The sequence below is a fragment of the Muntiacus reevesi genome, chromosome 2, assembly GCF_963930625.1.
Source record: "Muntiacus reevesi chromosome 2, mMunRee1.1, whole genome shotgun sequence".
Lineage (NCBI taxonomy): Eukaryota > Metazoa > Chordata > Mammalia > Artiodactyla > Cervidae > Muntiacus > Muntiacus reevesi.
Window position 1 is genome coordinate 104,747,914 of NC_089250.1, and position 67,531 is coordinate 104,815,444.

General features: G+C 37.6%; 2 protein-coding genes and 1 non-coding gene across 3 annotated transcripts; all 3 read left to right on the forward strand.

Annotated features, from left to right (window-relative positions):
* The first annotated feature begins 2,319 nt into the window (after nucleotides 1-2,319).
* On the forward strand, nucleotides 2,320-27,086 carry VPS26A (VPS26 retromer complex component A). Its single transcript, XM_065922485.1, has 9 exons — nucleotides 2,320-2,454; nucleotides 8,102-8,251; nucleotides 14,032-14,107; nucleotides 14,896-15,052; nucleotides 15,964-16,128; nucleotides 18,239-18,345; nucleotides 20,570-20,638; nucleotides 22,842-22,984; nucleotides 25,339-27,086. Exons 1-9 carry the CDS (start codon nucleotides 2,452-2,454, stop codon nucleotides 25,450-25,452), a joined length of 984 nt encoding a protein of 327 aa, XP_065778557.1. The 5' UTR covers nucleotides 2,320-2,451; the 3' UTR covers nucleotides 25,453-27,086.
* A 4,210-nt stretch (nucleotides 27,087-31,296) lies between these two features.
* SUPV3L1 (Suv3 like RNA helicase) lies at nucleotides 31,297-54,187 on the forward strand. Its single transcript, XM_065922486.1, has 15 exons — nucleotides 31,297-31,634; nucleotides 33,925-34,002; nucleotides 34,412-34,519; nucleotides 35,615-35,729; nucleotides 36,897-37,065; nucleotides 39,327-39,438; nucleotides 41,655-41,732; nucleotides 43,359-43,450; nucleotides 44,456-44,636; nucleotides 45,170-45,263; nucleotides 47,625-47,844; nucleotides 49,436-49,516; nucleotides 49,975-50,151; nucleotides 52,899-53,047; nucleotides 53,701-54,187. Exons 1-15 carry the CDS (start codon nucleotides 31,361-31,363, stop codon nucleotides 54,134-54,136), a joined length of 2,364 nt encoding a protein of 787 aa, XP_065778558.1. The 5' UTR covers nucleotides 31,297-31,360; the 3' UTR covers nucleotides 54,137-54,187.
* Nucleotides 54,188-61,118: 6,931 nt separating this feature from the next.
* TRNAE-UUC (transfer RNA glutamic acid (anticodon UUC)) lies at nucleotides 61,119-61,191 on the forward strand. The gene has a single exon. It is a non-coding gene; the product is annotated as a tRNA-Glu (tRNA).
* The last annotated feature ends 6,340 nt before the right edge of the window (nucleotides 61,192-67,531 follow it).

A 67,531-nucleotide genomic window follows, 5' to 3' on the forward strand; every position in this document is an offset into this window, starting at 1 on the left:
AACTGGTATTGCTAAATCATATGGTAGTTCCATTTGCACTTTTTCGATGAACCTCCCTACTATTTTCCATAAGGGCTGAACCATTTTGTAATCTCACCAATACTGCACAAGGATTCTCATTTCTTTACATCCTCATCTATATTTGTTCTTTTCTTTTTTTAATAGTAGTCATCCTAATGGCTGTGAGGTGGTATTTTGCGGTTCTGACGTGCATTTCTTTGATGATTACTGATGTTGAGTATATTTTTATAGGCCTGTTGAACATTAGTGTATCATCTTCGGGAAATGTTTTGTTAAGTCCTTTGCCCATTGTTAAGTCAGTTTATTTGATTTTTGGCTACTGAGTTGTAGGAGTTCTTCAGATATTCTGGATGTCTTATCACACATATGATTGGCAAATATTTTCTCTATCCATAGGCTGCTTTTTCACTCTGCTATGTCATTTGATACACAAAAGGTTTCTTTTTTTTTGACCATGCTGTATGGCATGCAGGGTCTTAGTTCCCCTACCAGAGATCAAACCCGTGCCCTCTGCAGTGGAAGGCAGTGTCCTAACCACTGGACCACCAGGGACGTCCCATAAAAGTTCTTAAGTTTGATGTAGTCCCATTTGTCTGTATATGCTTTTGTTGCCTGTGCTTTTTTGTTATAAACAAGAAATCATTCATTGCCAAGTCCAAGGTCCTGAATAGTTTCCCCTATGTTTTCTCTTAAAAGTTTTACAGTTTTGGTCTTAGGTTTAGGTCCTTAATCCATTTTGAGTTAATTTTTATATATGATATAATGGTTCAAGTTCATTCTTTTGAATGTGGATACCCAATTTTCCTGACACCATTGGTTGAACAGACTGTCCTTTTCCCACTGAGACATCATTGCACCTTTGTCAAAGATCATTTGACTATATACCTGAGGGCTTTTTAAAAATATAGTTTTCAGAGCAGGTTTAGATTCACAGCAAGTACAGAATTTTCATGTAACCCTTGCTCCTCCCCAACCCACATGCTAAATACGCTTTTAGCTTCCTGATGTAAACTTAGATTATAAAACTTTCTTTTCAAATACATGCATGTAAAGCTACAGATCTTCCTCTAAACACTACTCTCACTGCATCCCATAAATTCTCTTAGGTCGTATTTTCATTATCTTCTAGTTCAAACCATTTAAAAATCCCCATTGAAGTGTTTTTTGACTTAGAGGTTTAGAATTACATTACTTACCTTCCAAATATTTGTGGATTTTCTGGCTTTTTGTTATTTCTAGTTTAATTCTGTTGTGGTTAGAGACCATATTCTAATTTCCAGCCTCCTAAATCTGAGACTTGTTTAATGACCCTGCATCACGAACTTGATGTAGTTTTGCTATGATGGGAAAACCGGTGGATTCAGACTGTCATTTTTTTTTTTTTCTTCCTGCTTTGGTTTTGTATAGAGTGCACTGTGGTAGCGCAAAACTAAGTTCTGATTTCTTAAAACTGTTCCACTCACGGGTATGTCCTCTAAATTTACACTACAATGATTAGGATGCGGTTCAAGAAAGGAATACCACAAGGCTGTATATTTGTCACCCTGCTGCAGCCCACGGGGTCGCAGAGTCGGACACGACTGAGCGACTGAACTGAAAGACAGTACTTTCGAGCAGCATCATCGGACAGTTTGGGAACGCTTTCTACCCGTCACGGAATGGCAGGGCGGTACAACTGTTCTGAGTCGCCACAGCTCGAGATTGATACTTCGCGAGCCATCTGTGTATCTCTTGAAGCAACGGAAGTAGTACCCTCTTTTTCGGGGGTGGGGATTGTCTCGTCAGAGGTGACAAAGTTAGTGAGTTCTCAAAACTCAGAAGCTCTCTGAGGGAGAGGATATAAGTTAGGCAAAGCTCGACAATGGTGGCAGAATGCCTCTTCCCGGCATTGAGAGAGCAAGTCTCTTGCGACGTCTGACGAAACACGGCCTCGGGTAACAGCTAGCCTTCAACTGCGCGGCCCCATAACCCATCCGCAGGGAGAGCCTCCCGCAAGAACCTTTTCTACCTTCTTTCCCAGCAGCTCAAATGTCCACCAAGAAGAGGAACTGGGTGTGGCAAAAAAAAGTCAGTCAGGGAACCTCCTGTCACATGACAGGAGGGGGGACCTGGGCAGCCTCGGTCCGCCCTGGCCCCGCCCCCTTGACGCCACCGCAGTGACCCCGCCCCCTCCGCCGTGGGGTGGAGCACGAGGCCCCTCCTCCAAACGGCCTCCCCTCCGACGGCCAGTCTGGACCGTAGGGCGGGGCGAGAGGCCCAGAGGGGGCCTGCTCTAGGAGAGGGCAGGATAGGAAAGCACGGGTCACGTGCGGCCGGCGGCCTGAGGTCACGTGACGGGCGCCTGGGAGGAGGGAGCTGGGGCTAGGAGTTCTCCTGAGGGAAGAGGCGTGAAGAGGGGGGGACGCGGCGGCGGCGGCGGCAGCGCTGACAATGGTGAGTGCACGGCGGCCCGCGCGCTCGCCCGCAGCCTTTGTCCCGGAGCGCGCCGCGGGACGGCCAACGGCGGGCCCGATGTCGCGGGAGCGGCTCTTGGGAGCGGCAGGAGGGGGTAGGCGGGCAGGGCGGGGAGCCGGGTTAGGCCTGTCTGGTCGCCGCGGGGCTAGGGAAGAGCGGGCTGCGCTGCTTCTTCCCGGTCTCGGCGAGGCCCGAGTACCTGCGGGTGACGAGGCGTTCTCCTGGCTATGTCGGAGCCTCTGCCAGCGTTCTTCGATCGGCTGTGGGGGGCCGTGGCTGGGTACTCGAACCCCGCCTCTGCGGGCCCGCCGCCGCCTCCCCTTCCAAGGTAGCCAGACTTTCTGCTCCTCCTGGGCAGCCTCGCTTCCTTTCAGATGGGGTGACCCAAGAGTCCCCCAGTTCCGGACTCGGTGGACTTGGTCACTCTCTTCCAGTGTTGATCAGGCGCTTGATAAACTGCTTGAATCTTTTTTTTTTTTTCTCTCTCTTTCTCTCTTCTTAAACTAGCATATGGTGATACCCTGCGATTTCCTGACCCCAGGTTAGCCTTAACGTTGACACTTGTAGAATGAGAGAGAAAAAGAAAAGGACGTTGGAGGGGAGGACGTGTTTAAGTCAAAGGCAGTAGTTTCGTGCCCGCTGGTTTAGACGTTGGCTCTCATTTCCGTCACCAAAGCCATTCTGGAAACTTGTCTCTGGGATGTTGAACTGGCCTAAGGGAGCAGAGGAGGGAGGGGAATCAGTGCTGTCACCACAATTAGTGGGAAGCACTAGCGTGAGCACGATGGCGTGTAGCTTTGTGTGTGTTGGCGATTTCCTCTAGATTGGATCTCGTTTGACTCATTTTATGGTAATATTCGTTTACTTGGTTCACTTGGCCTGCATATGTTGAGCGCCTACTGTGTACTTTCCTTTAATAGTACCTGGTTTCCCAGAGCTCACCCAGTTCCGTAATCTGCTTGAGATTTTTGGCTTCAAGACTAAGCTAGGTTTATTTTTTTGGAAAAGTTACATTTGATAAATACATTTTAAAGTCAGGAATCGAGTTGCTTTAAATTTAAAAAAGAAAAGGAGCACAGAAATGTTCATTCTTAAACTTCGAGCCCTTTTCTCTTTTTTTCATCAGATATACTTAGGCGCTCCCGGGGGCTCTGAGCAAGACTGAATCAGCCCTTGCTCTCTTGTAGCTTATAGTCCAGAAGGAGATAAACATTTATTTGTGTGATTATTTGTTTAACGTGGAAACAAAACAGCTGTGATAAGGAAGTATTGGGGGACCTTGACTAGTCAGGGGGTTAGAGATGGCTTCTTTAATTGAATATAATTTGCAAAGAAAACGTAAAAGGCCCTCCTATTTTTTGCTTACATTTAAAATTACTCCTTTAATGTATTATTTTCAAGAACAATTTTTATTTTCAAGTTACTCGTGAAACAAATACAGCTTGAAAACACTGAAATAGGCACAAGTGTAATAATATATGTATGAAAATTTGCTGTTTCATTGCTCCTGTATGCATTAAGTGAATAAATTTTGAGAGCTTCTCTTCTGCCTCAGCTTGAGTTGCCTTTCTTTACATCCAAAGGATGTAGTGAAATTTCTTCAGTGAGGGCTATAAAATTCATCTTTTAACATCCACTTGTAATTTTGCTAGATAGTAATGCTCAATGTTGGGTTACAAATTACGTGAAAAATCTTAGATTAAAGTTAGTGATGTGAAGTTTAGGATACAATTAGAAAACTGTGAAAATAATTGTTCTAATATTTAATTAGTCATATATATTGCCCTGTAGTTATTTAAAGGCTACCTAAGAGTTTTAATTTGTATAATTTCTAGTATTGCTCCTGAAAATCCCATATTTTGAATACACACTTGAAGATATCTTTTCTAAAAGATCTTGGCAGTCTTTCTCTTAAGATTTCAGAAGTGCCTCTTGTAATTTCAGCAGAAGTGTATGTTAATATATCCTAACCTTCTTTACGGCTTTTATTCCTTTGCCTTGTAGTCTTCACATTCTGACAATTTTGTATTTTTCCCTCTTTATATATAAATTAGAAGTATTATCATTTGACTGTGAATAATTTTTAAAAGATTTAAATTTTGTAACTTTTTGTTTGAAATGACAGGATGTGCAAGAAGATGCACATCTTGAAATAAAAACTTTGTTTAATTTTTGGCTACACAAGGTGGCTTGTGGGATCTTAGATCCCTGAACAGGGATGGATCAAACCTGTGCCCTTGGCAGTGAAAGCGCTGAGTCCTAACCACTATTTATGAAATACTTCATGCATGCAGAAAATGACTGAGGACAACAGATAGTTTTTACATATTTTTAATGCCTAACAATTTTTAAGTTTTACATATGGTGTCAAAACAAGACTTACTGTTTACAATTACTAATTGTCGTTAGTTAATTGTGAAGAGTATGTACTTTTAAGTCTGTTTTATACCATTTTAATTAGTGGCAACTTTGATATTTTATTTTTGATTATTGATCTTTTAATATCAACTCTCAAATCCCAGTTCAGGTGTATATGTTAAGCATTATGTATGTGGGAAAAAGTGACCATAATACTTCGTTTCATTTGTAAAACAATTCTTACAGTTTTCAAATCTCATTTTTCTTGGAACTAACTCTAGGAAGTATTAAGGGGGAATAAGAAAAATAAATTTTATTTTCCTGCTTCGGTTTTATAATTCAAATTTTGAGACCGACATCGTCTATTCTTTCATAATTGTTTCTCTCATGGCAGCTCCCCACTACCTGCCCCCTTTGCTGGATCAGTGCTTTGCAGCTAGTTGATGATTAGTAAATATCAGCTGACTGATTTTGACCTGCTATACATTCTCATATTTGTAGCTCTTAGGAGAATGTACACCATTTTGAGCAAGTTGTGAGTTTAAAACTTGGGGTATGAAAGCTAACTAGGAAGGGACAAAACGTCTTGTCAAAAGGAAAATTTGCTCTTTGTGTATTTGGAGTATAAGTACTAATCTGGTAATTCATTGAATTGCTTTCTTGAAATTATAATCCTTTTGTTAATAAAGGACTAATAAAAATAAAGAAGCAGTAATTTCCTTGTGGTCCAGTGGTTGGGACTCTGTGTTTTCACTGCCAAGGGCCCAGGTTTGATAACCAAGGTCCCACAAGCAGTGTGGTGTAGCAAAAAAAAAAAACAAAAACAAAACAACCCAGAACAAAGAAGCAAACTCAGAATTTAGGAAAACATAGTCTCTGTTGATCATATTAATAGTATCACCCTGTGATCCACATAGCCTTAGCAGGATTGTTAACTTGTTTGCCGTTACCCTTCCTCCTGAGCACAGAACTTGAGCCTTAACTCAAGCTTCTTGCTCTAGACTTGACTACTGCATCAATGCCAACTTCCTGGGGGAGGGCTAGTCTTACCAAACATGCTAAGTTATGTATCCATTTATTTTTTATTATTAGGACAGTATGTGTTTTACTCAAAATTAACAATCAACAAGTATTTGAATGCCTTCTACTAAATGCCACATGCTGCCTCTGGCCACTGTGTCTTCAGTTGAAGTTGAGCAAAGGATAAGGTCTCTGTCCTCATGAAGTTTATAGTTCAGTTGGGGAGTCAGGTACTCAGTAAGTACACAGATTATAATAAATTGGCTTCCCTGGTGGCTCAGACGGTAAATAGTTTGCCTGCAGTGCAGGAGACCTGGGTTCAGTTCCTGGGTTGGGAAGATCCCATGGAGAGGGAAATGGCAACCCATTCCAGTACACTTGCCTGGAAAATTTCATGGACAGAGAAGCCTGGTGGGCTACAGTCCATGGGGTTGCAGAGTTGGACTTGACTGAGTGACTAACATTTTTATAATAAATGATGAAGTAAACCTGCATGGTGTTGCACTTCCCAAATTTGGAGAATTCAGTTTTGATTAGGAAGTTAGGGAAGGCCTCTTTATGGAGGTGAGTCACAGTGAAAGGATGACTTTGTTAGGATTACTTGGTCTAGGACAAGAAGGATACTGGGCATATTTGAGAACTTGGATCATTTGAGGCTGGTGTGGCTGGAGGGATGAATAGAGCAAGATATGTATAGGCCATGTTAGAGAATACATTGTATATATGTATGTTTAAAATAGCATTTCATTAAAGTAAGTGTTAACTATAGAAGAGTGCACAAATAAGTGTACAGCTGATGAACTTTCACAAAGGCAATATACCTGTGTATTAAGCACTCAGATAAAACCAAACAGAACATTAACAGTACCCCAGTGCTTTCTTCCAACCACTTCCTGACTTCTAATACCACCATAATGTGCATCATGTTTTTGATTTTTTAATAAATGGAATAATACAGTGTGTGTTTTTGTGTCTGGTCTCTTTCACTCAACGTGTATGTGAGATTCATCTTTGTTTTCTGTAGCTGTAATTCATTCCATTGCCCACTGTATGAATATAGATAAAAATGTATGTATCCATTTTCTCATTGATAAATATTTGGATTATTTCCTAATTGGGCCTGTTGTGAACAATGATGTTATGAACATTCTTATATTGGTCTCCTGGTTTATGTGTGTAAGTTTCTGTTTAGGGTAGATATCTAGGGGTATAATTGCTGGATCATTGATGTATATATATATCTTTAGCTTTCCCAGATAATGCCAACTATTTTTTAAAGTAGTTGTTCCAATTTATACTGCCACCAGCACATTGAAGGATATGATTGGCTTTCTGTTGCACTGCACAGCATTCCAAATCTTAGTTCTCCAACCAGGGATCGAACCTGTGCCGGTGCAATGGAAGTGTGGCGTCCAAACCACTGGGCCTCCAAGGAAGTCCCCAGATTTATGTTTTTAAGAGATAACTCTGTGTAAATTAAAAAAAAACAACTAGAAAACTAGCTTTTATAGCAGACAAAAAATAGTCCACAACTATATCTGACATTGGAATAGCCAATGGATTCTGTATTATTTCCAGCTAATGCGTTTTGCCATTCATAAGCAATTGACCTTGGTCTCCTTTACTTCTGTCATATTCAGGATTTACAGAACAAGGCTTATACACTCTGTTTAGAAAAATTAACAAATTTAATTAGTCTCCTCTATTAGAGCTAGTTTTATTTCAAGGGTTTACACAATGTAATATATCCTATTCAGACTTATATAGCAGTAGGTTTTCCATATGCAGTACATTGTAATAATTCATGAGTAATTGGGATTGTATGAGTTTCATTATAGCAGTATAATGAAAGAACCTCAAAGATGTATAACTAAAGGCAACTTTTCAAATCCAGATGTTAAGATTAATTTTTTAGATTTTTGGGGTATGTTAGTATTTAGTTATTTATAGTGGTTACTTGAGGAAATGATTGAAATTATAATATGTTTCAATTTGTTTAGTTTTGAGGGGGGCTTTTTATTTTATTGTGGTAGAAAACAAATTTATCTGCAATAAATTTTTAAGGGTACACTGCAGCATTAGCTATATGCATATTTTACAAAATTGATTTAGTTTTGATGCAGTATTTGGTATGAATTCTTAGTTCATCCTGAATTCATAGGTTAACTTTAGGTTATAGGTAATCAAGTTTGAATTTTAAACTGTAGTGACTGACAAAACAATTGTGAGAATTTTTCTTTTACTTTAGAGTTTTCTTGGAGGATTTTTTGGTCCCATTTGTGAGATCGACGTTGTCCTTAATGATGGGGAAACCAGGAAAATGGCGGAAATGAAAACTGAAGATGGCAAAGTAGAAAAGCACTATCTTTTCTATGATGGAGAATCTGTTTCAGGAAAGGTAAATATTTTGTTTGGAGAATTATCTAGTTGTAGAATATTAGAATTAGTCGTGAAAGTGCCTTGTGCTGTATCTAAATTTGAATGATTTTATTAGAGATGGAAAATGTTTTTCAGAAGGTCAGCTAAAAGCTTTGATTCAACAGAACACTTGCAGGAAAGAGTCTTAAACTGAAATGGTTACTGGGCAGAGTCTAAATTAAACTGTGTGGAGAATTTTGTGTTTGTGACCATGTGAATCTGTTTAACTTCAGACAGTTTCTACAGTGGGGCTGTGATCCACTCACAGTTTGTTTCTCCTTGAATTGAGTTATGGAGATTGGGGATAATTCTCTAGTGCCTCTTTCTAAAAGTGTTTTCTCATTCTTTGTAGGTTATCAGTCTGTACTACTGTCATTGTGTCTGTTGATCTCATTTCTTGATACTCTGTAGAGGATTTAAGCACATTTAGAATGTGTCCATGCGTGGTCAGATACATTTGTGATACCTTCTGTGGTTTAACTTTTTCCCCCTTTTCCTTGCCAAGGATTATTCTTATACCTTATGGAATATGATTACTACTTATTAATTTGTGATACTGAAGAATGGTAATATCCTAGATAAAATCAAATCATAAAATGTTTGAAATAATTTTTCTAAATATAAAAGATTAAAAAAACATTAAGAGTTTTTCTCTCCTGCTTATTAAGGTAATACATACACATGGTAAACCGTTTGGGAAATAAAATAATTATCTATAGTCCCATCATATGGAAATAACTCACTATTAAAATTTGAATGTGTTTCTTCCTAGTCTTTCTGCATTAGTTAATGTTTATGTATATGTAATATATTAAACATACCTTTTCCCTACTGTTAGATATTTAACTAGTTTCTGTTTTTCAAATTGCTTGTAGTACATCCCCATATCTTTAGTAATACAGACATTTTATACATAAGTTTTTCTTCAGATTTCTGTAGGATAAGATTATTTCCTTAGAATGAATTCCTAGGAGTGGCTGGACATGAATATTTGAAGGGTATCGATACATGTTAACCTGGAAAATTTGCATGAAATCTCATGTTCACTTAATACCTTGTTTCACTCAGGGTAGAGTTGAATATGATCGCTTTTTAACCTTTGCTATTTCTGTAGGCAAAAATGATACTATTCTTTGATAGCATTCTTTGGTTACTAGATAGGTTGAACTTAGGTTTACTAGCCGTTTTACTGCATCATCTATTCTGGTCCTTTGCTACTTACTGGTGTCTTAGTATTAAGTCTGAAGTAAATGTTTTGCTTTTCTACTTTACTCTTCCTTTAAAATGATGGGGAGAAAGAGAAGAAATCTGAAAGAGAGTGACAAATTCATTAAAAGGATGGAACACATCAAACAAGTAAATAGTGCTTGATCTACGGAAAAGATGAGTTGTTAATATGGTGGGATTCGAAGGGGTGGAAGGAAATGGCAACCCGCTCCAATACTCTTGCCTAGAAAATTTCATGGATGGAGGAGCCTGGTGGGCTACAGTCCATGGGGTCGCAGAGAGTCGGACACGACTGAGCGCCTTCACTTTGACTTTGACTAGAAGGAGTAGAGATACCACTGTAGTTTTTCCAGGGAGAGACTGAACCTCAGATTTTCAAAATTTATAGACATAACACCACCAAAAACAAGTCTTATCACACTAGTTTAGGCTTTGTAAAATGTCTGAAAATAGTTAAAAGATCTTTGGGCCAGAGTTGGAAGATCTAGCCTTGGACTTTACCACTGTCTTGATAGGTAGCTCTGGGCAGTCATTTAACTTTCTGTATCTCACCTGTAAGTTGAGGTTGGACTAAATTGATTTCCAAACTTTGTTATGCATTGTAGGAAGAATACTTCATGTATTAGGGAAAAAAATCTTAGAGACTGGAAGACCTGACATCCTACCCAGAGCAAGAATATTCCTGACATGTGAGCTGTCTATGTATACCTTTTTTTCCAGGTTTTTTCTAAGAGTAGTTTTAGATTTATGTAAAATTGAGAAGGAGGTATAGAGAATTCCCATTATCGACATCAGCCCCTAGAATGGTACATTTTTGATCAAGGATGGACTTACATAGACACATTATAGTCACCCAAAGTCTGTAGTTTACCTAAGGGTTCACTTGTGGTGATGTATATTCTATGGGTTTGGACAAATGTATAATGTATAATATATAATAATAATATACTCTACAAATGTTGTGTTTCCTTTTCATTAGTGCTTTTTGTATCCTATTTAAGACATCTTTGCCTACCTTGTGGGCATGAAGATATTCTCCTGTTCCTCCTATAATTTTAAGTAGTTTTATATTTCACATTTAGATTCTCTGTTTTTTGAAATTGATTTTGTCTTTATGACATAAGAGTCAGGGCTACTTATTATTTTTTTCCCCATATGGATATCTAATTGACCCAGGACATTTATTGAAAAAGCCATCCTTTCCACCACTGCATTGTAGCATCACCTTTGTCATTAACCAGAGGTTGTATGAGTCTGTTTCAGCCTCTCTGTTCCATTCCATTGTTTTATTTGTGATATATACTTTCATTTCTTTTTTAAAAAAAAATAGCTTTATTGAGTTATAATTCACATATCATAAATTTACCCTATTGAGTATATACAGTTAAGAGATTTTCACTACTTTTGCAGAGTTGTGCAGCTGTCATCACTGGCTAATTCCATAATGTTTTCATCACCCAGAAGAAACACCATAACATCAGTAGTCATTCACTTGGCACCATATACTAAATGTTTGTGTCCTCATAAGATTCCTGTGTTATAAAACCTAATCCCTAGTATGATGTACTTGTAGGTGGGGTGGGGCTGAGTGGAGGGGGAGGGGGAGAGGCTTTGGGAAATGATTAGGTCATGAGGGCTGTGCCCTCATGAAAGGGATTAGCATCCTCAAAGAAATCTTGTGTGCATCTTCTGACATGTAAGGACATAGTGAAAAGGCAGCCATCTGTGAACCAGAAAGCAAACTCTCCCAGACACCAAATCTGCTGGTGCTTTGATCTTGAACTTCACAGGTTCCAGAACTGTTAGCAGTAAATTTGTGTTGTTTTTCAGCCACCTAGTCTGTGGTTTTTTTGTTACAGCAGCCTGAGTGAACTAAGACACCTAACATCCACTAATCTACAGATGTACTTTCTTTCTCTGTGGATTTGGGGCCTGTTCTGGACATTTCATGTAAATAGAATCATACAACATGCTGCCTTTGTGTTTGGCTTCTTTCACTTAGCATGATGTCTTCAAGGTTTATTACTTTTAAGAAAATTTTTGGTCAATAATATAATAAAATTTGCTGTTTTAACCATTTTTAATGTATATAATTCAGTAGCATTAATCACATTCACAATGTTGTACAGTCATCACCACCATTTTGAAATTTTTTCATCATCCTGAACTGAAACTTTGTACTCATTAAGCAATAGCTGTCCTTTTCCCTTTTCTCCCAGTCCATGAATACCTCTAGCCTACTATTTTTCCCTGTAAATTTGTCTGTTCTGGGCTTCTTCTATTTCATGTAAGTGGTTACACAAGATCTGTCTTTTTGTGTCTGCCTCATTTCATGTAGCATAATGTTTTCAAAGTTCTTTCATGTTGTAGCATTTATCAAAGCAGGATTCTTTTTTATGGCTGAATGATGTTTTAGTATATATCTGTCTAGTGTGTGGATGTACATTTCTTCATCCTTCAGTAGAGGACATTTCAGTTGAGTATACTTGGGTTTCTATTTATTGATTATTATTAACATTATTATTTTAATTATTTTATATTATTACTAACATTATTAACATTTCTGTACATTTATGTATACGTTTTTGTGTGACTGTTTTCATTTCTCTGGAGTGTAGACTTAAGAATGGAATTGCTGGGTCATGTGTTAACTTTTAGGGGAACTTCCAGACTTTTCCAGAGCAGCTGTGCCATTTTATATTCTCTCCAGCAGTGTCTGAGAGTTTCAGTTTCTTCACATTCTTGGCAATACTTATTATTGTCTGTATTATTTTTTTGTGGGTAAAAAGTGGTCATATGGTTTTTATTTGCATTTCCTTTAATGATGAATGATATTGAGCATCTTTTCATATGCTTATTGCTGTTTGTATATCATCTCTGGAGAAAAGTCTGTTCATTTACTTGACCATTTTTAATTGGGTTATTTGTCTTTTGATCATTGAGTTGTAAGAGTTCTTTATGTATTCTAGATACAAGTCCTTTATCAGTAATATTTTGCATACATTTTCTCTACTTCTGTAAGTTGTCTTTTCACTTTCTTGATGGTATCTTGAAGCACTAGTTTTTTGTTTGATGATGTCCAATTTATCTTTTTTTAAAATTTCACTTCTCATGCTTTTGGTGTCATTTGAGAAAGTTTCTCATCAGAGATAATGAAGATTTACACCTGTGTTTTCTTCTAAGAATTTCATAACTGTAGCTCTTACATTTAGATCTTTGCTACATTTTGAATTAATATTTGTGTATAATGTGAGGTAGGGATCCAATTTCTTTGTTTTGTGTGTTGAGATTGAGTTGTTCTACTACCATTTGTTGAAAAGAATGTTCTTTCCTCATTGAATTGTCTTGGGACTCCTGTAGCATATACTTTTTAAAGTTAAGTTTAATTGCTCTTTGTCAAAAAAAAGGCTGCAAAGAAGGAAACACAATTACCCATAGAATTTTACTTTTCTGTAGTTTAAAATATATAATTGGCATTATACTTGTATACAATTTGACCATGCTTCCTACATGTAACATATCATGCACATCTTCCCACATCATTAAAAATTCTTTGACCTTATTATTTTTATACTTTAATTATACTCCATCATGTGATATACTCCAATTTAATTATTTACTTCTTTTTCTGACATATTAGTTTGGAAGGTGAATAACTTAACTCATTCTGGTTATAGATGTAGAAGATATAGAAGCATGAATATTTTAATTACATAGTTTATAAACAGAAGTATTTGAACTTCTTTTTATTGGTTCTTGATTTCTATTGAGAAGCATTGTTTGAAAGAACAGCTTTTAAGAGTCACATTACCAATATTTTTTACAGTAAAGAACAAATCCGGGAATATGTTTCTTTTTGTATTTTAGCTAATCCTTAAATGGTTGAAATTTTGTTTTTAATATCTGTGTACTTTATATTTTGTCAAAATATATAATATTAAGGTTTCCATTTAGCAGATACAAATTTAGCAATTTTAGATTATATACTTAATTTCAAAAGTATGTAAGCTATATCATACTCAAAATTTAAATCTTTAGACATTCTATTTTTAGGATGCGTAGCAGACTCAGGGCAATAACTGTTGCTTTTAATATCAAAAATTATAGCAATATATGGTTGGTTATACAAAGCTGAAAGTGATCTTTTAGGTCAGTTCTTGGAATTATTAATAACCTTTATATTAAGATGCTATTATAGAATTGTTTAACTATTTGACCAGAAAACGTATTTGAATAGTTGAAAGTTTTCCCTTTTATTGATTCTTTGTAGTTCTCCAGCTCTAAAGAAAGATTCCTTCCTAACAAAGCAGATACTTTAAATGTACGTACAAGTAATAAGTTCATTAGTGATTGTATAGGAGTAAGTTTTACCTTCTCTGGAGCTATAAGGTCATCATAATCTAGGTATGTGGTGGTTTCTCAGACTTCAGAAATGAACACCTGAAGTATTTATATATTATATTCATCTGGAAGGAATCTGTTAGTAGGCCCACAAGGATTGTTAACATCTCTTATAATTTCATGTTTTGGCAGGTGAACCTAGCCTTTAAGCAACCTGGAAAGAGGCTAGAGCACCAAGGAATTAGAATTGAATTTGTAGGTCAAATTGGTGAGTTTTAAAATATTACTGTTTTTGTTGTTAACTGAGTTTGAAGAGAGTTTGATATGGCAGTTAAATAATTGAATTAGAGTTTAGCTTTATGGGAAGAAGGAATTGATTTTGCATAATAAAAGGAATAATTTTATAAACATTAAATAATCATGTTTCTTTTAATTCTATTAAATGATATTTGACTCATGCTGCATTTACTTGTGATGAAATCTGATTATTAAAGGTGCGAGGAATTATGCAAGCTACCAGTCTTGAAAAATAATTCAAGTAAATTAGGTGACTCCCTGAAATTTCCATCTGCCTAGGTTTTTCACCAGCTTTATTCACAATTAGCAGTGTCACCTTCATCCTTCACTTGCTAATTACTCATGCCATTTGTCTTCCTAACTTTTATACCTGTAGCCAGACTCACCTGTCAACAGAAAATTCCATGTGAAAAGGAAAGTTGTAATTTCTTCTTAACTTAGATCAACTTGTGTATGTTTCCATACATATATTTCTTGCTTTAGCAGGAGTTAAACTATATTGGGCAAATCCTAACTACACTAAAGGAATGAATTCTTTCATAACAGAAATTTTCATTTTGCTATACCACTTGAATTTTTTTATGCCTATGTGGAGCAAAATAGGATAATGGAATTCAGATCATAGCTCTGATATTTAAAGTGAAGGCAAATCCAACTAATTTTTTTGATAAAAAATTACTTGCTTTGGAAGTAGAAGTTTGGGTTTTGATGAGATGGATATCAAACATAATTGGTCTTTCACTTTTTAAAATTTCTTAGAGCTTTTCAATGACAAGAGTAATACTCACGAATTTGTAAACCTAGTGAAAGAACTAGCCTTACCTGGAGAACTGACTCAGAGCAGAAGTTATGATTTTGAATTTATGCAAGTTGAAAAGCCATATGAATCTTACATCGGTGCCAATGTCCGCTTAAGGTACGAATTGATTTTGTCTATATTTTATGTTATGCAAACCAGAAGGTAATGACTACTATTGAATGTCTTGAACTTCTAATTATAATTTTGGACTGGAAGACTTAAGATTTTGAAAATTCTTTCAAATATATATATATTTTTTGTCTGGCTAATGTAGATCTGATGTAATATGATCCTTCTATGGGGGGGGGTGTGGGTGTGTGTGTGTGTGTGCGCGCGCGTGCGTGTGTGCGTGTGTGTGTGTGTGTGTGTGTGTGTGTGTGTGTGTGCACGCGCTCAGTCATGTGCAACTCTTTGCGGCCCCACGGACTGTAGCCTACCGGCTCCTCTGTCCTTGGAACTTTCTAGGTAAGAATACCAGAGTGGGTTGCCATGTCCTACTCTAGGGGATCCTCCTCACCCAGGGATCGAACCTGCATCTCTTGGGTCTCCTGCATTGGCAAGCGGATTCTTTACCACTGTTCCACCTGGGAAGCCCTCTATAGGATTCAGAGAATCCCATTAGGAGAAGTTTTAGTCATATACTTCCCTTGTATGTACCTCAGTTTCTTAGATACTTCATTTGTCTTGTAAATGGAATTACCCTCTAAATCAATTAGTTTCTCAATGAATCTCATTTAGTCTATGGTTAAGAAATGATGTAGGAAAAAAAAAAAATTGATCTAGAGAGATGTCCTCAAATAAGCTTGATGGTAGTATTCCAAATTGATCTAAAAAGTATGTCCACTATTCTTAAAATTAAACTTTGTATTTTTTCCATGGTGAAGGCATTTATTTAAAAATGAAAACTTCTTCATGAAGTATATTGATCCCTAAGGAATTTCAGGAAGGAGAAAGCTAATGTTTGCTTATTTAAAACATTGAGATATCTCACAGGAGATTTAACTTGTTCTCTCCATTAACTTTTGTAGGTATTTTCTTAAAGTGACAATAGTAAGAAGACTGACAGACTTGGTAAAAGAATATGATCTTATTGTTCACCAGCTTGCTACCTATCCTGATGTCAACAACTCTATTAAGATGGAAGTGGGCATTGAAGATTGTCTACACATTGAATTTGAATATAATAAATCAAAGTAAGTACCTTTTACAAACAGATAAATAGTCAGGGAAAATTAAGAAATAAACCTTTTATGTCTTTGTAAATTGGTCAAAGAAAGGATAGAATAGACATTAATCTGATGTTAACAGACCATCAGAATCTCCGAACTGAAAGAAACTTTAGTAGGAATTTGGTTTTGTTAGTAGGAATTTGACTTGGTATAGGTGTCTTTTGTATTCTATTCCTGGTAGGACTCCGCTTGGCCGTTTTTTAATAGAGGATCTCACCATCTCAGAAGGCAGCTAATTCTGTAAATCTGTGAAAATTTATCTTACTCTCTTGGCATCATTTTAGCTGGTCATCTCTTTAAAAATAAGCAAAAATGCTCTTTTTTCTGACTACATTTCAGTACTTTTTTATTATTAAAAAAAATTGACAATGTAGAAAAGTCAAGGGAAATAAAAATACCACATATTTTCACCTTTACCACTTAACCACTATTAATATACTCTTGTATAGCTTTCCATGGGAGGGGGCATATGTATTTATATATGTTGTGTTTTTTTCAGAAATGGGCTGTTAATTTTATTTATTAATGTCTTTTTAAACTTTCACCAAAGTATATATCTAAAAATATTAATAATTTCTTAACATGTTCACGTATCTAGTCAGTATTCATTTCCTTAAATGACTTATAAAGTTTGTTCATGTCAGTATCCAAACAAAATTTGTTCAAATCCAGTGGATCCAAACTCACTTAACAAACACACTAATCAAAAAACATTTGGTTTTCTGATACTTAAATCTGTTTTATGTTTTCCCTTTTATTTTTTCATTAAAGTTTGTTTGTTGAAGAATGGTCATTCTTTTATCCTTTTCCTGTGCACTTTTCTGGTATATGAATTTTAAAAAATATATCTGTGTACTGTTGACTGTGGTGGCTCTTTGTTGCTGCAGGCAGGGTCTCCTCTCTAGTTGAGGTGTGTGGGCTTCTCATTGCAGTGGACTCTCTTGTCATGGGTCACGGGCTTTATGGTGAGCATGCTTCAGTAGTTGGGACTCACAGACTTCGTTGCCCCATAGCATGTGAGATGGCCCCAGACCAGGGATCAAACCTGTGTCCTATGGATTGCAAGGTGGATTCTTAACCACTGGGCCACCAGGGAAGCCCTACATGATTTTTATTGCTTGTCATGTCCCAGTTTATATCACTGAAATTGTGATATACATGTGTTCAGAGTCTTAAATTATATTGTTGATAAAATTATTAGTTTAGGACCTAAAACGTGTCACTGGAAGTCTCCCTTCAGAGAGACATCATTAGTCAACTCTTGGGATATTATTTTGAGATTCAAACCTGAGAGAAGGTTTAAAAAAAAAGAAAGCCCTCTGGGAATTACAGAAGTTCCCAGGTTTATTACCACATTATTTCAAGATTCTTGGGAAAAGTCTTTGATTATTAGGTATTACAGCAAAAAACTCAAGTTTATGGAGTCTCTTTGTGACCAGGTGATTTTTTAACTGCACTATTCTAGCACTTGGAATAATACACTAAGCAAATGTATAAAGTTGTAAATGTTCGGAACATCTTCATATGCCATTTTCAGGCATAAAAATCTTAATTTTCCTCGCTTAAGTTCTTTAGAAATGAAGTTGACCTCTAAAGAGGTGACTAACAATTACTCTGGCTAATTTTTCCCTCTGAGGTTTACTGATGATTGAGTAAAAGTTTTTTTTCCCCTAATTTTTATAGTAAAATGATGAATACTCTTTTGAAAAAAAAGGAACATTAAATACATGAATAGCCAGAATGTTATTCTTAAATAGTAATTATCCTAAGTGAAGTTGCTCAGTCGTGTCTGACTCTTTGTGACCCGGTGGACTGTAGCCTACCAATCTCCTCCATCCATGGGATTCTCCAAGCAAGAATACTGGAATGGGTTGCCATTTCCTTCTCCAGGGGATCTTCCCAGCCCAGGGATCAAACCCAGGTCTCCTGCACTGCAGGCAGACGCTTTACCCTCTGAGCCATCAGGGAACTCAGTAATTATCCTACAGATATCTAATAAACCTTTTCAGGACATATTTCACTCTTTGCTTTGTAAACTGATATTTAGTAAGTGACAAATATTCTTTCCTTAAAGGTATCATTTAAAGGATGTGATTGTTGGAAAAATTTACTTCTTATTAGTGAGAATAAAAATCCAACATATGGAGTTACAACTGATTAAAAAAGAGATCACAGGAATTGGTAAGTTAAAGGGTACTTGAATTGAAGTTCATTTTAGTTGAAATTTTAAAATCTTAAAATACTGTTTAAACTTAAATATCCACCTTGGATACTAACTTTGATACTTAATATTGCTGGCAGTGAGTTACTCATTTATGTTTTGAAAAATTAGTTTTTGAATAGATAATTCACATGGTTCAAAAATAAGATGTGAATGATCATACAGTAATAAGTGTCCTATTTATGTATTCCAGCTACTCATAGGTGATACAAGTTGTAAAGTTGTTTAAACATTTATTCATACACATGCAAGTGCCTCTTTATTACACCCTTCCTTTTAGTCAAGTGGTTATGTACAGTGCATACTGTAGAGACACTTCAGTTAACAATATCATTTCACATATGTTGGTTTATGTGCAAAATAAAATCTCAGAAGTGGAATTGCTGTTTCCACGGGTATATTCATTTGTAATTTTGATTAATACTATCAGTTTGTCCTCTTTACGGACCGTACCAATTTGCATTACTACCAGCAATGAATGTAGGAAGGTGCCTTTTTTGTCATGTGTTCTCATAAGCACAATGTTATAGAACTTTTAGCTGATCTCATGGGAGTAGGGAAGAGGTTCCCCATTGTAGTTTTGATTCATTTTTCTCATTCTGAGTGAGGATGAACATCTTTTCACGTGTATAAAAGCCGTTTGTATTTCTTTCCTATAAACTGCCTACCCATATCCTTTGCCCCATCTCTATTGAATTCTTAGTCTTTTCCTTTTGATGTGTAGAAACTCTTTATATATTAGAGAAATCAATCCCATTTTCTGTATTAAGAGCAGCAAAATTTCCCCAGTTTGTCTTGCTTATGGTAGTTTTTACCATGTAGAAGTTCTTGACATTTGTGTAAGTCACATTTGTCAGTTTTTCCTTTTATGGATTCTGGCTTTTGTACCACAGTGAGAAAGGTCTTTTTTACATTGAGGTTCTAAAAATAATTTTCTGTGCTTGATTCTACTAAAGTAATACATTATAGTTTAGGAATTTTGTTTAAAGTTTTAATTCATTTGGAATTTGTTCTGATGTAAGCAAGAAACAGCTATGGATCCAGCTTCACTTTTCTCCAGATAGCTGACGAGTTACTCCAAATCATTTATTGGTTCATAACTGCTTTTTAAATTTTCTTTTTTTTTTTTTTGGCTGCACTATGGGGCTTCTGAGATCTCAGTTCCTTGACCAGGGATCAAATCCATGCCCCCTATAGTGGAAGTGCAAAGTGTTAACCACTGGATCTCCGAGGAACTGCCTATTTTTTCCCCTAGTTTTAATTAGTATATAGATTTAATTTGTTCCCTTTAACTTTCCTGGTTTTCTGCTAAAAAGAATTTTAGGCACCACTTTTTAAGAATTTATAATTGATGTCATAAACATCTGTAGTTTCTTAATCTCCATTTTTTACCTGCTGCTAAAGTGATTTAAAGATATTTAAACCAAACTCCAGTTCCCCATTTGTTGTTTAAAAATTATTTAAACACTTTTCCTAGTTATAAAAATTATGTTTGGGTGTTCTAGAAAATTTTAAATAAGAAATAATTTGTACTCATAATCCAGAAAAGAACTTAGTCTTTGTATGTTATATACTTTACAACATTGGGATCATTACTATATGTTTTACTGTACTTTTTAAACTTGTATCATTGACTCTTCATAAAGAACTATATGTCAATTAAGTATTCACTTTGATATTTTATCTCTGTTAAAGTTAACAAGAGAAGACATTTTGGGCGTTAGAGAGAAAACCAGCATGTTGGTGCACTGCTGTGCCTCTCTGGTTTCTATTTTAGCAGATGTTAGAAATGGTGGAAGGAAGTCTGTGAAGATTATTTCTGAGCATATACAGTTGACCTGTGAATAACACGAGGTTTGAAATGCGTGGGTCCACTTACAGTGGATTTTGTTTAGTAGTAGATTTTACACTATTGTATGATCTGCAGTTGGTTGAATCTGCATAGGAAGGACTTCAGCCCCTGCAGTTTTTCAGGCGTCTACTGAATTACCTTTGAGAAGAAGGGAGTGAGACCTCAGTTGGGTGGTAAATAAGTGTAGATCAAGAAATAGAAAAGAATGATCAACGTTTTCACAAAAGGGGGAAAGTCAGGACTAAAATAATATAGTCAGAAAATAGGAAGAAGGTGTAAGCCTGGAAATTATATTCTAGCAACATTTAATATCATTTACATTATTGCCCTAGGACCCAGTACCACAACAGAAACAGAAACAATCGCTAAATATGAAATAATGGATGGTGCACCAGTTAAAGGTAATAAGCTTTCTTTTACTTCTTTCGTGTCATAGGTGGTGCAGATAGCAGTGCTCATGGCAGTGTAGCTTGAAAGTATTTATTCAGTGTGAATATGTGAATTCTTAAAATTACTCTTACAATGATTTTTAAGATCATCTTTGTATAAATACTGAGGAGACTGTAGTAGTACTTTCTGGTTTGAAATAAGGTTTAATTTTTTACTCAGCTTAAATTTAGGATTTAGAAAAGACATTTATGTATATCTGTTTCCTAGTTCTGAATTTATAATATTTTGTCTTCTGTTACAAGAGTTTCTCTCTAAATCTTCTTTTACTCATGCTGAACATAAGGTACAGTATAACTGAGCAATTCATTCTGTGGGATTTTGGAGTTCTATATAGCTCCCAAGAAAAGAAGCAGCTCCCTTACTAAATAATTTTCAGTATCTAAGATAATGAAGCCAGTATTTATCATTTAAAATTTTTGTCTTTGGTTTTTTCTTACTCTGTTAGTAATTACTTCAGAGAGTAGTTAACCATTTATTGAGTGCCAACTATTGATGAGGCATTGTATTCTCAGGTGCTCTAAAGTTCCCTTCCATATACACTTTGAGTTAGGTAGTGGTAGCCCTTATTTTATTCCTGAAACTGAGATATAGAGGTTAAAAACTTGTTAGGGTAGGCAGAACTACCTCTACTCACTTAGATTTTCAGCTAGAATTCTTTAACAAAAGATTAATAAGAGAAAAACAGTTTATGTGCATGCATTGCACATCATGCAGGAGAAACCTCAACAAAAAAGTAACTCAAAGCAGTGACTTAGCATTTCAGCTTATATAGCATCTTCAGAAGAACAATAAATTTGAGAGAAACAACTAGGCAAATGAAAGCAGCTTAGGCTTCCAAGGGTGCAGACTATGGGAAGGTAAATATGTGGGAGGAAACTGGTGGAGCAGGCTTGTTTGCAGATTCCTCTGGTGCCATCCCTGGGCTGGAGAGGCTGTCTCCAATCAAAGAATTTATATCCTGCCTTTAGGCAGAATAGGGGAATTCTTTTTTGCTTTCACTGCTGTTTAATTGCCTTCGGCTCTGAAATAATTTTAATGTCAAAGAGGCACATTTTTTGTGACATATTCTTGGTTTCCTTCAAGAGATAATCATTGCAGAGTTGGCGTTTGAGCCCGGGCCTTTCTGACTTCGAGACTAATGCCTGTGTACTTGTGTGTTACACAACATTACTTAGTAAAATTCCAGCAGCCACAAATTTTTATGTAAAGAAACCAGTTGTATATCCTTTTTTCTCCCTCTAGTTACAGCTTAGTTTTATTTGGTAAACAAAGGATAGTACACCCCCAAGGCATGACGGTGGGCTGACCCCTGAAGGAGTGGCCCCAACCCATCTGGCCCCCTCTTGTACTTTTTGTCTCCTCCCTCCAGCCTGCCCTATATAAATTAGGGCTAGCACCCATCATTGATCAGGAACAGGGCATGCTTGTTTCACCTGAGGTTTCTCCTTTGTTCCCTTTCCGTGCCCTCGGTTGTATATCTTTAAGGAAATAGATACACATAAGAAAAATATTACATAAAAAGAATTCAAAACAGAATATGCCAGTAATTACTCTTAGGAAAAGAGAAGCCATCAAGTCACCAAAAATAGCAATCTAGTAAGTATTCAAGAATTTACACACATGATGAGAAATGGCAAAATTCATGAAAGCAGAAAGTAACAAAAGTGCTAGGGTGGAACTTAACTGCTGGCACTGTTTTAAGCTTTTACATATATTAGCCCATATAGTCCTTAACAAATTCTTTATAAGATGGATACGCTTGACTGGAGTTAGAATTCGAATCCAGGCATTTGACTTTAGAGCTGGCGGTTTTTAGCTAGGTGCACTTTTACTCCCTCCTCCCCACAGGAAATTTGGCAATGTCTGGAGACATATTTGGTTGTCATATTTGGGGACTGTTAACTGGCATCTTGTGGGTAGAAACCAGCAATGCCTTGTACTTCCTACAGTGTATATGACCTTACCACAACATAGAATTATTGGGCCTAAAATGTCAGTAGTGTCAAGACTAAGAAACTCTGGTCTAAAGTTTTTGTTATGCTCCTGTCTCAGGAGGAACTGAAGCGTTAGTGTCTTTATAATGGTTAGTATTAGGTGTTATGTAACTGTATTTGGTCATCCTTTAGAACTAAATAGAAATTGCTTTTCTTTTAGGTGAATCAATTCCAATAAGACTATTTTTAGCAGGATATGACCCAACTCCAACAATGAGAGATGTGAACAAAAAATTTTCAGTAAGGTACTTTTTGAATCTAGTCCTTGTTGATGAAGAAGACAGAAGGTACTTCAAGCAGCAGGTATGGTGCCACCTACATGGTATTTTGGTGGTATCTGTGGTGGTTCTGAAAAGCACTCACTTTTCTAAGCTTTATTGTACTGAGCAAGTGGGGGTTTCTAAGTGAATGAAAACACTGAAAGTGTGACACAGAAGTAAGGCATGAATGGATCTCTGTTGTGATCAGTCTCCTCCCAGTCATTCTGCAGGACTCCAGGATGGGCTATAATTTGGCAGGACTTTTATTTTTTTCTCTTGAAACTTTTGTTTTTTATAAAAACAATATCTGCTATTTGTTTTTTTAAAAAAATCAGGCAAAATACAATGAAATAAAGGTCAACAAAAATTCCACCACCATTGTGATAGTTTTCCACACAAATTTGTATATTTGTTTTTAGATCATATTATGCATATTTATCTTTAATTTTCTTTTTCATTCAGTACTGTCTTGAAAAGATTTCCTTTATCAACAAATAAAGATTTCCTTTCATTTTTCATGACTGCATCCACTTGATGGATTTCAGGTTTCCACTTTTCCCTAATTAAACAATCCTCTTATAAATGTCTTTGAGATGACCCAAATATTTATCATAAAATTTGTTCTCATTTGAAAATCAGTTAAAAGCTTTTAGTGAATTTTGAGTAAAACCTGTGATTAGAATGGTCGTCTCTGTTCTGTATCAGAGTAATAAATATTCGAATGTCAGTTGAATGCTCAAAGCTAAATTGGAAATTATTCTGGGGGGAGAAAAGAAAGCATTCTGTGCTGAGGGCTGTGAAGAATATAAAAGCTACCTTTTTAAACATGGTTTTTCCTCACAATTCTCACATTGCATATATGTGGAAAAAGAAAAATTATATAATTAACCGAAAACTTAAATAATGGTTTGACAGCAATTTGGAAGAGAGAAAACTTATTCTGCTAATGTTACCATAATGCTATATAATTAAACATAGGTGATTTAACTTCAGATTACATTATGTGAAATTTACAATTTTCAAATCAATTACATATTATGACATTATTGAGTAGTATATGCCTCCCATGGTCATTTATTTAGATGTTTAAATTCTGCTGCATTGGTTAAAAAACAAACAGCCTGCTATGACTTCATGAAGCAAGTGATCCTAAGACTTTAGAAGATGAACCGCCCTGGTGGCTCAGGGATGAAGAATCTGCCTGCTGATGCAGTGTTTGGTCCCTGGTCTGGGAACACCCCACATGCCGAGGAGCAGCTAACCCTGTGTGCCCCGACTATTGAGCCTGTGCTCTGGAGCCTGCGTGCCACAACTGCTGAAGCCCGCATGCCCTGCAGCCTGTGCTTCGCAACAGCAGAAGTCACCACAATGAGGAGCCTGTATACAGCAACTAGAGAGGGCTGCCCTCCTAGCTTAGGTGGTCAAGAATATGCCTGCAACGCAGGAGATTGGGGTGCGATCCCTGGGTCGGGAAGATCCCCTGGAGAAGGAAATGGCAACCCACTCTAGTATTCTTGCCTGGAGAAAATCCCATGGACAGAGGCGCCTGGCAGGCTACAGTACATGGGGTCACAAGAGTCGGACACAACTTAGCGACTACACCATCACCACCACCTGCTCACTGAATCTTGAGAAAAAGCCTGTGCAGCAACAAAGACCAGGCACTGCCAAAAATAAAATTATTATTTTTAAAAAAGAGTTTAGAAGAGATCTCAGGATGGATTGATTAGGGTAAGACAGGCAGAGGAATCAAAATTTGAGGAATATAAAGGGGAGGATGAAGGGAAGGTTTAATTTAAGGTGCATTAGAGGAAGAGAGTAACCCAGTTTGGCTGGCGGGGTACTGGGACCTTGGTAGGGAAGAGTGATGTTAGTAAATTGGATAAAGGTTGTGGAGGACCTTGAACACTGGGTTGGAGATTTATCCTGGAGGAACTGAGAGCTACTGAAGAGTCATCCAAGCAATGTTTTACACTAGTCTGGCAATGATAGGTAGGACAGGTTAAAAAAGGGTTTCAGGCAAGGGAGGGAGAGCCATCTATCAGGAAGCTAAAATAGTGACAAGGGCTTGAATTTGGATAGGACAGGGGAAACAAACTAAACAACAGATTTTAGGAATTCTTTAAAGCAGTAGTAGCTAGAACTTTGTGTCAGTTTGGATTCATAGTGGTGGTGTACATAGGTGTTGGTTGGAGGAGCAGAGTTGGCAGAAGGGGAGACCCATTATTAGAATTGGAAGAAAGGTCCATCAGGAAAAGAGTAGAGCTTTTGTAGGGAAGAAGTTAGTTTTGTTATGGTTAAAATTGAAGTGCATTATTTCTGTGGTGAAAATTTAAGGCATAATATGAGAATATTCATTTGACGATATTAATTTGTTATCATGCATTTGTTTTCTAGGAGATCATTTTGTGGAGAAAAGCTCCTGAAAAACTGAGGAAACAGAGAACAAACTTTCACCAGCGATTTGAATCACCAGAATCACAGGCATCTGCTGAGCAGCCTGAAATGTGAACTGAATGGGAGAAAAAAAAGAAAAAAAAAACCTCCTCTATCCGTGGAGGTTTAGGTTTGGCTGGTTAGAGATGGTGGCAGCGTGCAGGCAGGGGAAAGGCCAGAACTCCATTTATAATAGTCTTCCTTTATCTTACAGTGCTGAATTTATTTTATAACATAACTGTTCTTCGTGTATATACATTTAAAAAAGCGCTTTCTTTGAAACACTGGAACTTTCTTAAACTGCAGTTTTTTGGTTTTTTGTTTGTTTTTTAACTGCACACTTTGATAATAAGCACTCAGATATACATCAGCATAAACATTATAAAAATCTTCATGTGAGTAGGTTGGTATTTGTACTTGTGCTTTTTTTCTGCATAATGTTGATTATAAATTTTCTTCTCCTTTCTCATGCTAATGATTACCTCTTACTCTTTCTACATGCAAAAAAATTTGTGTTCAAATAAAATTAGAAAACCTGAGTGGCCCTTACAGCCTGCAAAGACTTAAAACATGGCATCTCAATATTTTTGAAAACTACATTTATGTTTTTCTATATGTGTTTGAGAAATGCATACGAGTGTTTCACTGTAGGTGCCTCTGAGTCTACCACTCCATGGCTTCCTGAATTTTGTTCTCTTTGAAATCTTCTGTGGTATATTAAATTTTTCCCCTAAGGGATTATGTAGCATGTCATTGCAGCTTTTTTTTGGCGGGGACCATATTAAGTAACCAATTTGCTACTGCTGTCCAACAGGTACCACTGTATGTGTTCTGCAGTGTGGAGTGGATTCTATATTGGCAGTTTAGAATTTGTTAAAACTATATGATTGTTCCATAATACTTTGAAAAAAGTTTTTTTGATTTAAGGAATCTTTTTAGCACATGTACGCAAATATAAACTTTCTTGCAAATATTCTCTTTTCAGGAGAAAATTGAGGATGAGGGCACTCAGGAGAACTGGTGAAGCATGTAGTTATCCAGATCTGGACAATTTCACATTTGTTAAATCAGAACCTTGACTAGTTCAAACTCAAATTTAAACTTCGTTATCCACTATGTTTAAATTTTTTTAACATTAAATTCAAGCATTGTTCAAAGCCTCTAAAAAAGAAGGTTACAGTCATCTGTTTTTATGCTATGCATGGGGTTTGATCTCAGATACACTAAATATGGGGCGTAGGAACTAAAACCTGATGTATGAAACTACTTTCACTTATGGTTCATTGGTTTTTGTACCAATATTTTTTTATACACTTCAGTGCAAGTCTTGTTAGTTAACCTTACTTTATGAGTAAACTAAGTAACCCAAATTATATTTCTTTAAGCCTATTTTACTACTGTGGCTCTTTGAAAAATGGTCAATAACCAACTTCCTAACTGGCAAAAAGTTCCATGTGCTGGAGCACCGGTTATAAATGTGGATATCTGTGAATGATAATGTTTTCCTTCATGTAAGTGCCTGTTCAGAGTTTCAAAATTTTAAAATGCCAAATATTTTCATGGTCACTTGCATGTAGTAATCTGGAAAATATTCAAAGAAAAATTGAAAACCAATTGTATTTAACCAGCCTCAAATTGTGCAACCATGATGAATTTGAAACAGATATTAAGCTTGCTATTTGAATGATTAAAATATTTATATTCTGAAATCTCTTCTCATTGTCATATTTATCTTTGAGGACAAAATTGCTCACTAGTTTAAGAAGCTGTAATTGTGATGATTAGAAGTTTTTACAAATATCAATTTCAATTTTAAATATATGATTACTTTTAACTAGGTGGCTTAAAACACTGTCATAAATAGGATGCTTATTCAGCTTGCTTGAGACTTTGTGCATAACCAATTTGAAAAATAAAAATTTGAACAGTATATGGTGAACTGTAAATAAGTAAACCAGTTAATTAGAAAGGAACTGAAAAAAATTTGTGTCTATTAGAGCACAATATCTAATGCAATGGTTCTCAACCCTGGCTGCATGTTCAAATCACTTTAGGAGGTTTTTTTTTTTTTTCATTTATTTTTATTCGTTGGAGGCTAATTACTTTACAAATATACTTTACAAACTATTTTTTAAAAATAATCATGCCATACACACTGAGGAATCTAGATCTGAAAGAGACACGTGCACCCCAATGTTCATCGCAGCACTGTTTATAATAGCCAGGACATGGAAGCAACCTAGATGCCCATCAGCAGATGAATGGATAAGGAAGCTATGGTACATATACACCATGGAATATTACTCAGCCGTTAAAAAGAATTCATTTGAATCAGTTCTAATGAGATGGATGAAACTGGAGCCCATTATACAGAGTGAGGTGAGCCAGAAAGATAAAGAACATTACAGTATACTAACACATATATACGGAATTTAGAAAGATGGTAACAATGGCCCTATATGCAGGGCAGAAGAAGAGACGCAGAAGTACAGAACAGACTTTTGAACTCTGTGGGAGAAGGGGAGGGTGGGAAGTTTCGAAAGAACAGCATGTATCAAGTGCTCGGGCCTGTTGGGCTGGGAAGATCCAGAGGAATCGGGTGGAGAGAGAGGTGGGATGGGAGACCGGGATGGGGAATTCGTGTAACTCTATGGCTGATTCACATCAATGTATAACAAAACCCACTGAAAAATAAAAAAATTAAAAAAAAAAAAACAAACAAAAAAAACAAACAAAAAAAAAAAATAATAATCATGCCAGATCCTATCCAGGCCAATAAAATCAGAATTTCAGGGGCTCGGACATCAGCGTTTAAAAACTACCCAGTTATGAGAACCATTGTTCAAACCATTTAATTAGTTATTTCTCTCACTGGTGAAGTTTTCATTGTTTTGAATTGCTAGGGAGGAAAAACTTCTCTCTGCTGTCTTTTGTGTTTGAGAGCCTACTATTAAACTGACAGATTAGCAAAAGAAAAGGATTCTAATTGAGTTAGAGGACATTCACAAAAATGTGACTTACAGAGGTGGTTAGAATTTGAGGGTTGTTTATCATCTTGCTAGAGGAATGGGGGTGAAGGATACAACTGACTTAGTAGGGGAAGCTGTGGGGAGAAAGGAGCACAGTGGGAAAGTGGATGACCTTTAGGAAAGATAAAGGGGCCTTAGGAGAACAGGTGGTAGATACGAGCATTCTGTAACCAGAGTCCGATTAGGTGTTATGCCAGTTTCTCACAGTGATGAGTTAATCCTTCAGTTTGCTCCCTGTGAGGGGATTTAGGGCAGTGGAGTTCTGGGAGGCTCTGCACTTAGGCAGCTAGGATTTCAGGAACTCAAATGCATTCTATTAAGAATTTTATGCCACAGTGGTGTATTCTGGATCCCTTCAATGTGGATCAAGTAGTTGGAATATTCTAGTTACTCTGTGAGTCAACAGTCTTTAATTCCTTTGATATTCAGCTGAATCTGAACATACATAAAGGCCCTCTCCAGCAGGTTTATACGCGCCTGGATTGAAATGTAACACATTTTACAGTTTCAAATCAGATAAAGGCAGAGTGAGGAAAATGTGCACCCTTAAACAACATTGTTTTTTATTTAGGCTTGAGGTCCTCTTATGTCACTTCCCTGTTCAAAATCTTTTAATTACTCAATTGCAGGAAAGGTTCTAAATCTATATTACAAAACACCTTCAGCTCCAGTTATGCCAGATTCCTTGGAGAATACGTTCCCTTATGCCAGCCCTTCAGTTAAGACTCTCCAGACCATTTTTGTCTGACACCATCTCTCTCTCTTAAGTCAAAGTGTTACATGTCCCTTCATTGTGCTGACAAGTCATGCCAGGCACATCTCCAAGACTGTTTACCCCACTTTTAGAAGTTTTTAATTGTATGGACTTAGTATGGCTCTTGGGGGTTCAGCCTGTTTTGTTTTGCTATACTTTGTGCTTATAATACACATTAAAATATCTGAGAAAATGGATGACGCTTATTTTTCTAGAGAGTGATTATAAAATTAAAGTGGCCTCCTTTAGAAAAAAATATTGTCTACATGTAGTAACATTATGGTAAGAACTGTTAATGCAACTTAGAATTGTTAGAATAAAGGAAATAGACTAGATTCTAGGAATCTTATCAGGTTCTGGAGAGAAAGCAAGACAGCAGAGCAGCACCATGTGGACACTACAAGTTCTACAAATGCATTTGATAGTTGGCTCCCTTCCTAAGATAGGGAGCCTCGACCAGATAAGCTCTGAGACCCCTTCCATGATTCTAAGGGATAAACAATTTGGCATCTAGATCATGATAACCTTACATTAGAAAAATGCCAGAAATGTCAAAGTACAGAATTTGTAGGGAGATGTGAGGGGGAGAAATCTAGAATGCATTTTTGTGAAACCTCATAAACCAGGTTTTGTTAACAGCAAAGAGAGAACTTGCTTATTTTATTCCCTACCACAAGAGATATCTTTATTTCTCCCACTTCCTTTCCCTGTCACACATTTATTTGTTTTCACACACACATTCAGCATTTTCCCGAGTGTTTCTTTAGTGCTGTTTTATTGGTCCTACCCTGAAGGAACTATAACCCAGAGCACTGGTTCCCAAAGTGTGGTCCCCAAACCATCAGGATCAGTAGTATCACCTGAAAACATAAATTCCAACCTTGGGCACTACCACAAACATTCTGAATCAGAAACTCCAGAAGTAGGGCCCTAACAATTGTAACAAAATTTCCAGATGACTCTTATGCACCCTAAAGCTTGAGAACTACTACTCAAGAGACACAATTACGATACAGTTTTAGTGCTGTAACAGCAGTTGCGCCTGACACTCTATGAGGTACGGACTTGAGAAATGATGGCATAACTTAACAACTGGCTTGTAGTTTTGACATGAATCATTCTTTGACCTCTCATTAGCTTATATATTATATAATTAATATTTGCATTAGTTAACGTTAACCCTTCATATGACCAAAACCAGATCAGAAACTCTTTGAGAGCAAGAGGCTGTCTACTTGAATCCCTGATGTTTAGAAAGTATCCAGTGAATCAAAGGCACATAACATTGTTACTGAAATCCTACTTGACACACACTTACGGGTCACATGACATATTTCTTCAAGTTGCAAGACCTTGATGTTTTAAGCATAATAAAGAGATACAAAAAAATCCAACGGCCTACCTTGAGTTTAATGTTTCAACTTTATATGAAACAGTATCCAACTAATGCAAAAGAAACTGAACTTTGGCCTGGGTACGGGACATATTTTTGCTATGCGGTTGTAACATAGCCTCATATGATGTACACACACTGCTCCTATTAAAGTATAAGAATTTACATGCATGTCATACAAAGGGTTTACCTAAGAACTCACAGAATTCCTTAGCAACTCATAGAATTCCTACGGTCCTGAGGGTAGATCAAGTTATGTTCTCTAACGCTATTCTATCCGGAAACTAAAGTTAATTATCCAAGGAATTTAAGGGAAATGCTCTGAAGAGTCTCCAATCCGCAAGGAACGCTGGCGCTACATCCCAGGACCCGCATCTCCACCAGTGGCACCCACACAGCTCACAGCTCTGCCCACGTGCTTTGAACACTTACCAGTTCACGGCCAGTTTGTTAACATCACGTGACACACTTCACAGGCCCCCGTCTCTCATGTGTGATATCCCCAAAGGTGCCTGATTATTTTCTTTAAAGAAAGCTGTCTCCAACCGCCGATAAAAGAGAACAAGGACTTACAGGAACGTATCTTTTCTGATTTTCACTTCGAAGTTTTCACCCTCCTTTATGAGCAATTTTCCGGCTCTGCCCTTTCCTTATTGATCGGGCCTCTTCTTGGGCAGCTCCCCTGCTCTGGGTCTTTGCGGGCTTCCGGCACGGGCGGTTTGCGTCACTGTCGGTGGCCGCGCGTCACTGCCCGCCGCCGCGTCCCCCGGCTGCTCCAGCCCGCCTCCTTTGGAGCCTGCAGTCTCGATGTCCTTACCCCGGTGTGCCCTGTTGTGGGCTCGGCTCCCCGCGGGGCGCCAGGCTGGCCACCGGGCAGCCGTCTGCTCTGCCCTTCGTGCCCACACCGGGCCCTTTCCTGGGGCTCTGGGGCGCGTTCCTGCTATTGCCTGCGCCTCTTCCTCCGCCTCCGGAGGCTCCAAAGCTCCAAACACGTCCTTGTTCGTGCCGCTGACTGTGAAACCTCAGGGTCCTAGCGCAGATGGCGACGTCGGGGCTGAGCTAACCCGCCCTCTGGACAAGAGTGAGTGCAGGAGCCGGAGAGGGCGGCGAGGGTGCTTGGTGCAGGGCCGAGACGCTTCTCCGGGGAAGCTGCTTTTCCATCCCCTGGAGACCCAGGTCCCTTCGACCTTTGTCATTGTGCCTGTCAGTGCCTGCCTCCCTTGCTGGTTTTGAGCCCCTCAAGGTTGGGATTGTGTCTGAATGATCCTTTGATGTGCTGCCCTTGAACTGGCCTTCTCCCTTTCACTGTTACCCTGGGAATGGTCTAAGTCCCCTTGTGACGGGACGATTCATCTTTTTTGAGCCGTTGGGTGCACGACCGACTTTCTAGAATAGTCTTTCTTTCCCCCCGATGCTTATAACTGTTGCTCCCAGAAGGGACACGGGAGTGGGGTGGTGAAAAGCCAGAGGAAGACTTCTTTCAGGACTTTTTGTCCTTGGCTGGGTACCTACGCAAACCAGACACTGTTAGGCTGTATGGTGGTTGCCAAGAGAAACCAGACTCAGATCCAGATCTCTTTCCGCTCCAGAAAGTTACAGCCTTGTGGGAGGAAGGACCGATGGATGACCAACTAGACTACAAGGTAGAACACGATAAGGGTGAGCTTACCAAAGGTGGAAGGTACCCTGATCATCCAGGGCTCCAGAGAGAAAGCCCTGGCTTAGCATCAGCAAATGGCAAGATCTAATCCTGTGGCTCCCCTGCAAAAAATTGCTTAATGCTCTTCCATTGTCCCCAGTTTGAAAGGGTCCTCACCCCCTTCCTGATCTGGCCTGGGTAACTCTTGGAGAAGCTTTGTTGCACATCACTCTCCTTTCAGCGAGATTGATGAAATGGGCACTTGTGCTCCAGGGCTTTTTAGATATGCTACTCACGCTGCCCAGAATATCTCTGTGGTTCCTTCTTTTTCTGAAAAATAACATTGGCTAACACTGAGTGTTAGAGACAGGTACTGTTCTAAACATGTGACCCATTTAATCTTCCTAAAAATCCTTATGAAGTACAGTTTTTATCCTTGACAAATCTTATTGAATGCCTACTATGTGCTACTTTCCAAGCACACTTCTAGTCACACAGTAGGTGTCTATGTATGTGTGTATATGTATGTGTGTATGAAAGTTACATATAATAATTAATATATATGTATAAAATATACATATTTTTCTGGTTGATTGTAACACATATATATAAGTATATGTATATATCATATATATATACATATATAGGTAAATGTATAAATCACTTTTTTTCTGGTTGATCATAATACAATTAGGCAAGGAAGGGTAGACTGACTACAGTAGAAAATGTTGCACATTTGTGATAGTCATACATCACTTAACTGACTGGAACAATTTACAGTTTACTTACCTTTTGTCCATTTCCCAAATGCTAAAATATAAATAATATTTTCTCTGCCTGTATCTCTGGATTGTGAAAATCATGTTAATGTGTTTGGCAAAGCACTTTGAAAAGTGTGAGGGGATGAATAAATGTAAACTAGTATCACTTGTACTAAACATTTGCTATTTAAAAAATGGAATTACCCTGCAGTAGAATCTGATGTGTGGAAGCTGGGAAAATTGTTTCCCTAGGAGGCCAGATAGTCTACCCCAACTATATAACATAGGTTGATGTGAGGATTTAACAAAATAAGTATTTTTAGGTTACTGTATAAATAAATGTTCTAAGCCTCTCTTTCTTTTTAGGTTGTTAATGCAATCTCAGCTTGATTAATTTAAAATATTTTCATCTGTAAAATGAGTGATTGACAGTGGCATTTCAGCAGGCATCTAATTCAGTCTCCTTTGCAGCATAGTAATTTCTCTGCTGTTACCCTTGAAATACAGTCATCTAAGCCTTACTTGAGTACTTTCAGTGACATGGAGCTGGTACTTTTGTCAGGCAACGTCTTTTCTTATTCTAATTATTAGGAAGTTCTTATATAAATTCCACTGAAATCTGTTTCCCTCACTTCCCACTGACTTTAGTTGTACCTCCTAGAACAAAATACATGTAATTTGTTCTCCCTAAAATCATCTTCAAACTAGAGGTCATCCGTGACTCCTTTAGTCATTCACATAAAAGCATGATGATCTGGCCCTTGCAGTATTGGTTATCTTTCAGCTAAAAGATACCTTTTAGCTGCTCACTATTAGATGTGCAGAATGGTTGTGAGTAAACCAAACAGAACATGGGTATCTAACAGTGACCTGGTGGAGGGTAGGGTGATGCCAGTCCTATGGTACCTTCCTTAGTCTTCTGCAGTATAACGGGAATAAACGTATGTTCAATTTTGTTATCTTTCTTCCAGATGAAGTAAAGAAGATCTTAGACAAGTTTTACAAAAGAAAAGAAATTCAGAAACTGAGTGCTGATTATGGACTCGATGGTAAGGCTAATACCATTTCCATTAGAGATACCTTATTGGTGCTTAGATTACAGCTTTTTCATTATTGTGTGGGACCTTGTGTGGCTTGGACATAAGTTCACAGTTGTAATGTGGAGAATGTCCCTGACTTTTGCCTCTGTCCGGGCAGGAGATCGTCAGGATGCAATTGGTGAGCCAGACACATGGCAGAGGAGTTATGTGTTCAGCTTTCCTTCATGTTGTACTAGAATTTCAGTTTTAGCCCAGATCATAACAAGCCAGCTCTACTACAGGAAAGGAAAAAGACACTCTAATGAGTTAGGTGTGATGTGTATATGTACTTTTTAAAATGAGAAAATGAAGTGAATAATGAAATGAAAAATAAAATGAAAGCTAAGTCCTACCTGTTTTGATTTTGTGTTTTCCACAGCTCGTCTCTTCCACCAAGCTTTCATAAGCTTTCGAAATTATATCATGCAGTCTCATTCTCTGGATGTGGACATTCACATTATTCTGAATGATATTTGCTTCAGTGCAGGCAAGTGTTTAGAGACTTTTTAAAATCCTTTGAACATACTTGCTATTTCTTTTGTTTTTTTTTTTTCTAGTTAGCTTATTTGCTTTAGAATAAGCCCTGTTAACATCCTCTAAATAATTCAGTGCTTTCATAGGATGCTTTCTAGGTCTTTTTGCTTTATAGTAGGCCTGGGTTGGTTATTAAGTCACCCATGTGTTTTAGTCTGGAGAAAGACTGGGACCTCGATCTGTCACCATCTGCTCTTCACTAGTATAGGCCTCGGTGAAATGGACTTTCACACAAGGTAGAATTACACATAACAGATTCCATCTGTTTTTGCCACTGACTTCTTTCTCCCTCATACTTTGACAGACCTCTTGCTGTAAAAGAAAAAAAATGTAGAAATATCATTATTTTATTCCTATAGGCAGTTTGACTTTAGTTATATTTTTATGTATTTGACTATTAGACCATTGCCCTGGGCCAGGCACTGAGGTAGAATTGGGACACAAAGCAGAATGGAACTCAGCCCACCCTCATCAATGCCATAATGTGTGGAGACTTCTTGCTGAGAAGTCAGTTCACTTACATGTTTTGTCTCTCAGTGGTATCTGTAGTCTAAAAAAGACTGGTATCTGGGTCCTGTATTTTGCTTCAGTAACCATGGAGCCTTCTTGCTAATGTATATTACCAGGTTTTTTGTTTTGTTTTGCTTTTTGCCATCCATGATCCTACTTTCCCAACCAGGAATACATCCCGGGGCACTGGCAGTGTGAGCACTGAGTCCTAACCACTGGACTGTCAGGGAGTTACCCCCTGGTTCTTTGTTTTTAATTTAACTTTCATCAGTGCTGATCTTTACCTGTTGCATTGGAGAAGTGGAACATGGTTGTTGACAGCCAGTTTTCTCCTTTCTTAGAAAATACATATGAAGTAAGGAAGAAAACATAAGGCAAAACAGGATCTTGGGAAAGGATAGCATTCCTTGTTCTAGGGTTTACCTTTTTATCCTGACAACGTCCCCTTAATGTAGCTCACTAAGAATAAAGCTTTCATTAAGTTCAGTTGTGAATAACATTTAAATTGCACATATTAATGCAATGTTTTATTTTCCAGCTCATGTGGATGACTTATTTCCATTTTTCTTGAGACATGCAAAACAAATATTTCCTGTGTTGGAATGTAAGGATGATCTACGTAAAATCAGTGACCTAAGAATACCACCTAACTGGTTAGTTTCTTTATTGTGGATTTGAAATTTTCAGTTTCTGATCTTGGGAGATTAGTGATCACTATATATTTTTTTATTGTATACTAGATGATAAATCAAGTAGTCTAGATTGTTTTGTTTTCTCTAGAAAAATACACAGTTAATTTTGGCAGGCAGTTAGCTAGTATCTCCTCCTAAATCCTAATCAAGCTTGGTTTAAGGCTTTATTAGGGAAGATCTAGAGTAGGTCTTTAGGTTGTCCTTAGAATTCAAGTGTGACCTTTCTGATGTCTCAACTGAATATGCTGTTAATAAGTTCTCTCCACCACCACTGTGCCTGGAACTCATCTCCTAGCACTTTGCCATTCCTTTGAGACTTTCCACTTAAACTCTTAGCAAGCTGTCCTCTGCTATGCCCTGCATGTGTTCAGCCCAGCTGTTGGCCAAGGACCCAAGGAACCCCCACACAGACTTCAAGGCTGTCTCTTTGTTGCACCTTTCTTCTCTTCCACACTCAGGCCTTCAGATTCCAGCTGCTTCAGCAGCTTTACTCTTGATCTCTACTGCTCAGCTCAGTGGGACTATTTTAACTTGCTTGGGTTCCACCTCCCTGTGCCCTCTTGGGGTCCAGTAGGGCTCATCTCAAGTGTCTCTTTCTTTTGGAGCTTACAGTCCTGCACTGCCTCTTGTCCATGTACCCAGGGAGCTGCTATATATACTTTGTCCAGTTTTGTAGTTGTTTATCGTAATAGGTCAATTCCAGTACTGTTCATGTTGGCCAGAAGCAGACGATTCAGTCATTTTATTGTGTGTGCTAAAATTCAGAAGTCTGCGAATAGTTACTTCTAGGGCATATGTAGAGAATGTGAAAATAATGTGAACATGTCTTTGGAGCTGATAGCAGTTTAAATTTAAGTAACTCCTGGGGAAAAGGAATTTGTACAATGGCAAGAATATCCAAGAAATTAATTTGCATTAGGGTTTTTCTGTTCTCTTGTTAGTAAATGCCATTCTTGGAAAGCAGTCATTTTGGTGTGGACATGAAACTCATCATTTAATTTAGTTTTTCAAAGATGCTGCTATTTTGTGAATGTTAAGGGGATGTTTCATTGGAAGTTTTTTCAGTTAAAACCTTTGCCAGGATTTGGAGGTTAATGAAATTAAGCTGTTTATTTACTCATGTTTTAGGTACCCAGAAGCTAGAGCCATACATCGGAAGATAATATTCCATTCAGGTCCCACAAACAGTGGAAAGACTTATCATGCAATCCAGAAATACTTGTCAGCAAAATCTGGAGTGTATTGTGGCCCTTTAAAACTACTGGCACATGAGATCTTCGAAAAGAGTAATGCTGCTGTTAGTATATTACCAAATATTCTCTTTTTCTTTGCTAATTTGGGGGAAAGTAGAGTGAAGCGGGTGGAGGGAGAGGGTGTGTGTAGTAGTAATTTACTTTTAACAAAAAGTGCCATATTTCATTGCCTTAACTTAAGGCAATCAATTGTAAGATGTACTATTATTTTATGCAAAACTGAGAAAGAAGTTGATGCTGCCAACTGAATTCTGACGTGCCACCCATTGTTAAGAGATATCTTGGTTTCAGAGATACTAAAATGTGAAAAAATGTGTGTATTAGAATGAGTGAAATACAATATTATAGAATATTTCACATATACAGAGAAATGAAGGAGTGACATTCAAATAACTTGAGTCCACTACCCAGCTCCCATCAGATTCTAACATTTTGCCATACTTACTTATGTTTTTAACTTTTTTAAAAAATAAAATATTGGGAAATTTCCTGGTGGTCCTGTGGTTAGGGCTCCATGCTTTCACTACTATGGGCCTGGGTTCAATCCTTGGTTAGAACTAAGATCCCACAAGCTGTGTGGCATGATCAGGGGGGAAAAAAAAAAGCAGGAAATAAAATATTATTGATATAGATGAAACTCCCTCTGAACCCCTCCTTTACCCCCTCAAAGTTACCCACCACTCTGTTGTATTCAATTTACCATTTTTTTTTTTTTATGATTAAACCTTTGATGTGATTGCTAGAACTAATGATAAAGACTGAAGCCAGCTTTCCAAACTGAAAAGGACTGAATGCACTGTGGTCTGAGGCATCATTTCAGAAAAGGGGCCACATTTTGGTTCATTGTTTTATTATGACTTTATAATGTGAGATTAACCAGTTTTGTAGGTAGTTTGCATCATGTTCTGGATAATTTGTATAATTTGCATACATAATACCTTCTTATTTATAAATACTTAGAAGTATTTCTGCAAAACAAGAGTTTCTTTTACAAAACTTCAGGATATTCATGTAAAGCAGGACATTAATATTGATAGAATGCCATTATTTAGTCCACTGTCCATACTCATGTTTTGCCAGTTGTTCAGTAACACCACCACTACACCCGCTCCGTTCCCCCTGTGCCCCCGCCACCTCCAGCATTCTGTCCAGGGTCTCCTGCTGTATTTTATTGTCATGTGTCCGGTTTCGCCATTAATCTGGGACAGTTCCTCAGTCTTTGCCTTTCATAACTTGTACAGTTCGAAAGATTACAGGTCAGTCGTGTTGTAAGCTGTCACTCAGTTTGGATATGTCTGATGTTTCCTCATTAGTTTCAGGCTGTTAGGGAGACCAACTGTTCCAGTTTACCTGGACTTTCCCAAATTTATTACCAAATGGTCTTTGTCCTGGGTTATCCCTCAGTTCTGAGTGAATTGGGGTAGTTGACTATTCACATATATATACCATAGCACTGATATTAGTCCTTCTCAAAGAAATATATTAGGAGGACTTTATATTCTTAAATTTTATTCATAATGTTTTTCTTCAACATAGAAACAATTTCATTTTAATAAACTAATAAAATAGTACAGGAACTATTGACATAGTACAAAGTTTATTTATTTATTTAGTTGTGCCATTGCCTTAGTTCCGAAGGCTCTTGTTGCGGAGCGTGAGCTCTAGGCACAAGGGCTTCTTTAGTTGCAGCATTCAGACTCAGTAGTTGGGGCTCACGGGCCCTGGATCACCGGCTCGGCTGCTCCATGGCATGTGGAATCTTCCTGGGCCAGGGATCGAACCTTTGTCCCCTGCATTGGCAGGCAGACTCCCATCCAGTGTGCCACCAAGAAAGTTCAGTACAAAGTTTAAAAAATGAAAGTGCTTCAATTTCTCATGCTTCTGTTACCTGAGAATTTAGCTGATTTGAGATGTTCCAAGTTTATATAGGTTATATGAAAGTGGCTTTTATTTTTTATTAAAATTTTTTTAGAGGATTGGGAATATTTGTTTCAAGTGTTAGACAAATAAATTTGATGTAATGGAAGGAAGTGAAAAGAAAAATAAGTGCAAATGTTAATCACTCAGTCGGATCCAACTCTTTGCGACCCCGTGAACTGTAGCCTGCCAGGCTCCTCTGTCCTTGGAATTCTCCAGGCAAGAATACTGGAGTCGGTAGCCATTCCCTTCTCTAGAGGATCTTTCCAACCTACTCTATTAAATACTCTATATTTAATAGAAGGAATACTCTATTAAACATCCAAATCTTCTTTTTGCTGTTGTTTTCAAGGTGGAGATAATTCCAGTTTTCTTTTTGTCATCCTAGGGGGTGCCATGTGACTTGGTAACAGGTGAAGAGCGTGTTACAGTAGACCCAGATGGTAAACAGGCTGCCCATGTTGCTTGTACTGTTGAGATGTGCAGTGTTACAACTCCTTGTATGTATATACTATTTTAAAACTTTACGGTTCAGTATTTTTTATTTTAAAATACAGATGAACATGTGGAATGTGTTTTTTATTGTGAAAAAAAATTGTAATTGAGGCAAAGAAAAGACTAGTAACAGCAAATACCTAGTATTTAACTGCCACTTAAAAATGTCAAACTTTCCATCATGTTTGCTTTTGAATTTTCTTTCCCTTTTTCTCTTAAAAGAACTGAAATGTTAACACATATGAATTTTCCTTTGTATCACTCCACAATTCAATTCCTCTCCCCTCTGTGATCCAGTTGCTGTCAAATATTTGGTGTATACCTTTCCTGTCTGTTTTGGCGTCACTATTATATACTGCCTATCAATACTATAGTTTGTGTGTTTTCAGATGTTTACATGACAATCATATTGTATTATTGCTCCACAACTTGCTTTTTTTTCTACACATGTGTTTAGATCTAGTCTTGTTTACATGTATATGTATCATAAATATATATATTGCATATATTCATTTAAACTGTTACATAGTATTCCATATTATGACTAAATTTATTTATTCCTTATTCTTCTATTAAATAGTATTTAGGTTGTTTTAAAGTTTTTCACTATTGTATATAGTACCACAATGAACTTCTCTATAAGTATGGTAGTTTTGAAAACGCTTAAAATGAAAATTAACTTTTTCCTTACTATATAGACAATCATTCCTTCATTATAGAAAATGTAAAAATAAATGCAAAGAGAAAAAAAAAATATTAATCTCCCAATCCCATCCATCCAGAATCAATAAGTATTAACCTGTGGTATGTATTTTCTAGGTTGTGTTCATATGCATATACTTACATGTGCATTGTGGGTGTATATATTAAAATAGGGATTATACATTATGTACTGTTTAGTAGCTTGCTTTTTTCACTTTAATAATCTTAACTTTCTGAGTAAATGGATAGTTTTTAAAAATCAATTTATTGTAAAAGTAATACATTATAAATATTAAAATAGCACTTCTGCCCCCTCTTTTCTAATCTTATTTGTATACACTCAGATATGCTAAGTAATTTTTAATCTGATGGCTTTTCAGTATAAAATTAGCTTTCTTTTTTTTCCTCAGTGTCATTGTGGGCATATTAAATTTTTCTTTAAAAGATCTTCCTCTCAAATCTTGTATTTTGGGAAGAGAACTAAAATGTAATTTATGTGACTTAGAAAGAATAAAATCATATGGTTGGAAGCATTTTGGCATTAGAAAGTAAAATGAGGCTTTTTTTTTTTTTAATCATAGTAATGAACTTTAAAACCCCAAAGAATGAGCAGAGCTGTAGCTCAGGGAATTACACTTTCCACTCTACTTCTCCTAACGCCCATCTGGGTTCCTAAGGTGCTTCATTTACAGCAGGGTTATCTATTCCTTGGTCCTGGGAGCTGCTTTCACTGCTGTGTGGATGTATTCTTATTAGGCAGATTCTGCAGGTTTCTTCTGAGATTGCAAAAAATAGGACAATTGAACGTGCTCAGTTTGGGAGGCAGTAGAGTAGAGCTGGTCTGGGTTTGAATTTTATGTTTTAAAATGTTACACTTTGGTCAGTGATTTAACTTCTCTGGGTCTCAATTTATTCTTCTTTAAAATGTAAATGTAGGGGAAGTCCCTGGCAGTCCAGTGGTTAGGACAACACACTTTCACTGCAGAAGGTATGGGTTCAATCCTTATTCAAGGAACTAAGATCCTGCAAGCCAGATGGTGCTACAAAAATTCTGTTAAATTAATTAGTCACTTATTTGACTGCATTGGATCCTAATTGTGGCACACGGGGTCTGTGAGCTTTAGTGTGGCATGTGAACTGTTAGGTGCAGCATGTGGGGTCTAGTTTCCTGACCAAGGATTGAACTCGAGCCCCCTGCTTTGGGAGCACAGAGTTTTAGCCACTGGACCACCAGGGAAGTTGCCCACCCCCTCCCCAATTTTTTTTTTTAAATTAAAAATACAAGTATGAGATTTTTTAAAAAAGGAAATGTAAGTAATGATGACACTTAGTGGGTGTATTGTAAGGATTAAATGAGTTGTAGTTGTAAAGCTCTTAGAACAAGCCTGCCAGCAAAGAAGCACATAGTAAGTAATGATGATGATTATGGTGGTGTTGAAAGCTTCAATTTTGATATTGTGATTTGTTTATAATACTATTGAAGTAGATTGTCTTGCTCATGATAACTTTCTATTTTAAGATGAAGTGGCCGTGATTGATGAAATTCAAATGATTAAAGATCCAGCCAGAGGATGGGCCTGGACCAGGGCGCTACTAGGTAGGTGGTTAATACTGTAAAATCTGTGCTTTGTGATGTCTGCAATGGGATGCATTTATCTGCCTGGCATTGCCAAATAGAGCCAGCTAGATCCTGTCTTGACACAAATGAAACAAAAAAGTCAGCTAGGTGTGAGTTTCAATTTTCTAAATATTTTAATTATAGTCCATTTTTTCTGTTATAAAAGCATAATCATTTAATAAAAGTGTTCAAATCTTACCGTATTTACACAACCACTATTAACATTTTGGTGTTTCATGACAATCTTTTTTCTCATTTATATGGTATTTTGTGAATATATGGACTTCCCTGGTGGCTCAGTTGGTAAAGCGTCTGCCTACAATGTGAGAGACCTGGGTTCAATCCCTGGGTCTGGAAGATCTCCTGGAGAAGGAAATGGCAACCCACTCCAGTACTCTTGCCTGGAAAATCCTATGGACGGAGGAGCCTGGTGGGCTACAGTCCATGGGGTCACAAAAAGTTGGACACGACTGAGCGACTTCACTTTTCTTTTCACTTTTGTGAATATATAAATTTTGTATCTTGCTTTTTTATTCCAGTGCTTTTTCATAGACTTTTTTTTCATACCACATATCAGCGTTGTATATTATCCTTTGAAGAACTGTGCTATAGTCTTCCCTCAGTATCTGTGGAATATTGGTTCCTGGACCTCTGCAGATGCTCAAATCCCTTCCAGGTAGATGGGTTCTGCATCCATGAATCTGCAAATGTGAAACTTGTGGATGTTGGAGACCAGTTGTGATTTGTTCCAAAGAGTTGAACATTTTTCCCTATTATTAGTGATGCAACAAAAAAGTTGTAGCCATAACTTTTTATTTATTATTTCTTTAAGATAGGCTCCTGGAAGTGGACTTCTTGAAGTCCATGGATATGAATGAACATTTCTCCTGCTCAATCTTTGGAGTGAATTTTTGATCAGCATGTTGTAGGGCAAGTGTTTTCGAATTTAAAAACAAATAGGTGAACTTATTCTTTAAACCAAGAGTGTAATTGGTTTCAGTTATGAAACCAATTGAAACCAAATGAAAGTGTTTTCATTTATGAAAACACTTGTTAAAGTTGTAAAGCAGTAGGTAAGCAAAGTATTTTGGATATGTGAAGTATTACATATTTACCTTTGTATCTTTAAAATTAAAAAAAATCCCAATTTTGCATTACACTAAAGCCTGTAATATAAAATAGGTGAAAGTGTATATGCTAAGTGGTAAGGATCTTAGAGTTTCTTCTACCCACCAGCCCCCAACCCCCACCCCCGAGTCACCTCAGTGATTGCATGGAGCCTGAATTGAAAAGAAAAGTATAGGATTGATGTTCAGTACTAACCATCAAAATGCCAGATTCTAGTTCAGACTGGCTTCACCATCTAGTAGACTTAAAACCTTGGCCACAGCAGTTTAAAAACCCCAAGATTTATAAAAATAGTGATAATTTTTGCCCACTAGAAGATTTTTGTTTTCAGGGTTGAATCACAGAGATTGCATTTATGAAAACACTTGTTAAAGTTGTAAAGCAGTAGGTAAGCAAAGTATTTTGGGTATGTGAAGTATTACATATTTACCTTTGTATCTTTAAAATTAAAAAAAATCTCAATTTTGCATTTAACAGGACTCTGTGCTGAAGAAATCCATTTGTGTGGAGAATCTGCTGCAATTGACCTGGTTACCGAGCTTATGTACACAACTGGGGAGGATGTGGAGGTACTCAGTTATATGCCTTGTTCTCCAGGTGGCATAGCAAATAGCCAGAGTACCCAGGCAGTGGCTTCATAGGCTCCAAATGATGGCAGATCTTTCAGAACTTGAAAGATTAGCTTCATTTCCCTGTAGTTGACTAGATCATGCAAAGTTGGTTGAACCTCATGATCTAAAGTTCTGACTGAGTGGCTCTCACACCCTAAGTCTTCAAATGTCCAAGCAGATTCCTTACCTTTTCTTGACAGAACCTTTTGGAATTTGAACAAATCTCTTTAGAATTAAATAAATCTGGATTGTCAGAAATTTGAGGCTCAGCAAAAGTTTGTAATTTTCAAAGTCTCAACTGTCAGATACTGGGGACTCTGATAAGTATCTAATTGCTAGAGATAGTTTGTTTCCTTTTTTCACATTCCTAGAATAGGAAGCAACTCATTTCTGCTTACTCCTACTTTTTGCTTTCTTTAACCAGACTTCTGTTTAAAAACTGATCCATTACTTTAGTTTTGTACTCACCTTTCAAGGAGAAATAGTGGAGTATAGTCGAAGAAATTCTGGGTTTTAGTCTTGGTTTTGCTGTTAACTCACTTTGTGTTTTTAGGCAAATCACAGAAGGCTACAACTGGAAAGATCTTCATCAGACCTGATCTTTTCTTTTTGGCTTGATCACTTATTAGACTCTATTTTGCTTTTTCATAAAATGGAAGTAACAGTTAATAAACCTTCTGAACTTAGCAAGTTCCTGTACAAATCAAATATATATGAAAGTGCTTTGAAAATTTATGAACTCCTCTGTAACATTTTACTAATTTAGAAATACCAACGGCAACTGATGGTAACACTTGTAATATCAAAATGAATGTTCTTCTGTCTTTTCTCTTGAAAATGTTGGAACTTGTCTAACTTTAGCAGTTTTTACTTACTCAACTGCTTTGTGAGTTTTTCACAGTGCTTAGTCGTAAGAAGTTCTGTTAGGTATGCTATTTTGCAGTATCATGTCCTTTATTGTAGGTGCGAACCTATAAAAGGCTTACCCCCATTTCTGTGCTGGATCACGCGCTAGAATCTTTAGACAACCTTCGGCCTGGGGACTGCATTGTCTGCTTTAGCAAGAATGATATTTATTCTGTGAGTCGACAGATTGAAATTCGGGGATTGGAATCAGCTGTTATATATGGCAGTCTCCCTCCTGGTAATTATTGACTTTCCTCATGATAGGATATGAAGCCTCTTATTTTTACCATTTATTTTGAGATATGTATAGAAAACACAGTAAGATACTGAATTAAGTTGCTTGGTGTATAATTTGTTATAGGTCATATAAAGTACACACTTCTCTAGTCATCTTTATGGTGATAGAAGTATTTTGATTATCTATAGCTCTTGTTAATTGTTGCTATTAGTAGACTGTATTTTAAATGTTGAGCTGATGATTTTCTTACAGAAATGTCACTAAAATATGAAATCTGTTAAAAGTGTCCTCAGAAACGATATAGCTAGTGTGGTAGGGGATTATGTTGCTCTTTGTGAGGTTATTTAGAGGAATAGAAATAAAAGGATAAGTGGCTATTTGAGAATAAAAAGAAATGTTTGAAACAGTGAGAGTTTTATCCATAAAAACGGAGAGTAAGAGGTGAGGGTTTCCAAGACACTACAAGGTACTACTTAGTGTGATGTAGTAAAAGACAGAGAACATTAACTTAACATAAACTGTTCTCATTTTAGGGACCAAACTTGCTCAAGCAAAAAAGTTTAATGATCCTGATGATCCATGCAAAATCCTGGTTGCTACAGATGCAATTGGCATGGGACTTAATTTGTAAGTAATTTGTTTTTAATAATCGTGGATATTCAGTGGGTTAGATAGCAATTTAAATATTTCTCAATGGCATTAGAATGACCAAACCCTTTGGCTTAGGTCAATGGGTATTGTAGTATAGATCGTAGATTTATCTTGCTCACACCTGAAGGAATAAAATTAAAATATCACGTAACACTTGTGCTTTTGATTGCTGCTCCCTACCACTGCTAACCTATTATGTTCAGTTCAGTTCAGTTCAGTTGCTTAGTCGTGTCCAACTCTGCAACACCACGGACTGCAGCATGCTAGGCCTCCCTGTCCATCACCAACTCCTGGAGTTTACTCAAACTCATGTCCATCAAGTCGGTGATGCCATCCAACCATCTCATCCTCTGTCGTCCCCTTCTCCTGCCTTCAATCTTTCCCAGCATCAGGGTCTTTTCGAATGAGTTAGTTCTTTGCATCAGGTGGCCGAAGTATTGGAGTCTCAGCTTCAGCATTAGTCCTTCCAATAAATATTCAGGACTGATTTCCTTTAGGATGGACTGGTTGGATCTCCTTGTAGTCCAAGGGACTCTCAAGAGTCTTCTCCAACCCCATAGTTCAAAAGCATCAATTCTTCGGTGCTCAGCTTTCCTAATAGTCCAACTCTCACATCCATATGTGACTACTAGAAAAACCATAACTTTGGCTAGATGGACCTTTATTGGCAAAGTACTGTCTCTGCTTTTAATATGCTGTCTAGTTTGGTCATAACTTTTCTTCCAAGGAGCAAGCGTCTTTTAATTTCGTGGCTGCAGTCACCATCTGCAGTGATTTTGGAGCCCAGAAAAATAAAGTCTGACACTGTTCCCACTGTTTCCCCATGTATTTGCCATGAAGTGATGGAACTGGATGCCATGATCTTAGTTTTCTGAATGTTGAGCTTTAAGCCAACTTTTTCACTCTCCTCTTTCACTTTCATAAGGGGCTCTTTAGTTCTTCACTTTCTGCCATAAGAGTGGTGTCATCTCTATATCTGAGGTTATTGATATTTCTCCTGGCAGTCTTGATTCCAGCTTGTACTTCGTCCAGCCCGGTATTTCTCATGATGTACTCTGCATATAAGTTAAATAAGCAGGGTGACAATATACAGCCTTGATGTACTCCTTTCCCAACTTGGAACCAGTCTCTGTTCCATGTCCAGTTCTAACTGCAGTTCTAACTTCTTGACCTGCATACAGCTTTCTCAGGAGGCAGGTCAGGTGGTCTGGTATGCCCATCTCTTTCAGAATTTTCCACAGTTTGTTGTGATCCACACAGTCAAAGGCTCTGGCATGGTCATTGAAGCAGAAGTATATGTTTTTTTGGAACTCTCATGCTTTTTTGATGATCCAGCAGATGTCGGCAATTTGATCTCTTGTTCCTCTGCCTTTCCTAAATCCAGCTTGAACATCTGGAAGTTCACAGTTCATGTTCTGTTGAAGCCTAGCTTGGAGAATTTTGAGTGTTACTTTGCTAGCGTGTGAGATGAGTGCAACTGTGTGGTAATTTGAACAGTCTTTGGTTTTGCCTTTCTTTGGGATTGGAATGAAAACTGACCTTTTCCAATCCTGTGGCCACTGCTGAGTTTTCCAAATTTGCTGGCATATTGAGTGCAGCACTTTACCAGCATCATCTTTCAAGATTTGAAATAGCTCAACTGGAATTCCATCACCTCCACTAGCTTTGTTTGTAGTGATGCTTCGTAAGGCCCACTTGACTTCGCATTCCAGGATGTCTAGCTCTAGGTTGATGATCACACCATCGTGATTATCTGGGTCGTGAAGGTCTTTTTTGTGTAGTTCTTCTGTGCCTTCTTGCCACCTCTTCTTAATATCTTAATACCGATTATGTTTCCTCACTGTTTTCAGTGTTTCAGTCTGCTAGTGTATATGCCTATTAGGCATGTGGGGCCAGCCATTATCTTTAGGGGTTAACAATAGTAAGCCTAAATATTCCTCTGTGGGGAATGAAAGCAGCTATACCTTTATGAATGAGCTATTCAAAGCCATTAATTGAAGCTAGCATATAAGAGTAGCCTAAGAAGACCTTGTGTGGTTTATTTGTAAAAAGAATTATTTTCTAGAGCCTTACTGAAGTATAATTTACATATTATACTTTTAACCCACTTTAAATGAATAATTTGATGATTTTTAGTACATGAACAGAGTTGTTTAAAAATGCTATTTAAAGGGAAGAAAAATAATTACTGACAAACCCCTTTACCTTACTTTGTAAACAGTGGGCAATATTGCAAGTAGGCCTAACAAGAATTTGAGTGAGCCTTTCTACAATGAACCAAATGATGGACGACTTTTCAGACAGCGGCTCATGAGATCATCTTTATTTCTATTTCAGGAGCATAAGAAGAATTATTTTTTACTCCCTTATGAAGCCAAGTATCAATGAAAAGGGAGAGAAAGAAATAGAACCAATCACCACCTCTCAAGCCTTGCAGATTGCTGGCAGAGCTGGTAGGTTCAGTTCAAAATTTAAAGAAGGAGAAGTTACAACAATGAATCGAGAAGACCTCGGTTTATTAAAGGAAATTTTGAATAGGCCTGTGGATCCTATAAAGGTAAGGTTTAATTAACATAGTAATTAATTACCTCTTCTCTGTGAAGGACAGTCCTTCCTTCCTTCACTTCCTTTCCAGACTTTCACCTCAGGTACCTGGAAACAAATAAGCCAAAGAAAATTTTGTGCCATGAAAATCACGTCAAGAAAGCCCTGCTTAGGAACTTCCCTGATGGTCCAGTGGCTAAGACTCCTTGAGCCTGGTGCAGGGGGCCTGGGTTCGATCCCTGGTCAGGGAACTAGATCCCACATGCCACAACTAAGAGATCCCGCATGTGGTAATTAAGACCCAGTGCAGCCAAATGAATAAAAATATTTAAGATGAAGGAACACCCTGCTTTATTGCTTTTGAGAGGCCTAATAGAGAGCCCGTGGTTAGAGAATGGTATGCAAGTGAATGATCCAGATTTTATAAATGTAGCAATAATGTAGCAAGTTTAGTAAACCTGATTTTACTTTAATTTTTCCTGTAATTTAACAGGTGGGGATTGGGGCATGGTTGCTTCAGGTGGGCACATAGCTTTGTCAGCAGACTGAAAATTGCTGGAAACCTGACGAAGAAGAAAGCTCTGCATGTTGGGCAAAAACAGCATTAAGCTATACAGCTTTGAACCATTAAGGACAAGGTTAAATTTTGGTTAGTGCAGTTAATGAGGCAGACGTGTCACTGTATTTTAAACAAACTGTTACAATTTAAAGTTTGCCTGGAAAATTCACTTAATAAGGCTTATCTTACTTTTAGGGATCTGAGGTAAAAGGGTATATAAATGAGATGACATGAGGGAAAGTTCCTGGAGGAAAGCGGTGGCTGGAATCATTTCTGTAGCTTTTGTTATGAGCGTAGCTGTGGGACTTCCCTGGTGGTTTGATGGCTGAGACTCAATGCACTGGGCCCAGATTCGATCCCACGTCAGGGAACTACATTCCATGTGCTGCCATTAAGACCTGATGTAGTCAAATAAATATATGTATTTTAATGTTTTAAAAAAAGAGTGCGGCTGATAATGGACCTCCCCATCTCCCTTCTGGGTACCTCCTTTCTTGTGTTTATTCTCTTCTTCCTTCCCATGATTCATCTCTCTCTTCTTTTCCTCTTTCTTTTTCCCATTCTCTTTCTTTTTTTCTTTCTAGTACTTAACTGTGGGCAATTCTTGAAATTGTAAATATTCAGGTAAAGAGATAACTGGCTTCCAGTTTAGACATTTTCTCTTCTGTATGTCAATTTTATTGCCCTGGTTAAAGTGATTGGGTTTTCCTTTTTTCTTTTGTTCAGTGGAGAGAATTGAGACCCTGGAAAGTACTTGTGTATGTTATCAGATCACCATAGATTTTAGGAATATAAGTAAAATATAAGCAAAAGATTAATTGCTCAGTGGGTGTGCTTGGTTAGTTCTGCTGAATTATCTCATCAGCTTTCCTAGTTGGTAATAAATGGCAAAATATGATGCTTGTCTCTGTTTTACTCAAATTCTTGTCCCATAACTCATTTGGCAGGGGTCTAACCCAAATATAGGACTTCTATCTTGAAATAACTTAAGAAAACTTAACGCTTAAAAAAAATAAACTTATGGTTGTTTTTTCTTTTACTCAAGGCAGCTGGTCTTCATCCAACTGCTGAACAGATTGAAATGTTTGCCTACCATCTCCCTGACACAACGCTTTCTAATCTTATTGTAAGTAGAAACTCCTAAATCTCTTTTCTAAAAAAGTTAGTATGTGATTTCCCCAGTGGTCCAGTAGTTAAGACTGTGCTCCCAGTGCAGGGGGCATGAGTTCAGTCCTCTGTTGGGAAAAATAAAAAACATTTAAAAGGTGGTATGTCAGACAATTACTGGTTAACCTTGTGAACATGAATGGATAGTCTGTTTTTGTGAAGTTGCTATTCATGAAGTTTATCTTGAAAATGGAAACTTTCTCTCAGAAGTTTTAGGGCTTTTATCCTGAGGAATTTTCTGAGTATTTCAGGTTGAGAAGGCTGATAAGGACGTCTGTTAGCTTGAGGAGGCAGTGAATTAAGCAAGCCTTTCTAGACGTCTGTTACTGTGTTAAAGTGATTATCTTTTATAGACTTGAGTACTTTATTCATGCCCAAATAGGTAGTTCAGTAATTTAATGTATTTTTCCCCCCCAGGATATTTTTGTAGACTTTTCACAAGTTGATGGGCAGTATTTTGTCTGCAATATGGATGATTTTAAATTTTCTGCAGAGTTGATCCAGCATATTCCGTTAAGTCTCCGAGTGAGGTATGTTTTCTGCACAGCCCCTATCAACAAGAAGCAGCCTTTTGTCTGTTCTTCATTGTTGCAGGTAAGCCTTTATCTTTTTGATATTTTGAGTTGTTTCAGGTTGATGCATTTTCCCCAAACAATATTTTGTTAATCAGAATAAAGAAATAAGAGAGTGTACCCTTTAATATGAAATACTGTGTAAGAACTTAAATAAAAAATGACTCTCTTGTTCTTTCAGATAATTTTTTGGGGGAAAGAGAATTCTTGCTTTGTATTTGGTTTTATGTGGTAGCCTTTTTGCAGAAGCTAAAATAAAAATAATTAAACATAATATTTTGAGAGAAAGCAGTCTTTGCCTGATGGTAGATAAACTTTTTCCTTGTTGGTATTGGGGAATATATCCTGGAAGGGAAGGGGCTTAGGAGTCAGTAGTGGCAATAGTATTCAGTTCTCTTAACTGTCAGGGATGGCTGTTTGTGTGAATTTGGTGCCAGGGTCCCAGCCCCTTTTCTTTTAACTCTTTTGGGTAGAGAGACAAATCTCTGACTTCTGATCACAAGAGTCACCCAAACAAGGGGCCAGGCAAGGGCAGTAGAAGCTCAGCTTCCCGTCTCTCACCATGTTCTCTCCTGTCTCTGGGCCGTTGCTCTCTCTGTTGCCTCTGCTTGCTCTCCCTTCCCCACTGTGCCCAGAGGTCGTCTCTTTAAATCTTTTCCTGTTTCATTGTTGTCATTTCACTGCCATCTTTTTTAGAGTTGTTAACATTCTGCACATTAGCTTTGTTTGGATCAAATCTATTTCTAAGTTTATGTTTTAAATTATTTAAAAATTATATAAATAATACACAAGTATGTTTTTGCACAAAATTAAACCATTAGAGAAGATTAAATTGGGCTGCTACCCTGACATAACTGCTATTATCAGCTTTGCTATAATAGGTGATATCAGCTGTTCTCCTTGCAGACCTTTTCTGTTACATTTGCCTACATACCCATAGGAGTAGAAATTCTAGTTTTTGTTGGGTGGGTGTATTCTCCCATAAATGCCATAATGAATTAGTCTGCAACTTGTCTTTTTCTTTAATATGTCTTAGAGGTGTTCCATGTCCAGGTATTTACCTAGGAAATATGTTTCTTAGAGCTGGGGTTTGTGAGAGAGCTAACTAGTATAAAATTGAAGTTTATGGAACAAAATCTTAAAAGACCCGAGGACTTCCTTGGTGGTCTGGTGGTTAAGACTGTGCTGCCAGTACAGGGGGTGTGGGTTTGATCCTGATTGGGTAACTGATCTCACATGCTGTGCAGTGCTGCCAAAATATTAAAAACATAACAACTGACCTGGATGGAACTGGAGCCCATGGACCTGACCCCATTTAAACCATCCTTCAAACTGCTCTCTAATAAAATAGCAGCATGTTACTAAGGAATAAGGAGTTTGGAAGCCAATAGTTGCTTATGTGTTGTGTTTACAGGTTAAAATGTGAAATCTGGAGATTTTCCTTTTTCCTTGATCTCCATTATTACTGAATAAAAGATCTCAATTCCGCTAATGGTCTCTGATGCCCCTTAGGAAGTAGTTTAGGAATTGTTCCCTGGAGCTCCTTTAGGTCTCTCTGTTGGATGGATCTCTCTCCCTCTCTGTCTCTGAGCAGCTCCATACTCACATACTGGGCTTCCACTAGTTGTTTGTGGCCTAAAATGTTAAACCACTGCTTTTGTAAGAGAACTGTGTTTGGCATGTTCTGCTTATTAGCAAGTTAATGTGGTCATGTTTCCATTCTTCATGGCCATCTTACTTGGCATGTATTAAACAGCAGAATGAACCAGACTGAAACTAATAAAATTGTAACATTATTTAACCAAAGTTATTCGAAAACTACCCTGCATTTCTAAAGTTTTGACCTTGCTTAGGTTAAATATTTGGAGATAATTTTCCCTAATTAAGAAATGAACCTTTCAGAATCACCTTATCCTTTAAGCTAAAGATTGTAAACTTATGCTTGCTAGTTTTTGCATGGTTTTATTATATCTGTAGATATTGTGATGCATAATAGCATCTAGTGTTGTTTGGGAGGCAGCATGATTTGAGTGTCTTGGGGTTCAAGAAGGTGTGGTGACATGGTATTGAGGAAGCTGAATCACAGTGGTGACTTGGCCAGAACTCTATAACTGGACAGCTGATGAAGAGGCAGTCTCTTTACTAGTTTGATCAACTCATGGCTAACCTTGCACCAAGTCACCTGAAAGAGTTTCTTTTTCTTTTTTTCTGTATTTTTTTGGCCATGCCATGTGGCATAGGGGAATTTAATTCCCCAACCAGGGATCGAACCCAACCCCCTTGCAGTGGAACCACGGAGTCTGAACCCTTGGACCGCCAGGGAAATCCCTCAAAGACTTTTTAATATAATAAGGGATGATATTGACAAAATATAAGCTCCTATTTAAGGCTATAGGATGTTACATGAAGGGACAGAAGTCTCTGGGTACTGTCTGCCTGGAACTTGGAACTTAGAACATAAAACGTTCATAAATGTTAACAGACAGTCCCTGGAAAGTTAGTTCATAGGCGTTTTATTGCCCTGGTTTTGGAAAAAGAAAGAAATCATTCCTTTCAAAAAAAAAAAAACCCAAACTTTAAAAAGCATGAAATTCATGTTCTTTAAAATATAGAAAAGTGTAAAGAAGGAGAGAAACCAGCGTGCCTATTGAGATAACAGCCACAGTTAACATTTTGTTGTGCTGTCTTTTTTGGGGGGGGGGGGGGAGGGTCACAGATCAAAGTGAATTTTGATTCTTTTGCCAGATTCCTTTTTTCTGTCTCTTTCAGTTTGCCAGACAGTATAGCAGGAATGAGCCCCTAACCTTCTCATGGTTACGCCGATATATTAAATGGCCATTACTTCCACCTAAGAATATTAAAGACCTCATGGATCTTGAAGCTGTCCACGATGTCTTGGATCTTTACCTGTGGCTAAGGTACCAAATTTTTCCATTATGTGCTCTCATTTTTCCAAGTAATAGGGCAAATCAAAAGTTTTTTATGATGGTCTTTTACACTTTCAAATTAGGCACATATCTGCAAGGTGTTTTATTGTCTATTTAGGCAGTTGAGCCTGGTTTATACTACCCATTCCAAAAATGACTTAAGAGTTCTTATGATTCTAGTTAAGCTAAGTAGGTGAGAAACTCTACTAGATCTTTGCTATGCAAATAGTAGTCCCTGGACCAAAAGCATTGGTATTGATTGGGAGCTTGTTAAAAATAGAGAATATTGGGCCCACTCCGGCTTTAATAAAATTCTATTTTAGTAAAATTTCAAGGTGATTCACGTGTGTATCATGATTTAAGAGGGACTGCTGTAGATCAATGATTCCCAAAGGAGGGACATGTCCCACTAGGGAGCATATCAGAATGACTTAAAACAGGAATAGTGAGCAACTCTCATAACAACATATTCCTTAGGTGTGCTGGGGGCAGACATAAAGGTTGAACAAAGGCACTGGACACAGTTTGCAAAAACAGAATATTTGGAATTAATCAGTGTCAAGATTTAGTCACTTCATTGACCGTAGTCCAGCAACTGCCCTAAGAATTCTTCCTATCATGTTACGTGTTTTTTTTCTTTCCAGCTACCGGTTTTTAGATATGTTTCCAGATGCCAGCCTGGTTCGAGATCTACAGAAACAACTAGATGGCATTATCCAAGATGGTGTACATAACATCACCAAACTGATTAAAATTTCAGAGACACATAAACTGCTGAATTTGCAGAACTTGTCAGCAGAGAGCCAGTCCCGTTTGTCAGGTGCCACAAAAAGCCAAAGCAGAAGGAATCGGGGCACCAAAGCTTTGGGGAGTAAAGCTGCTGAGCCCCTCGGCCCTGATGCAGAAGAGAAATCCCTGGCTTCCAGGTTGGTGCAGCAAGGACTCCTCACTGCGGACATGCTGAAACAGCTGGAAAGAGAGTGGATGACACAACAGACCGAGCAGGGCAAAGCAAGACTAGAAACTGGGACTTCCTTAAAAGGGACAAGAAGAAAGAAGAAAGAACCTGATTCAGATTAGTTTTATTTCTATTTTTACAAATAAAAATATTTTAAGCTCCTTTTATCTTTATATGCATTTACTGCCTGCTGTGGTATTGTTGCTATCTTTTACTGCGGTTTTTGGCTAAGATAAATGAACTCATAAGATAACTATTTGTTTCATGCCTTAGAGGATTTATTCAAAGCTTTATTTAATGGCCTGTAGTATAGTACTATGACAATGCATTCTGAGGAGCTCTGCATGGGGGTAAAATCAGCATGGTGAATTGTTTTTACCAGTTTCCCTACACCCTTGTGAGGATGTCACAGGTGGAATTCTTTGGCAAACATTGCTGTCTGTTGTACCCACACACCAGAGGCTCTTCTGTGTGCTGGAAATATGTAATAAATGAAACAGTTAATATCCATGCCCTCATGGAGATTATATTTGGTATGGCGACAGATAAGGATAAGTTAACAAATAAACAATGTCAGCTCTATGAGGGCAAATATTGTTGTCTGTACAGTTATGTATGGTGCCTAGAATAGAGTAGAAGCACAAATGAATGTGAAACTAATAGATCTGATTTCAGAGATAAATGCTAGAAAGTAGTAGAATAAGGAAAGAGAATGGTAGTATTTCGTGGGCTATTTCATGTGGAATGAGGGGTCTTCTCATGTCCAAAGGCCAGTCTGATGCATAGTGGCCTTCACTTGTCCAGTAGTGTTTTAAGCTTTGGTTGGAGACACAGCTAGTAGGAACTCAAAGACATAGGCTTTGGGGTTGGGCAGATCGTGGTTTAGCTTCTGTCATCACTACCAGCTCAGTAACCTTGCCCTCTCTATGGCTTGGTCCCTACATTCAAAAAAGATGGATAGTAATGCCTACTTAGAGTTGTTTGGGAGGTTAAATGGCATCTGATGACATTTAAGTCTTGGTATACAGGAAGTGTTTTATAAAGGAACCTGAAAGTTTGAGTTTGTGTTGGGCTGTGAATTGAGCTCTTAGGTCATTGGAAGAACTTATTTCTTGAGCAACTGCTAAGTTGAGGCTGATTACAGCCTGGGGATTAAAGTGATTTGGTGGCATTTAGGTCAAGGAATAGCCAAGTTTGCAGTTAGTCATCTCTCTGACTTTTTCTTCAGTAGTTCAGAGTTCAGATCGTATTTAATTGAGATAGCAATCTTTATTCGTCTAACCTTTGCCTTCATAGACACAAAGGCTGAACAGGTGGCACTGACTATCGTTCTCCCTTACTTCTGTATAATCAATAGTGAAATGCCTGGAAGGGCATGTTTCTTTTAATATTTTGTGTTTGAGCAACTTTAATTTATAGAACTTGCTTTCCACTGTGACTTACATTGTAGCAGACATAGCCCATTCTTGCCCAGGTGGTGTCAAGAAATACCTGTGAACTGAACTGGATAATGGATTTGGTTTCATATTTAAGTGAGGATATACATCACTTGGGCTTCCCAGGTGTTGGTAATGGTAGAGAACCTGCCTGCCAGTGTAGGAGACATAAGAGACGTGGGTTTGACCCTTGGGTCGGGAAGATCCCATGGAGGAGGGCATGGCAACCCACTGCAGTATTCTTGCTTGGAGAATCCTGTGGACAGAAGAGCCTGGCGGGCTACAGTCCATGGGGTCACAAGAGTCAGACAGGTCTGTGCACGCATGCAAACATACGTCACTTAGAGTGTTATTAATTCTCCCACTTTCTCCAGTTTGAAAGCCAGAATTGGTAAATCAGAGAAGACGCTTTAGGCCAAGACACTTGCAGACTCTGGCAAGTTTAAATGTTAGTGAAACCTCAGGTAATGTGGGGGCGGGGGGTGCTGTAAGCTGCTTGTACATTGAGCTAAAGTGTATTTATAAATACTAGTGATAGCTTACTTTCCACCTGTCCTGTCTGGGGGGTGGGGGGGGGGGTGGGAGGAAGAGCTCTGTGGTTAGGCAGAATAAGATTAAAGAAAGATGAAATCAGATGAAACAAACAAGGAAAAATATAATTGGAGTGGCCCTAATTAATTCTCTGCAGTGTGTTTGAAATTGTCGCTGTGAAAACAAATCTTCCTTCTCTGCTACAAGTTGGACATGTCACTTTCTTTGTGGCCTTATGGGCAAGCTAATTTCAAGGCATACTTTTTTTTCACTAAGGTGATGTTTTCAGTCTTTCCAAAACACAACTTTTTTTTTGTTCTTGAAGTTTTCTAACAGATTTTGAACACTTGTCTGAAAACCCTCCTTGGACTATTGTGGATTCAGGTCAACATCAGCACTGAATATGGACTAAGGCTTAGATACTGACTTCAGTTCTGGCAGTATAGATCTAGGTAACTTAGTAAAATGTGGTTAATACATAGCTGGTTAACAATAATAACCAATGACTTGTAAAGCATTGTACATTGTGTTTATGGACAAGTGTGAATCTACAAAATGGAATTGAATCTTTTGAAAAATGACTTCTTGTGAATCACAAGGCTATCATCAGGAACCACCAAAGATTCTTAACACCTCGAAATTGGGAGTCTGTAATGATATAGTCATTCTTTGTCCAATTCGAAACAAACCTATGAGTATATAATGAAAAGTTGTGGTTTAATAAGAGAAGAAAATGGATAAATGATTTGGCTGTTTCCTTTCTGTATTTCAAAGGTTATAAAATACATACACTTGAACAGAGATAGCAATGTTTGTAAACATCCTTCTGAATTAGCACTATTATCTAAAAGCCTGTCACTCAATGTAATAGGACACGTCCACGCAGAGGTGATAAGCGATAGTTGTCTTTATGGGCAAAAAAGATGCTAGAGATGGAAAAAATACCTTTGCAAATAGGATCAGGCTTTAAAGATTGAATTTAAGAAGTTACTTTTGGCAAATTTGGGTTGAAGAGGCGATGTTGAAATCTTTTAAGGCTACACTCTTAGAATCTGTCCAGAGACTCAATATCAAGTGCTCCCTAAGCAGTCCAGGCCCTTGAAAAGCCGCTGGTGCTTACAGAGGCTTGGTAAAGGCCTGTAACCTCGGCGACTACTTTGAACTGCTATTCGACACACCTCTAAAGTGCAGCAAAACTGATAATCTCCTGCTGGGAAATCGCTTTCTTCTCAAGTGCTTGTAATTCGGTCAAGATCATAGATATTTTTTAAAGTCCCTTAAGTAATTTGTAATGTTCACAAATTGCCTTTTTCTTTCCTCTTAACAGCTACATTTTCATTTTCTTAGCATGTTCATCGCTCACTGTTATTCTTTAAAAACTGATAAATAGATGTTGATCACATGTATTTAAAAGTACTATATAATAGAAATTCAAAACAAAGCTCCCTCGGAAGTAAGAACTTTCCCCTAAGTCACACTTGTGTACATTAACTTACCTCTAGCTATACACATAAGCCAAGTAAGCTTAAGCCTCTTTTTAAAAAGTAATTTTTGTCAAGGGAATACATACACATCTTTATTTATTTATTTGAGTAAAATTTTGGTTTTTTTTTAAATATAAACTCATTTATTTTAATTGGAGGCTAATTACTTTACCATATTGTATTGGTTTTGCCATACATTGACATGAATCCACCATGGGTGTACATGTGTTCCCCATCCTGAACCCCCCCCCCCACCTCCCTCCCCATCCCATCCCTCTGGGTCATCCCAGTGCACCAGTCCTGAGCATCCTGTCTCATGCATCAAACCTGGGCTGGCGATTTGTTTCACATGTGATAATGTACATGTTTCAATGCCATTCTCCCAAATCATCCCACCCTCGCCCTCTCCCACAGAGTCCAAAAGACTGTTCTATACATCTGTGTCTCTTTTGCTGTCTCGCATATAGGGTTATCGTTACCATCTTTCTAAATTCCATATATATGCGTTAGTATACCGTATTGGTGTTTTTCTTTCTGGCTTATTTCACTCTGTATAATAGGCTCCAGTTTCATCCACCTCATTAGAACTGATTCAAATGTATTCTTTTTCATATACAACTTTAAAAACCACAAACACGCACTTTCAACTCTATTATTTATTTCTTCTAATATTTACCTCATTGCCTGCATAATATACATCCTCTGCTAACTCTTGAGTCATCATTTTAAAGCATTAGCTACTGATTTCTTGTTATGTTAGGTGAGGATTTAGCTTTCTTAAATCACTCCTTTTCTCCATTTCTCTTTTGATATAGCTATTATTCCTTTTTGTTTTGTTATTAATAAATAAGTTAGTTATTAATTTAAAATCCATATTTAAAATTATGTTCATGACCTTTTGGCTACTTTCTGGAAAATTGCTTCAATTTTATCTTCTAACCCCTTGAAGATTTAATTTTTTCTGTGAGAGTTTTCATTTCTTAGACATCCTTATTATTTGATAGTTCTTTATTTTTTATTTTGAAAATAAGAGGAGTAACAATAAACAGTGTAATGTCTGCATCTGAGAAGAGATTCAGATACACTTTTGCTAAGAATCACAATTCAGAAGAATAAAGTGGAGTGTGGCAATGTGAGAGAAAAAAGGTAAGACTTTTGTGGCTTGTTATGAGAATGTTGGCATTCTTAAAAAAAAATGAAGTATAGTTGATTTACAATGTTGTGTTTCAGGAGTACAGCAAAGTGATTCAGTTATATATACATATATAGATACATATACTTTCCAGATTCTTTTCTCTTATAGGTTATTACAAAATATTGAGTATACTTCCCTGTGCTATATAGGAGGTCCTCACTGGTTATTTGTTTTGTATATAGCAGTGTGTATGTGTTAATCCCAAATTCCTAATTTATTCTTCCCCCTTCCTTTCGCCTTTGGTAACCATAAGTTTTGTTTTCTATGTCTGTGAGTCTATTTCTGTTTTGTACATAAGTGAATTTGTTTCTTTTTTTTTTTTTAGATTCTACATATAAGCAATATCATATGATATTTGATATTTTGACTGGCTTCACTTAGTATGGTAATGTCTAGGTCCATCATGTTGCTTCAGATGGCATTATTTCATTCTTTTTTATGGCTCAGTAATATTCTATCGCATGTATTTACCATAGCCTCTTTAATCTATTCATTTGTCAGTGGACACTTAGGTTGCCTCCATGTCTTGACTGTTGTAAATAGTGCTGCAATAAACATTGGGGTGCATGGTATCTTTTCAAATTATGGTTTTCTACAGATATGTGCCCAGGAGTGGGATCCTTGGATCCTATGGTAATTTTCTTTCTTTTTTTTTTTTAGTGTTTTAAGGAACCTCCAACTGTTCTCCATAGTGACTGTACCAGTTTATATTCTTACCAACAGTGTAGGAGGGTTTCTTTGAGAATACCGGCATTCTGACAGTCCCGAGTTCTTAGACCGGAGGGGCTTTCAGCACTGGCCTTTTCTTGGTGGCTGTCAGCCACGAGCAGAGTCTCTGTCTTGAGGTGATCGAAGAATAACCTCCAGTGATCTAGTCTCCTAAATTCTGCACAATGATTTAATTTCATCACAACCTGCTCCAGATACTGTGACGTTTTATCCACTTATGTATATAAATTCACATAAATTATTTCAGCTGAATTGTCAATTCTGACTCCTGCTATTTAATTTTTAGTAATACTAGAACTCATGTGTTTTCACATATTCTTTTAACTATAATTCTTGCCCTGATCTTGAAAGTTTTTAGCTTTTCTTGCTTATTTTCTGGGCTTCCCTGGTGGCTCAGTGGTAAAGAATCCACCTGCAGTGCAGGAGACCCAGCTTCGATCCCTGAATCAGGAAGATCCCCTGGAGGAGGACATGGCAACCCACTCCAGTATTCTTGCCTGGAGAATCCCATGGACAGAGGAGCCTGGCAGGAACAGTCCATAGTATCTCAAAGAGTTGGACCCAACTGAAGCAACTGGGCATGCTTATTTTCTAGGGTAATGCTCTTCTTCCCTTACCAACTTAATACATCATATCTTGTTACAACAAAGTTTACAATGTATGGATGTGTATCTTATTTCATTTGCAGACAGTCATGGTACAGTATAGTATTTCTCAGGCCATTATCTTACTAGCAGAATTTAAACTGCTCAAAGCTAATTAAGAGCTGTAAAATGTAACCAGAGAATATGAAAGTTTAATACTATCAAAAATAATTGGAAAATGTGTTAGAGTATATCCTTATTCTCCGAAGTTTTATTAGGATGTTCTCTAAAAATTTATATAAACTTTTTATCAGTTATGGCTCAAAGTTAAATTTCTCTTTTTGAGCTTAAAATTCTTGCTAGGAAAAAAGTACAGAATTTTTTTGTGTGTGTCATATAATTCCTCTCCCACCCCCTGCTCCCACTCTTATTTTTGGTTATTATCTTGTTCTTGTTTCATGAGTGTAATCAATATCTTTATTTCCCTAATGATATTATAGTTTTTGTCTTAAATTTTCTTATTTCCTTTTTTCTTTCTTTCTCGTGTGGTTTCTGCCTTTGTTGTTGGAAACTTGTCTTGAGTGTCTAGTAGTCTTTGGCTATGTTCCTATTTAAAAGTGAATTAAGGAAATAGGAAGCTCTGTTTACACAGGTAATGCTTTTGGGTTTTGATGAAGGTTGATTGACTCATAAGCTGGCTTTTTTAAAAACAGGAATAATTGACACATGATATTGTTTAATTTTAAGGTATGCAGCATGTTGGTTTGGTACGTTTATAAATTTCAATATGATTATTTTTGAGTGTTAGCTAATACCTTTATCATGTCACATATTTATCACTTCTTTTTTATATTAAGAGTAGTTAAGATTTAGTCACATAGTAACTTTAAACTTTATAACACAGTACTATTGCTATAATCACTATGTTGTACCTTAGATCTCCAGAACTTATTTATCAGCTAGTTACAAGTTTGTACCTTTAGCATCTCTCCAGTTCCCCCATCCCTAGCACCTGATAACTGCCATTCTACTATGTTTTTTAGAAGTTCAAGTTTTAAAGATTGCATATATAAGTGAGACCATAAAGTATTTGTCCTCTGACTTATCTCACTTTGTATAATGTCTTTAAAGTCCATCTAGGGAATTCCCTGGTGGTTCAGTGGTTAGGACTTGGTGCTTTCACTGCTGTGGCCCCAGGTTCAGTCCCTGGCCAGGGAACTGAAATCCTGCAAGCTGCATAGCATGGTCTAAATAAATAAAAGTCTATCTTCATTGTCCCAAATGGCATGATTTCCTTCTTTCTCATGGCCATATAATATTCCGCTGTATAAATATACCACATCTTCTTTATACATTCAACTGCTGACCGATACTTAGATTGTTTTCATATCTTGGCTATTGTGAGTAAAGATAACAATGAACTGGGTATGCAGATATGCTTTCGAGATACTGATTTCAATTCCTTTGGATATATACCAAGGAATTGGATTGTTGGATCATATGGTAGTTCAGTTTTTAGTTTTTTGAGAAACTGGCATACTGTTTTCCATTATAATGGTTGACTCAATTTGTAATCCCACTAACCATGCACAAGGGTCTCCTTTTTTCCATATCCTCACCAATGTTGTTATCTCTTGTCTTTTTCAAAAAGCCATCCTGACAGGTGTGAGATGAAATCTCACTGTGGTTTTGGTTTGCGTATCCCTGATGACTAGGGATATTGACCATTGTTTCATAGATCTGTTGGACATGTGTATGTCTCCTTTGGAAAAATGCCTATTCAGGTCCTTTGCCCATTTTTTATTAGATTATTTTCTTTTTTTTTTTTTGCTGTTGAATTGCATGAGTTCTTTATATATTTTGGTTATTAGTGGTTTATCAGATACATGGTTTATGAATATTTTCTCCCATTCTATAGGTTGTCTTTTCAATTTCTTGACTGTTTCCTTTGCTATTCAGAAGCTCTTTAGTTTAATGTAGTCCCATTTGTTTATTTTAGTTTTTGTTTCCTATGTTTTGGTGACTAATCTACGAAATCACTGCCTGGACCAATGTCAAGGATATTTTCCCCTATGTTTTCTTCTGGGAGTTTTATGGCTTCAGGTATTGATTTTGAGTTAATTTTTGTGAATGGTATAGGGTAAGTCTCCTGGGTAATTTTGAGGGGTCATGGAACTAATCCCCCACAGATACTAAGAGATGATTCCACCTATGATTCCAGAATTATTAAGTCATGCTCTTGGGGAAAGCAACTTTATCAACCATAGTACTCACTCATTTCCAAAGTTACTCAGGTCAGTGTCTTTTCTTCCCATCACCTTCAGGGAGGCTATTTTTATACATTTGTAACATTGTTATTGTGTCATTCCCATTACATGCATGATCTCCTAAGTATTCTCTTAGATTCACATACATTAAACTCACTCTTCATGCTATAAAGTTGTATGGATTTTGACAAATGTATTGTGTTTTTTTTAATTTTTATTTATTTATTTATTTATTTTCCCCATCCCGAGCCCCCTCCCACCTCCGTCCCCATCCCACCCCCTGGGTCCTCCCAGTGCACCAGCCCTTAGCACCCTTATGTCGGGTACTTACCGTCACAGCGTCATACAGAATATTGTCACTGCCCTGAAAACTTCTGAGTGCTCACTCAGCCCTCGTCTCCAGCCCCTTGCAGCCACTGGTCTGTTCACTCTCTCTACGATTTTGCCTTTTCCATATCTGAGGTCATTTAGTTTTACCAGAAGAAAAACTGGATCCCCCCAACTCTTCCCAGTGGGGGAAGAAAGGGATATATACAGATAAATATTTGCTGGTGGAAATTGTAAATAAGTGGTCTGGGGTCTCACTGTTGACTTGAGGGTTTAATTTGTGGCTATATTTCCTGTCTCGTGCCTCACTCCCACTTCCCATGGTGCCTAATGGTCCCAGGTCCAGAGGTTGTTGGACTCAATCTCCCCAAAGAATAAATACCTGTTCTCCTCTAGGGGGTGGGATGCAACAGTCACTCATTGCTCTAGGCAGAGGAGCATACCTGGGGCCTAATTGCCTTTTTATATACAGTTTCAGCCAATCTCTTTTTTCCTCTTCTCTTGCTTTTCTGAAGTATCAGGGCCTCCAGTTTCTGACCAGTTCTAGAGCAGAAACGAGTCATTACTCATTTCTTGGTGGAATAACTCTCGGCAGGCACTTAGGTATCCGTGTTTCCCCTGCTAATCTTCTCTGTCAGCTTTCTGTCTTCCAAAATCAGTTAAGTTCTCTTGTTTGTGTGGATTTATGCCAAGCTTATGTATTTTGCAAATACAGCTCTTAATGTATAGCTGTGATAAAAAATAATGTAGAGTTGATTTCATTTTAAAAAATCAAATTTAGGTATCATTTATCTATATAATATGCACCTATTTTTAAAATTAATAAAAAAGAAATCAACTGTATATTATTTTTATCGCAAATGTACATAGAGCTGTGTTATTTAATTATTTTTTTTTAAGAACTATAGTTAACATACTTGCTCATTTCCTCATGGGTGTTCCCTGGATGCTCTTGGGTCAGGAATAAACCTGTAAAAAAAAAGAAAAAAACAAAACTATCAGTAGTATTCTTTTGAAACTTGCTGAAGTTAACATTTCAGCTTAATTTGTGGTTCCTCCCATGGAAACACCACAGTAACTGCAACTGCTGGCTATTCGGAAGCTTCTATACTGACTTTCTTTTATGGCAGTTTGCTCTTTCACACACTCTCTTTCTTTCTTTGGCAGCAAGTGGAATACCAGCAGGTCAGACTGACTTATAATAGGGACATCTTAACTTTGTACATATTGTTAGAAAAAATCAAGGACAGAATTCAAGACCTGTTTTCTTTAGTAACAGGAATAAAATAGTTATAAAATTACTAATTGTTTCTATAATTCCAGTAAGTGAAACTGGTAACTTTTAGTGGTTTTGGTTATGGAATATTTTTTAGGTTTATTCAAGTCATTTATTAATATTTATTATTGAGGTATAATTGATGCACAATATTGTATACAAGTTTCAGGTGTACAACTAGTGAGTCACAATTTTTAAAAGGTTACATTCCACTTGTAGTTATTATAAAATATTAGCTACATTCCCTATGTTATACAATATATCCTCATAGCTCATTTTTCTCTTTTTTTTAATAATGATTTCACTAGACCTTTATTATCCTTAACTGTTTTCTAGGATTCTCTGCCATAGAAATTTCACCTTAGACTTTTTTAAAAATTTGCATTTATGTCATACATAGTAGTTTGTACATCTTACTCTCCCTACTCCTATCTTGTCTTCCCCATTCTCTCTCCCCTCAGATAATCACTCGTTTATCTTCCATATCTGTGAGTCTGTTTCCTTTTTGTTTTATTCACTAATTTATATTTTGGATTCCATAAATAAGTAATATCATGGTTTGTAGTTATGTTATACTGAATGTACTGAAAGGGCTGCATGTATTTTCTCATCTGAAGGACTTTAATGGGATGAGATGAAATAGCAATTTTAAGAAGGGGTACCTAGTTAGGTGAAGGCTTAAAGAGGCGCTTTTAGCGTGCCCACTGTGGGATGCATGGCTTCTCTTCTGTGATCTCATTTACTTTTATTCTCCAAATGACCACTGAGGGAGCTATAAACACTTTACAAATACAAACTTGGACCCTTTGTCTTCAAACAGGGCAGAGCCAAACTGGGAACCCAGGGCCTGTGCACTTTCCACTGAGCACGTTTCGGTAGCTTGGGTTCCCTATTTCCCCGGCGCTTTGCTTCCGGGTTCCTTGGTGGCTCAGACGGTGAGGCGTCTGTCTACGATGCGGGAGACCTGGGTCGAGAAGATTCCCTGGAGAAGGAAATGGCAAACCACTCCAGTACTCTTGCCTAGAAAATCCCATGGACGGAGGGGCCTGGTGTCCATGGGGTCGCAAAAGTCAGACACAACTGAGCGCTTTCACTTTCTTTCATTTTTGCTTCCAGGTTAGCAAGAGCCAGTGGAGGACAGTGGATGAGCATGGATCCTGAAGTCATACTGCCTGCATTTAAACATCTATTCCATGTAATACCACTTGGGCTCTCTGCCTGTTTATTTATAAAATAGAAGAGAATGATAGTTGTTATGGGAATTAATATTGTAAAACAGCCAGTAAACATTGCACAATTGTTTCCTAAATAATAGGTAAATTCTTCTGGATTTCTTATCTTTCTGCTATGCTCAGTACTTAAAGGAAAGTAGATATTATCTTCAGGCCTTCCCCTAGGGGCCAGCTCTATGGAAACAGAAGTGTGTATAGATGTCAGAGTTCCTTCTTACATGGAAGGTTTGGGCCAGACAGATAATACATTTTCACTAAAATGTTACTCAGTTTCCCTGGTGACTCAGCCATGAAGAATCCACCTGCCAATGCAGGAAACAGTGGGTTTGATACTTGGGTCAGGAAGATCCCCTGGAGAAGGAAATGGCAACCCACTCCAGTGTTCTTGCCTGGGAAATCCCATGGACAGAGGAACCTGGCAGGCTAGTCCTTGGGGTTGCAAAAGAGCCGAACATGACTTAGCGACTGAACAAAGAGAAAAAAAATGGTCACTTAGCTGGCCAACCCTCAAATGGTCTTCTTAAGCAAAATCTAAGTGCTTATAAGACATGCATATCATTGAATAGCTACATAGAGCTTTTTTTTTTTTTTTTTTTAATTTTGCTGTGGCATGTGGCATGCAAGATCTTAATTCCCTGACCAGGGACCGAACCTGTGCTCCCAACAGTGGCAGTGTAGAGTCTTAACCACTGGTCTGCCAGGGAAGTCCCCCACAGAGCTTTAATAAGGGTGAGAAATTCCAATGGTTGTGCTGAAATAATCAGATGAAGGATGGCAAAATAATCTAATTACTTAGTCTTTATAAGTTGAGAGGACTGAGCTAGATGACTCCAAATACATATGATCTTTATAGTCATTAAGCTTCTTGATTTAGTCATCCAATTCCAGACCTGGAATGTATGAATAGATGCTAATGTGCTCAGCTTAAAAAATGGAGTGATGCAACAGATGAAAACCCTCTGGTGTCTTTTACCTGATTAAGATTCCAGAGGCTGCCTATCTGGCACATAGAAGCAACCACAAGATTGCAGAGATCTTTGGTTATAGCTTTGTGTCCTTTTCTCCACGAGTCATCGTAACCCCTATCCCCACGTTGAATAGATCGATGACCTCGGTGCCACACTGCATCTCAGAGGTTACTTTTTAAATGAAGGAATTAGGACAATGCTGTTATCTGTGGGCAGGTGACCTGCCCAGGATGTTATCCTCACCCAGTGTAGACTCAGGGACAACACGATCTGTCTCAGGAAACCAACAATTCCACCTGTTGAGTCATGTCAACAACTGAAGATTAACCTTTGCTCGTAGGAATGACCAAGGAGCTGAGAGCATTCAGCGTCTGAGGGGCATACACTGAAAAGGACAGTGTTTGTCCACCTGGGAGAGGGTTTTATACCAATCTGAGAAAAGCACTTGAATCATTATAATCAAGCATGCTGGACTCAGCCTAGACCTCTAGTGGCTCATCCACGGGATGGAGAGGTAGTGAGCACTGATTGAAGAATCAGTGCCTTCTGAAGAGGCAGCTGTTGAAGGTTCTTACCCTGGCAATTGTCTGGAAATTGTCTTGATTAATGAGATTATGCTGCTGAAAAGCAAACAAAACTGAGGCTGTTGAGCTGACCAGGAAACAGTATTTTCCCTTTGAATTGTAGAGCACGTACCTATGGGAGCAGAGAAACACCGGGGTGCCCATCTGACCCTCCTTAACATCAGTCAGTTGCTAATTTTAGGAAGCATTTGGTTAGCGTTTGGGACGTTATGCTCAGAAATTTCCTTATTTAGTCATTTCCCGCCACTGGGAAGATCCTGTTGTAGTGATATCTCTGTATTTAGTTTTCCAAGTACTGTTGACCCTTGAACAACTCAGAGGTTAGGGGCACCAGGCCTTCCATGCAGTCTAAAATTTAACAGCTAACAGCTGGCCCACCATGTATGTGGCTCCCCAGTATCTGTGATTCCACATCTGCAGGATTCAACCAGCCCTGGATCATGGAGTACTGTAATATTTACTGTTGAAAAAAATCCCCATATAAGTGGACCCATTCAGTTCAAACCCTGTGTTATTCAAGGGTCAACTGTAGTTGGAATTCTTGACAATAACCCAACAGAATGCTGCTGCTAGTAGTAGCTATTAACTATCTATCACATGGAAAAAGAAGTAAGGCAATGTTACGTATTGGTTAAGAGTTGGGCCATGAAATGAAACTCCTGGATTTGATTCTTCATTGTACTCTTTGCAAGCTTAGTGAGTTTGAGTAAATTAACCTTTCTGGGCCTCAGTGTTCACATTTATAAAATGGAAATAGTAAGTGTTCCATCCATGTTTTTTATTAGCTGACCAATGATGGTAGGAAGAATGCAAGGTCTGTTGTTCCCATACATTGGCTCCTTTATGGGCCCTTCTCACATCAAGTACGATGAGTGAGATACGTGAACCAAATATCCGAGTGGCC

Coding starts and splice junctions, on each gene's coding strand:
- SUPV3L1 (XM_065922486.1), top strand. CDS start 31,361: ATGTCCTTACCCCGGTGTGCCCTGTTGTGGGCTCGGCTCCCCGCGGGG. Junction 43,451..44,455: donor CAACTGGGGAGGATGTGGAG/GTACTCAGTTAT, acceptor CCTTTATTGTAG/GTGCGAACCTATAAAAGGCT. Junction 44,637..45,169: donor ATATGGCAGTCTCCCTCCTG/GTAATTATTGAC, acceptor TTCTCATTTTAG/GGACCAAACTTGCTCAAGCA.
- VPS26A (XM_065922485.1), top strand. Junction 14,108..14,895: donor TGAATTTGTAGGTCAAATTG/GTGAGTTTTAAA, acceptor AAAATTTCTTAG/AGCTTTTCAATGACAAGAGT. Junction 15,053..15,963: donor GGTGCCAATGTCCGCTTAAG/GTACGAATTGAT, acceptor TAACTTTTGTAG/GTATTTTCTTAAAGTGACAA.